Below are 72,089 nucleotides of genomic sequence, written 5' to 3'. Positions count from 1 at the left end.
TAATATGGGTATCCCACATTCTCCAACAGGTCAGGCAATCATTGAGTGTTTTCATGCAACCTTGAAGTCCCTTTTGCAAAAACAAAAAAGGGGAGGAGATATATTACCCCCTAGTGAAAGAATTGCAAAAGCGACTTATATGTTAAATTTTTTGCGCCTCACTGGAACTAGGAACAGCCCTCTAATCATAATTCATCATCGATCACTAGAATCAGGATTGAATAACCAGGACCAGCAAGGTATCAAGGTACAATACAAGGACTGGGACTCAGGTGAATGGAAAGGACCTGTTGAACTAAAAATGACAGGAAGAGGTTATGCTTGTGTCCTAACAGATACTGGACCTCGCTGGGTGCCACAAAAGTGGATCAAGCCCTGGAAAGAAAGGAAGACAACGGAGCAAGAGGACCTCACATCGGAAGAAGAAACTGGGATGATCTTTTGACAGAAAAGGGAATTTGGAATAATGGTTCCGAAAAGGCTCTTCCACCCGGATATTTTCTAATCTGTGGTGACAGAGCATGGGGCGGAATACCCAGCAAACCAGTTGGTGGACCTTGTTATTTGGGAAAGTTAACGTTGTTTACACCAAGTATACAATACGTTTTTGGAGTTTTGAGGAAAAATTTTTCCCCCGTTTATTAGCCCCAGGAGTTGCAGCTCTTGAAGCTGTGTCACAAGTCAAGAAAATGGCTTGTTAGAGTGTTAAAGCAAGGATTGTTTATCTTGATTGCCATTATTGTAGTTTTAAGTGTTTTGATGCTTTTAATGGTGCTTGGGTCACTCAAAAAGAAAACAGGGGAATTGTTGGGTGGCAGCATACAGTGAGCAGCCCAAGCACTGTGGCTGGGTGGAGTTGGGAAGCCATAGCCAGAGTCCTTAAGGTTATAAAAAGTTATAACGACTCTGTTGTGTTATGCAAATTAGGAAGCTAACTGTTGAAGGTGGGCTAAAGTTAAACAAGTTTATAAAAACAGAATGAACCCTGAATAAACAGCTTCACTTGGATCACATTGATCGATACGTGTTGTCCCATTTCTTCCGTCACAGTATTGCATCCGCTTGGGTCAGAGTCTCTGTTAGCTGAACTAAGAAATTATCTTCAATGCATTCCAGGAGTCTCTTGGATTGCCTGCAGCTTGCTGTGATATTTTTTCAGCATATGTCAGGGTGGTTGAAACCCCCAAGTAGGATGAGAAGTTGTGAGCACGAAGCCTCCTGTAGCTGGAGGGAGAAGCCTTCATTGGTTGGCTCTCCTTGTTCAGGTAGCCTGTATTATATCCGACCACAAGGTTCCTGTGTCTTTAATTCTGACCCACAAACTTTCAACTTTTTGTGGCTAATCTTCAATGACAGCTCTTCCCATTCTATCTCTTTCCTGACATAGAGGGAAATGCCTCCACCCTTCCTTCCAGGTCTGTCCCTTCTGAACAGCCTGTAGCCATCAATAGCCATACTCCAGTCATGGGATTTGTCCCACCAAGTTTCCATGATGACAACTAGAACATAGCTTTCTAGTAGCATGGTAGCTTCCAGCTTCTCCTGTTTGTTACCCAGGCTTCATTTATGTAGAGGCACTTCAGCTGGGCTGCCAATTGCACTGCCTTCTTAGTGGATCCTTTATTACCTATAAGGTGTTTTAGAGAGGTTTCGTTCCTTACACCTACTACCTCACAAGTTTCCCATTCGTTTCCACAGGACTTCAGCTGTGCTACGGCATCCCCAGCATGCCCCTGGACAGCAGGTGGAGGGCCCATACGAGCACCCCATCCCTTCAACCATTGTCCTCCCACTGCTTGTCATAGGCTAGCCTGATATTATCTTGCTCCCCCTGCACATCTAGTTTAAAGTGCTATCTACAAGTCCTGCAAGCTCCTGGGCAAAGACCCTTCTCCCCCTGTGAGAAATGTGGCTCCCACCCAATATTTGCAGTCTTGGTGCCGTGTAGGCCCTCCCATTGTCAAAAAACCCAAAGTTGTTGCAGTGACACCAGCCACAGAACCATGTATTAATAGACTTGACCTGTCTGAGCCTTACAAAGTCACCAGCCGTAACTGGAAGGAGGGAAGAAGAAATCACTTGGGCCTCAGATTCCCTCACTAGCCATCCCAAGGCCCTAAAATCTCTTTTAATACTCCTCAGGCTATGTACTGCAGCTTCATTCCCTCCCTCATGGAGCAGAAGTAACGGGTAGTGGTCTGAAGGCCTGACCAGGTTGAAAAGTTTCCTGGCAGATCAGCTAAGTGAGTTTACCGACATGAGCAAGTTACGATGGGATAACAAATAATGACTTATTTGTTATTCCACAGTAATAACCATTTTGAACATTGTCTGCCTAAAGTAAACAAAAGGCTGTATGATGTCTTATATTCCCTAAGTGAAATGAGGGTAAACTTGTTCAAGAATAAACAGAAGACAAATATGCTACTCATATATAATTGTTTCAGCTGTCCTAAATGAGAGCTCCTTGAATCTTGAAGTCTTGTTTTCAGGCTTTCGGATTCTCTAACTTTACAGTTCAGTAATGTCATATACCTAGATCAAATTTACCATTATTGAGATTGAGGATGAATAAAGCACCTGGAGAAATTATTCAATTGAAATTCAAGTTTTGTAAACCTCTGTGGCATTTTAAAATCAATCTGGACTTGTCTAACAAAGCAGATGATAGAAATGGAACAAAGTTAGCAAGCTCATTCATTTAACTGTAAATGAATGCAGTATTACAAATTAAGACAAGCAGAGTTCAACACTCCCGTTTGTTCAGACATGAAAACTGCATATTATTTGCATAGTTTTATAGAGTTAATTTCCAGTTTCATTGCATCTGTCTTGCTTCTATTCTAGAAATCTACTGAATAGGTGCCTATTGGCCATTACTGATATTTTAAATATAGATAAGAATAAAGAAAAGATGACTAAGAAATAAAAAGGAAAAAATCTCAAAGTTAAATTTACTGTCCAGTATTTGTTGAAATTTCTTATTTCTGTTGCATATTATTGGAATAAGAAGATGGCTGGTAAATTATTTTCTTGTATAGGTTTCAGTACCAATTGATAATCTCATTTTCAGACTCAAGACAAGGTGCTTTTTTATCAGAAAAAAACTTACATGGGAAATATATACATATACATACATGTACATGCACACTGTATGTGCAGAAGAGGTGTGATGCTGCTTATATTTTATATTATTTCCCTACACAGCATTTATTATGAGCAGTACATGTTTATCACATGACATTTATATCACCAGATTTGTTTGTATCCATTTTCGATTAATTATGTGGTAATACTAGTGAAAACTCCTCACAAGTAATTTGAAAAAAGCATGCTTCAAACATTCCTGCTTTCTTGTATTGATAGTTTATGTGGCAATGTTTTCAAAATCATTGTTAACATTTAAGTTCCTTCAGTGATAATTTGTCCTCTGTGAGTCAGTGGAATAAATGACAAAAATGTGACCTATTACATTACTTTCTTTGATTTTGCTGAAGAAAACAGAATTATTAATTTATTTAGTGTGCCAACAGGTTACGTGATCAGATTACGCGTTTGGTACCATTTTGTTGAATAGGGCTTTCCAGTTAAGTGTAGCTGCATGTAAGAAAATAAAAAAAATTTGAAACTTTTGATTCATTATGTTTCAAAATGTCCTGTTATCAAACCTAGGGAAACTTCAAATGATCTTAAGATTAAAGAAATGAGTATTAGTCACCAAAATAATCTCATTCCTTTCAGTGGAGTTGTAATATTCCACTAAGAACCAATATCTCCATAATAATAATAAAACACAGAGAGAAAAGAAAAAGAGAAAAGAAAAGGAAACACCTCCCCCAACCCTTCCCAAATGCTTTTACTGTTCATGGCCAATTGCTAGGCAAAAGTAGTTAAGTCTTCCTTTGCAGGGATATCCTTGTATTCAGGAAATAGGTCAAACTAGCAGGAATTCTAGAGAATAAAGTAACAGTTGTTGGTATGTTGAGTTATATGAACACTCTGGATGCATTTTTACACAAAATAATATCTTTTAGGCTAAGCTATTGTTCGTAAGATATAAGAAACTGTTTTTCTGAGACCTGAGCTCTAATCTACAGAGTCAAGAACTAGAAATGTCAATAGTGTAAAAAACTTGGATGTGTTTATTGCTAATAAGTAAATAGCCAATATGATATCTCTGTGGGAAGGACAAATATCACTATATATCAAGTCAAATATTTCCAGGAAAATGTAAGAATTTATGCTCCCAGCAGTGACAAAAGGATGAGAAAAACTGCTTTTGCCAAGTACATAAGTACATGGTGTACAGGAACCTAAAGGTTCCAGCCATAATATTACATGCTAGAAAGGCTATTTGATCAATGAAAAATAAAGCATTTAAGGAAGAATATCCTAAAAAGGAGTATTTCAAAGATGTTGTCTCACGTGGCGGAGGTAAAGCTAGAGTGCTAGCTTATGCATGCTCTAGGGACAGATAGATACTGTAAGCTTCCAAATGCCAGTCAACATATGGAAATATGAAACAGATGGAGGATCTTGGACAAAATTTAAGTGCTACATCAAGTTGCTGTGAACCTGACATTTGACTGCAGGCACATTAAATAGTAGATCTGTTGGTTTTTTTTCAAGCATATTCCCTGGATATAGTGATGGGAATGTAAGAGAAGTAATGTGTAATGTCATGTAAGCATCAAAAGAAAAACTGATCAAAATACCTTCCTTAAGAAAAAATCTTGTATGTACATTTCCTCTGTGAATTTGTATTGTTACACTCAGAATCTTCTTTCTAGGCAGAGGGGAATACCTTTCATGCGCATGTATATGTGTGTATATATATATGTGTACATTAGGTGTATGTGTCTGTATGTATATGGCATGTTCAAGCTTATATATATGCAAATATGTATATATACACAAAGCCAAAAATCTTAGCAATCTAGTTCAAGAATCCTTACTAGTAGAGACTTAATATTTACAGAAAATGAAAGAAAGAATAATAGCACAATTAGAATATTTCTATAAAGAAAATCCTCAATAATATTGATAAGATAATTAAAATTGTACCACATGCAATTCTTAGTTTCTACCCCTTTCCCTGCTTTTACGTTCATTCTTTCCATGCTGCCCTGGCTTCTATTCTGGTGGTAGAGTGGTCACATGAAATATATATGATGTCCAGAAACCTGCCAGTATCTGGAGTCCTTCACTGGGAAGAACATGATATTCATGGCAATGGTTTCTTCTTCCTCACTATAGGAGACAATTTCGGAGTCTTTTTATATGTGTTTTTTTAACACACATTTACATGCAGGGTAAAGGACTACTCTCTACAGCCCACTCTCCAAGGTCAGCTCTCAAGGGACAGCTCTACACAGGAAGCGCTAAGTGCTCGAGTCTTCCCACAGCACTGCACAGAGCCTCTCTTGAAGTTCAGGGTCTCTGCAGACCTTGGTATGCACAGATAGGGGGAGACAAGTGGTGTCTGCTGGACTGCTTGCTGCCAGGTGCTTGGGGCTCCCTGAGTCAAGATGTTGCCATGGAGAGTCACCTGTAAAGAGGTGTCCTGCAGAGAATTGTCCCATGGAAATTTGGCCACCAAGGAGTGTTGGCCGCTGAAGAGTGTTTGCCATGGAGATTTGGTCTCTTTTCCCTGTGTCTCCACTTTTTTGAAGACCTCTGCTATTGTGCCAGGCATGTTTTTGTCTACACACTAATAACTGCTTATTACTGCTATCTATATAACGCTATGGTTGTACCACATAAAAATAAGTGAAAGTAAAATAAATGGGCCACAGACACTTGGTCAAATAGAAAGATTGCTGTTACATTTATATCAAGGCTGCAGGCAGGTCAAGGAAAGTTCAGAGGAAGCCTGACAAAATTCAGTCCTAAGGCTTTGCAATTTCAGTAAAAAACCATGATACTAGCAATGTCAATGCTATATTACAGGACCCATGGCGTCTCTCTTACTTGCATTTTTATCTCTAAAGAGAAATGTTAATCACGTTGATAGGTAAATATTGAACTGTAGTAGGGACAATGAGAAAACTCTGTTCTCAATTTAAAGAGTAGTCTGGTACCAGATAACTCGTATATACTGGCAATTGCCATGTGTCATGCTGCTCTAATGTCAAGATTTTATTAGAAGCATTATCTGTATTAAGTAGTTATCCATGAGTTATCCATGCATTATCCATGGATGGAGCAGAGAAGAGCTAAAGGAGAATTCCTAAGCAGCACTAATGCCTCTGTGTGATTCGCATGGATTGTTTCATTAGTCTGGAAAAGAAAAAGAAGTGTCTTCTTGGCTCATATGGAGATATTGCCCAGAGCTAAAGAGTTTATACATAAAATTTGAGAGTGTCAAACCCTAAACTAATGTTTCCCCAGACTCAGTTACATACAGGTAGATGCACAGCCAGCAATGCTAACAAACTCCATATTCATTGCCAATCTGAAGTGACAATAAATAAAATATAATTTAAACCTGTTTAAACAATACAAAATACTTGTCATTAAATAGTTTTTGTATTTATAGGGTTTTCTTTTTTCCTTCAAAGTATTTGTAATATTTTACAACTTCTGCATTCATGATATTTCTCTGAAGACTTGAACTAGTGAGGAGCTCTTATGTGAGCAGGCAATAAAGGGTTTTTAACACGGCACTGAAAGCCAGATGGATATCTAAAGAAGAGATGAGAGGGTGGATAACTGTCAGAAAACAGAGGCTAGTATGGACTAAGGAAGAAATAACAATGGAAAAGAAGAAAATTAATCTCAGTAACATCTGTAGGATAATGAGAAGGCAAGTTGGGTCTTGAGGAAGGAAGTGGAAAAATCTTCACCCACAGGTTTTTGAACTATCACAATTTTGTCTTTGGTGCAATAAAAAAAAGGCAAAAACATTCCAGTTCTGAGAATTAAAGGATTGTAGTACTATGTGTTCTTACCCCTAACATCTGTTTGCTGTTTTAGCAAGTAAAGCAGAGATGTTTATAAATATGCATTGCACAAAATTGTACACTAATTCTTTTAAAATAAGAGTGTGTGGGGTAATACCTCTTGAACATACAAAGTAATACATGCATTTCATAAATAGGTGGTTAAATAAAGCCTTGGTAGGTAGAAAAAAAGCAAGACTTTATAATGATAATTTTACAAAATAACAGACATTCCTGCATGGCAAAACAATACACAGAAGTTTTTCTTTATTAACTAGAGATAACTATGTCTAGACACAAATACCATACACATTTAAGAAGTCAGACGGAAATCTGAAATCACTGTTTCAGAGAACTCTGGAAATAACTGACACATCTTGGTATGTTGTTGCTACAAGGGCTTTTCCCTGCTAATCTCTAAGGTCTGTGAAATAGCCTCACCTCTGTGTTAAAAACCTATCACTCTTGCTATGACATATAAATAACAAAAATGCATTACTCTTATTTCTTTTAACTGTTCGCAGTTAAAAAGGGTAATTCTCGGGGAGTGGCGGCCAGTAGTTTGGGGAGCTTTTAGCCAGCACCCTGGACATAGATTTATGCTGAGAGATCGGAACTTTGTTTCTGGCGAATATATTGAAGTTCCTGTGGTCATGCATGGTGCAGTAAGCTAGAAGGTTGTATGAATAAAGCTGTGAGCAAAATGTCACTTGCTATGTTTTATTAGAGCTTTCCCACTTTTTTCCACTAGCTCCTATTAAATTCAGAGAGAAAATATTGATTTTGATGAAAGTGATTGAGTGTGAGACTGAGTAAAAATATTTTGTGACCATATTATTTACACATTAAAATGAACCTTAAAAAGTCAAACCAGGTACTTAACATTCTATTAAGAGTATCTGCAGCACATTTTGTTCTTAGTAAGGTAGGCTGAATGCCTATAAATAAAGACCATATTTACACATCTACCTGCCAGAGGGAGAACATCTCCTTTGAGATAGAAGCAGTGTCCTGTTGGAAAACAGCTTTTCTTGTGAGACATGCCCAGTTAGTAAATCTGGAAAACTAGTTTACAAGGGAAATAGTAAGTCACATTTAAAACTTGACTAAAAAATATCCAAGGAATTACTTCTCTCAAGCTTATTTCAGGTATAGACACATAAAGAAACATGTGACGTAAGTACTGTGCAGTAAATCTGTGCTTTGTCCAAAAGGTAAATACTCAGAAAAACAAAAAGAAGGAAAAAAAAGGTAAGTAAATAACAGACAAAAAAAAATATTTGATTGAAAGATCCTATTTGAATATCTCTGTGATACAAGAAGGACTGACAAGTTGCTAATAAAGTATCTGAATTTATGGGGTTTATGCCTGTCTAGAACCACAAATTCAGAGTTAAATACCTACTAGATAAATCAAGTATCTTTTTTTTCCTTGCAGATTGTACCAAAACAAAATTAGACCTGAGCTTATAAATGGTTAAAAATGTAAGTGTTGGTGTCCTAAATTAGACATATTCATGAAAACCATATTTCTGAGAGTATTTGTGATGTCTGCATATTATTTAGGGAGTTTTTTTGTTAGGGACAATGTAAAGTTCACAGTCAACATGACAACGATCGAAAATATAATTGTGTTTCCTGAGAATTTATTCATTGATTATATATGTCTGAAAAAAAATCTAAGAAAGTTAAGACATTCTTATTGTAAGTGATTTTATCTCATTTGGTTTAATTCAATAAAAAGTGATAGTGGTGCTGTTTTTCTTTTGATTTCAAGATAAAAACAATTTTTCATTGTTGTGGGACTTATTTTAAAGAAAAATGTCAAATATTAAAGTGATAGGGAGCAATGTTGAACTGCAGTACATTGATAAATTTTAAAATATTCTGGTTTTGTTCTTCACATTTTAGACACTATTACAGAAGGACCAGGAGAAAAACTTTTAAAAAAAGACAAAGTTACAGGTGCACTGAACTTGAACAACCTCTGAAAGGACTTAGGTGTTTTAAACAGAAATGTTTCAGAGAAAGCTTACAGTAGTTTTCATTTGTGCATTTTCAGTGACTTAGACAGAACAAGGCTGAGGGGAATTTGAGAACAAAACAAAGAAATAGACATGTAGAAATAAGGCCCATAGGAATTATGAACTTCAATTTTGTGTGGGTTTTGAGGGAGATGGAGGGCTTTGGGGTGATCACATGCTTGGGTTGCATAGGGGTTTTGTTGGTGGTTGGTTTTTAGCTTTGGCCTTATTTTTATTAGGTTTCAAATGCTCTCCAGAATTTAACAAATGTTTTTTCCAATTATATACAAGAATATTACTGATAGAACTGGAAATTTTAATGATTAGTGAAAACTGTAGTAAGCAGAATTCTCTTTTTTTTTATAATATAACCTTATTTTAGTGCATGATTTAAACTATCAGTATACCTGCTCATGAGGTAAGCAGCTACTACAGCGTTCTTGCACCTGCTAATATACCAACCTAATAATGTTTTAGTGTACATGGTGGCAGGTAAAGTAGAAACAGATGTAGAAAACCTTTCTACCTTCTGACTGAGTATTCCATGCTTCCTGCAGTAATAAACCCTGAACTTACGTTTAAGCAGTTTATTTCTGAACTATGCTCCTAATTGTTGATTATGTACTTATATTACTTTACTTGTTACCAAAAATTGATATTCAGTAAACTATCTTGTCAGAAGAGGTCTTGTAGAAATTGAAAGTTGCTTAAGATTAGTTATCGAACATGGCCAGTTCTAAGAGCTCACTTTTCATGTTAAAATAGAGATATGATGAAAAAGCTGTTAAAAAACACAGCACCAAAGAGCGATTCAATATGTAGCCATTTCTATTTCCTTAGCTTTGCATCTCATGAGTTAACTTTGAACTTTGAATTAAAAAGAACAGAAACACTCCCAGCAAGATTTATTTCAAACTGAGATACATCAACTACATAGGAGATGTAACCTTATGAATACATATCAATGTGTTGAATAGCCGAGAAATTAGAAATTTAAATCATCTGGATTTAAATTTTCAGAAATTTAAATTCTGTAGTATTTATCATCCTTATTGCTCTACTACTGTCATAGCAGCTCATATAGATTGTGACAGTAATGCTCTGTGGTACTAGCAATGATATTAACAGTAGCTCCTTGGCATCCAAGACCTGCAAGAATCACAACTTATCTATGCAGTTCTAGGATATATTGGCTTTGGTTTGGTTTACTGTTCTTGGTAAACACTCTGTGTCAAACAGAGAGCATACTACAGAGTGCTTTCACAGCCAATCAGCACTGTGGTTCTGACTTTGCAAATTATGAAGCATTATAGATACAATATTTAAGGATAATATAAAAAAATGTATAAAAAAGTGAAATAAAATTGAGGTGATTCAACACTATGCTCTACAATGGCTAAGTAATATTACATTCCTTTCACTACATCTCCAAAATGAGAAAAACTTGAGGCTATGCCATTCCTGAGAAAGGAACAAACCAAAACCCCCACTTGAGAACACATAAGAATTACCAGTGATTCTGTATAGTGAAAATGCTACATTTCATTAGTCTGATTTCAGCACTGAAAACTACCCTGTGGTTAAGGTGCTTTTTTGAGAGAAGAACTTGGGGGCTGGAATTTGGGAACAGGGTGTTTAGGTCTGTATTTTTTTCCCATCACCTCAACACTGCATTCTCTCTTCCCCAAATGTGTGTTCCTAGAGAACGGTAGACATATCTAAGTGTTATAATCCAAAACAAGTTGCCTGATATACTGCTTGGATAGTTGGGAATCAGCTGATGAATGAGCCAGTTCTGCAGGCTCACATTGATATGGCTCTCCCCCGCAGTAGGAAAGTAGTTAGCAAGTCTTAATTCAACCCTATTCCGGACTGTATAATGTAGGCAGAATAAAATACTACATGGTTTATAAGCTTTGCTGTGAATGTGGAAAGAGTTTGATGTTTGTAAAAATTATGAGTGGAAGTTTTCTTTGGGACTCAAAATAGAATTTAAATCTTAACTAGAAAAATATTCTTTGTTTATGTCAGAATACTCTCAAACTATATTTAAAATTATGCAAGTGTAAGATTTATAGAAAAAAAAACCTCAAATAGACTTGCTGTTATACAGACCTTCCTTTGTGAAAATTTCATAGCATCATAGAGTAGTTTGGGTTGGAAAGGATCTTAAAGTTCATCTAATTCCAACCACCCTACTATGGGCAGGGACATCTCCCACTAGACCAGGCTGCTCAAGGCCCCATCCAACCTGGCCTTGAACACTTCCAGGTAGTGTTTAAGGGTATGGATTTGGATAAATAAAGCAACACAATTCTCCAGGGGAGCAGCCAAAACCCCCATCATAGCATAAATACAATTATTGTATATATGACTAGAAAGCTCCTAGTTAAGAGTCATCTGCTCTGATTCAATATCTGCTTATTCTTTTGGCACTGAGGAGAAGGAAATGCTCCTTTTACATAGTAAGTAAAACACTCGAGGTATAAAGACATCTGTAAGAACACATATGCATTCCCCATTCTCAGTAGGAAAAACTAAAAACAAAACAAAACAAGCCACACAAAACAAAACCCCGCCCTTGAAATGAGTACATTACAATCTTTGTAGTGGATGTATTTCACATTCTCAACATATCCCATTAATGTATTAATACTTGTGTAACTAATTAAAATATAAATACTCAAAAAGATAAATACCAGAAGAATTAGCCCATAGACTAGTTGTGAGAGCACTCCTGTTGAAGGAAGGAGTCTGGGATCCCATTTCCTAGACTCTTCTTTTTTTTTTTTTTTTTTGTATCTGCTAACATATATGAAATCTATAAATGCTCTATGCAACATGGTATGACAAGCTCAGCTCATCTGATATGAAGAAGTGAGAGAATTCCTAATCTAGAGAAACATGATGAGGCTTATATTTGCTTTCTTTCTTTACTTCTTCTTTCATCACACGAGTATTTTTTACCACGAGAAACTTTTTGCAACAAGAGGGGCAGAGTGTCCCTGTACTGGGTATGGCTTACATTTATAGAATGAGGGAGATAAAGTATTCCTTCAGGGAAGGGAGAGGGATCATTTCAAATGTCATTGGGCAGAAAATAGACTGCAGCAAAATCCTTGACAAATGTTCTTAGTGCTGCTGCATTGTATTACACTAAAATTTTACTATATGCATACCTTGATAACATATTCTCTACTTTCTTCCCCCTTTCTCTGTTATTTAGAAGAAACTGGGACTTGTACCAGCATTTTTGTGAAAAACACAAGCCTGCATATATACTGTGAAAATATCAGCTGAGGAAACACAGATAAAAACATGACTGATTTCTAGAGCCTTTTTGTGTTTAGGAATATCTGATAAGTTCTCTGCCTTGTGGAGTCTGTGACAAATCTCTATATTTCTAAAGGGAACAGTTTTATATTCCTTTACAATGTTGTAGAGATGAACATAGTAGAGATAGAAAGGGTCACAGACACTCTGACAAAAGGAACAACTTGTGGAAGATCAGCTTTGTTTTGGTTCTGGAACAGCCCAAAGTAACAGGAGAGGCTTCTGATTTGCATTGATCCATCTACATTTAAGTCCAAGAGTAAACTACACAGAACTAAGACCCTTGTATTTATCCTGGACAAAGCTTTATCACACACTACCTACCCTTGATGTCCACTGCAAGTCTGACAACGGACTGAGGAAGCGGATGGCTGGTGTTTGTAGAGTATGTTCTGGATAGCTCAGAGTCACTGAATAGGAACTACACTTATGGACAGGCTGTTCGTGTGGGTTTTCTGGGCAACAGGCAGACAGCTGAAACTCCTGTTCCAACAGAGGTAGGTGGAATCCCAAGTACCTAAACAAATGATCCTCTAGACCCTTTTCTGTTTAGGAATATCTGATAAGTTCTCCACCCTGCGAGGTCTGTGACACAACTGTATGTTCCCAGGGACAGAAAGGAAGCAACTTTAAATCTATTTTTTTTTTTTATCTGGAACACTCTTCTCTCCCTCTGTAAAGACAACAATTTTAAGTCCCTTTACAATACTGTAAAGATGAACATGGTAGCAGGTGATCATATATGTACATCATCTGCAAAGGCATAAAATCAGACTGGATCAGAAATACGGAATGTAGTGTGAAGAGGAAGGCTAAAGTCTCTTCAGTTCTTTTGTAAACTCATGTATTTAAAACAAAGTCAATGATTTGTCTATCTGCCAAATAAATATTAAAACACACACACAGAGTCAGGCAAACATTTCCTTGAAAAAATTTGCTATTTACATGGCTGTATTTAAACACCTTTTCTAATCCCATTCCTGTGGCTATTATATTGAATGTGTTGACTGCAAATGAGTTTTCACAAATACAAATGTTAATGGAACTGAATTTTAACTCATAGCAGCATTTACATAGGAAATCTGTGTCCAAGAAAAATCAAGCTTTGAATTCGAGCAAAATCAAATAACACGGTTTTAGTTCAGATGATCCAGCTCTCACAGTGTCTATGATATAATCCAAAGACAATTATTATTGCTGGAGTTTGCTTAAAGAATATTGTCAACATTGAATGTATGTAGTAAACATTGTAAGCTATCCATGCAAAGACTATTGACACAAAATCCTAAGTCTTTGATTAAACTCTTGCATAGTGTTTGCTTAGATCCAAATGCAGAATAGATCCGACAATCATTTGCTTCCTCCCAGGAAGAAATGTAGCAGTGATTGCAGGTTAAATGCAGCAGCAAAGGCTTTAGATTCTCAAAACATAACAACCCTGAAACAGATTAATGGAGTCCTTTTGTCAAGAAATAAAAGGAATAAAAAATGAATATATGAAAGAAAATAAAGCAGTTTAAGAAACGTATCAGCTTCAAAAAGAATGTGCCAATATACTGTGGAGACTCCAAAAAGGTTTTCAACTTGAAATAAATATGTTTAGTATCTACCGAAAACAGCAGGATAGAACAGAATTATGTTTGCCTTCAGAATTTTCTGAGGTAATTTTTGGTTGTTTTTTTAGTAGAGCCACACAGACACGACCTACAGTTTTGAAGCTAAACAAATGAAAAACTGTATACTTCTTTAAGGAACATGTAAGAGGACAGAGACTTGAATATAAAAAGTAAGATTTTACTGTGATCACATTGATCACCTGTGATGTGTTTTGTAGATCTATCTCCACAAATTTCTCTTCTGTTATAGGAAATAAGGTCATATCATAAAGTTTTAAAAATCTACCTCACATCTAGGAAAGCTATATCTCAAGGGAAGTAACTTCTAAGGTGAACTAAAGAAAGAATGGAAAGTAAGAACATAGTAAAAAATATATTAAGACTGTATAGAAACATATTTAGAAAAACATCAGTACATGTCTTTCAACATTTCTTAAAAGACTGATTATTTCAGTAGTCCAGAGGTAAGCAAAGTATGAAGAAAAAATACAATCCAGAAATGAACAGGTTATCAGAGAAAATATATGATAACAGAATGGATGTGCTATTGTTTTAACTGTAGTGGAAACAGATGCTTTTATTTAAGACTATGTATGAAATAGATAGTAAATTATTACATTCTTCTTTAATGATTTAAGTTGTTCTATTGGATAAGTTGTTCCATTATCTTTCACTAAATCTTAAAAGTGTGTAACTTAAAGATATTAATCTAATTATTCCTGGAAGTTATAATATTGACATAAAAGTATATGCCTGTGTGAAAATGCCTGCATTTTTCTTGATTTTTTTACCAGAGTAGTTTATTTTTCCCAGATATAGAATAGTGAGGTCGTAGCAATTCTCAACAGTTTTGTTAATTTCAATCAGGTTCATTCTCATCAACTTCTGTACACATTGTGTCAGACTTGTGTAAACTTTTATGTTGGTAGTTTTATTTACACTGAGAAGAGTTTTGTTCTGTCTGTTACTGTGTTCAAATGAATAGGACTATAAAGGAAGGAGTAATTACGCGAGGTAATTAAGAATCCAGTCCATCACTGTGGTTATTTTGTTTGGATATACTGCCAATGCATAGCACATATTCTTGAAATCCCTTCCGATATTATCTGAATTATTTATGACATTTAACATCAACAAATGTTTTATCATTGTATATTCCACACTGAATGTGGTTTATGAGTTCAGTCTTATTAAAAGTCATGGCAGGCTAAGAAAATTTGCAACAGTTATACCCTCAATGCTGTAGTGATTTGTTCCTGTCTGCAAAAGCTTCCTCTTGTCCTTGAAAGATACTCAGAATGATATGAAAGAATGCCCATACCTCTAAATAGATTTGTTGACAGTCAGAAGTAGTAAGTGTTGAAAATAAAATTAAAAAGATTTTTTACAATAAAAAAGATATTAAAGGCATGCATACGTCTCTGTCAGATTTTCTTTGCATTTATCTCTCCCCACTTCACCCTCAGTCTCTAAATTTCGAGCTATAGATATACATTTAAACTTATTTTAAAGAAAATAGTTTTACAATCTGTAAAGCCTTCCTCCACCCACTGGAGGACCCTCCCTAAGGACATGTGGCAGGACCAACACAACACATGCTGGTGAAGGCCGAACTTATAAAAGAACTCACAATGAGCCATGCTGTTCTTGCTCTCTCACTCTCTCCCTCTCACACTCTTTCCCTCACACTCTCTCTCGATCATCACTTCAATCGGTCCAGTCTGGACCATGCAGCCTGAAGAAGCTGCTGCTGTGACCATGTTTTCCCAAGGAACTGATACTGCCCATTGATGTGGTGATTTCTTTCCTTTTCTCTTCTCTCTCTTTCTCTCTGTCTCTCTCCCGTTACCTTACAGTGTATGTGTCGGATTGGATATGAATGACCTACATTGCGTTCAGGGATCAGATTGTGATCTAAACAGGTTGGGATTTGTTCTTGTAACTTTGGGAAGTTACACCCCCATGTCCTGGCTGTGCATCCAAGTATTTTGGTCTATTTATGTTTGCTGGAGCCAGAATAAATATTGCTTTTGATTTTCACCCTGAGAGTGACTTTGTCAACCTCCAGAACACCACACGGATAAAGGAACCCCCCAGCCAAGGTCAGGCCTGGATGTGAGCAAGTGGTTAGTGGGTCTGGGGCATGACAGTGCCTTAAGTCTATTATCTGTCATTTCTGTTTTTTCCTGAATGATATAAACATGCAAGAAGTAACCTCTGCTTTGAAGAACATCTTGACAATGATTAGACAATGCTTAGTAGTTCATAAAATTTATATTCTGGCTGGAGTGTCTCCCTCCTGATGATTTTTTCACTCACACAATTTTAAAGCAATCTGCTCATTTAGACAGAAGTTTTCCTTCCCAATTCTTCTCTGTTTTCAGCATTATTTCCTCTTCATAGCTGTCCAGGAGTACCAGAGGATGGGCTCCAACGTACTTAATGCCTTGCCAGAAAACTGTGGTAGGTGCTGCATAAGAGGTCAGTTTCATTCCTTACAACATGAAAGCATAACTTCCAAATACTGTCTGAAAGAGGCAAAGCAGCACACATATGACTCCAGTGCTCTGAAATATAGCAAATATTTATCCCATAAGAGTCTCCATTACTTCCTTGCTTCTTCTTCCACCTCCTCCAGGGTTTCCTTCCTTTTACATTTACCAAGAAATTGTTAACAACATAGAAAAAAACCAAAATCCCTAACTAGAAGTGAGCACTATAATGAATGTATAAGCCTTGCCTACAGATGCCTACAGGTATTTTGTCTTTCCTAGAAGAATGGAAGCTACTACTTGAAATTAGAAGCTTTAGGGTGGAAGGGCTGCTTGAGTATATTCATGAGCCAGAAAAACACAGCTTTTCTCCAAAACTCCCTTTTTCAGACTGATGTGGAGCCCAAAACAACGTTCTTCAGAAAACTTTCTTTGCTTTCTCTGTCATTTAGGGCATTTCTCACTGATTTAAGTTCAAAGAAGCTAGCTCAGTAACAGTTAGGAGCAGTCTCTGTTCCTTTTCTCTGAACTACTCTCAGAATGTTGTCTTGTCCCAAGAATTGTGGTTTGTGTGCCATGTACCTAAATGATCTTAGTTGCACCAAAATTTTGATATGGGGCAAAGAGTCAGAAAAACTAGACATTTCTAAAAACACGAAAACAAATCAACATCGGACTACATGATCTATTGTAGAAACAAAGTTATTGACATTAAAATAATTTAAAAAATACAGATCTATAGTACAGTTAAATTTATGTTTTGGCAATGATAAAGTTAACCTTAATATACGACACCAATGGTGCTTTGAAACTCACCACTAAAAAACACAATCTAACTATTTCAAATATCATGGTATAGTTTTAATGCTAAAAGAGGTTAATTACTCAACTAGCATGAAGAATCCTGTGCAATTAAATGATTTTTCAGTTTTTTGATCTTGGTATGTGTGCTAGATTGTACTGCTTCTTGTCACCTTTGCTGTTTATCAGATACAGTGGGAAATTACTTCTAACTTTCTGATAGTGTTTATAGAAAATATTTTGCAATTTTCAGAAGAATTTAAAGATATTCTAGAAATTTAAGAAAATTAAGATGAATTCACAACTTTTTGTCAAGACAGATTCTCTTTCCAGTTTGGGGGGTTATAAATTACATTATTAAAATACCTGCTAATTCATTTCATTCACATGTCTCTTACTACCTAAATAGTAATATTGATTTTTTTAAAAGGCCATTGAGAATTCGACTACATAGTTTTAAGCAAAAATTAGGAAAAATATAAAGAGGTGTGTATTGCCTGGGAACCACTAGCTACACATGCATGTCTGGGCCTTCTTTTGACATGCACTGCTGAAAGAAAGCAGTTTATTTATCTGTGTGGCAAACCTTCATCTTCACTACAGCCGTGTTTTACTTCCTTCATAAGTAATAGTAATCCTTTTCAAAAACAGTGCACACAAAACATTTTCATGTCAAGATTAATCACAACATCTCTTCCAAGGAACATCCAAAACCACTGTGGACTCTGGGTACATCAAAGACAGAATGACATATGAGAATGTTGGACTACTACTGTGAGTGCACACATCTTGGCACATACAGAGCCTGGTATATCCGTATAGCTTCTGACATAACAGAACATTTGTTTGCCGGGGTATAGCCTCAAGGTAGTAAAGTTTATACATAATAAATTATTTAGTCAGATTAATACATGAAAGAAACTTTAATGGTTATATGCTGACCTATAAACAAATTTACATGCAGCTCTCAGCGATATATCCAAATATCTAAGTGCCTATGTATAAAGTCAAATAAAATAGACATGAATATTTTTTTAAAGTATATCTTTACAGTCATTAGTAATTTACTGAACACAGTTTCAGGCCTTCAGGGTGCTGAACCCTTTTTCTGTCTTAAATAATCAATACTAGCACAGTCTATTGTGAGAGCAGATCAACTTGTACTTTAGAAAAGATGATGAGAAGTAGTTAATAATTATAATGACATTTCCTTTTGAAAACTATTAATTATAGAAAAAGTAATTCTTATTTTCCCTCTTTCCCCTTCCTCTTTTCCCTTCCATTTTTCTTCAGCTGCTTTGCTGTTGTAGGCTTCTATTGATTACTTGTTTTCTGTCCTTAGGACATACTCCTACAGAGAAGGCATCTCCATCAGTTCTACCCAGTATCTTCTGAAGTGGGAATGTTATTAAATGTTTGGCCAGCAGTCTTGCTTCGTTCTTCTCTGAGCATTTCCTGTAAGTATATTCAATTTTATTCTCCTCTTCCATTTCATGAGTCTCACTCTTCCTTTTATCTCTTTAATACCCCATTCTTAAGTATTTTCAGTCTAAACTAAAGGAGATTGTGAGCTTTCTTTTCTCTGTTGATTAACTGACTCCTCCACACAGACTCAATACTCTGAAATACATTACTTTATTTTCATTCTAGACCTATGTGTACTTTAAAAATAAATTGTGGCCTGTGCTTGGAAGCTTTGTAAGAGACTCCAAAAAGACATGTTTTCCACAATATGAATCTCTGATGAGCAGCACTCACTGACTGATCTTTAAATATTTGCCCTTTCTCAAGTGAAGGGATTCTTCAGCATTTCATCTGGTTTCGTGATTCAAGCACTGCTGATTTTGCAACCATTGCTTTCTTTTAACGATATCACAGGCTTGCCCTGATGTTGTTTCTATGGCAACCTGTCTCCTTCCAATTTGTTTGACCAGGGAGCACACAATGTAGCGCATTTGTGCAACTGTAACTTAAAAACAGCAGGTGACATTTTAAAACAAAAGCAGCGAACTCTGGCTAAGTCTCTACCCCCTGCCCCTTTAACGAATGTAATCACCCAGCCTCTACAGTTTTGACTGCTAATAATTTGTTTTATTTATGGAAAGTATGACATAAAAAAATAAAGGAAAGCATGCATGCTACAATAACTGCTACAATATCATTATTGAAATAAAACTTGGACAACCACCGAGAATTACACGTTTATTCTTTTCTGATTTCCTAATCCCCAGGGTTTAACCTTGCAGAACATTCACATATAAATTACTGACTCATAGTATTTGAGGACTGAGAATGAAAAAGAGTTATATTTTACATTGTTCTGACAAAATGTTAAAATTACAGTATTAAAAAGGATTTTGCATTTCCTTTGATTGTTTGCCTGTGGCGTTTTGAAAAGGAATGATGTGTTATGAAGGCTTAGGGCCACATTCATGCAAAATGACAATACAAAATCAACCCATAGTGCTTCATAGTAAATTTCACGCAACCATCTTCTGCCTCTCTACAATTTTTCAGAGGCAGCAGTCCTGTGGTTAGTGGAGTTAAAGTGAAGCCAGTTGCTTCTTCACCTGTGTTGAAGTCTCATTCTTTCCTATAAGTCCTGTCATATTGTTCCTAACTTAGAGCCTTCATTAGCTATCTAACAAACAAACCCACATGGTTCAGTGATTCAGTAATCCTCTTAGGCTTACTAGATACTTGAGCAAAATTTTATTGAGATTTGCTATATATTTGTAAAGACCAACTTCTTTATTTGTATTTATACTGTATTTTCTCTGTCTTATCTGGGTACAATGCAGTGTGTACTTGGAGGCTTTGCACAGTTTGATACCAGCAGAGGAGAGAGGAGGAGGAGCAGGAGCAGGCACTGTGCACACACACAAACACACGCACACCACCCCTGCATTGTAGCTCTTAATATCGAAGAAGGAGGAGCGCCCCTGACTACACATGCAGGCTCAAACAGTTCACTCAGAGGTTCTTTCTGGCAAGGGTCTCTTGAATTGCCAGTGACCCCTGGAGCCTCCAGCCCCAATTCAAGAATTTTCCTGAAGGCATTTCCCTGCCTGTCCCAGTTCAAGAACTTTCCACAGAGAGAAAAGGTGCAGGCACAGTAAGACCACTCCTTGCATTCTAATAGGAGATGGAGTTCCTTTCTATATAATCCCTGTCAAGAAGCACATGTACACATGCCCTCTGCCCTGTAGACCACATTTCCTGAGGAAACCTGCATTAGACTTCATGGGAGTGGTGATTATTTTTATGCTGTACTTCTCTTTCCCTGTATTTCTCTTCTTTCTCTTTCTCTGCCATATTGTCTCCCTATTCTCTCTTCTTATTCTGCTGCATCTTTCTTTTTACCCTTGGAACTTCCAAGTGGATTTGGTCACATCCAAGTACATATAAACTGTATGTAACTTTGACTATGTTCAAAGTACAGATTGGAATTGGTTTGTTACTTTGACTGTGTTCAAACCAAATGCTAGAATGCTTAGCATCTGAATTTGTCTTAAGAATGGAATAGACAATTTGTTTTCTATCCTTGTGTAACTCTAGTCATACAGTAAAGGGTGTGAAATGCACAGCAGGTGGCTATAGAGTTCTGCTGACAGTCATCAGTGCTTCAGCCATAAAACAAGTTAATAACTGACTTTCAGCTTTCCTTAGAACTGCTAGTTCTGGGGACTTGTCAGCTAAAGTGAATCCTTCCCTTCTATTTCCTCTTCCATGCATGAGATTATTTTTCAGAGAATACTAATGACACGTAAGTAGTTGTATGCACATTATGCCTTCCACTGGCACTACAGAAAGGTTTTGAAAGCCTTATCCTTGCTGAATTTATATACTACTATAAAGGTATAATTTGTAAATTATGTACCATAAGATTTCATGAACCTTTCTGTAGAGATAAAGCTCCTGAAGTTGATAGCCTTTGTGATTTTATCTGCTATGAATAGGCTGACAAAGTGAAAATAGTTGTGAGTATATTAAGTCAGAAGCAGAGAGGCAAAAAACTTTAAAAGGCTTTTGGTAAGACTTGGAAGCAATGTTATGAGTGTGGGTCATTTATATACTTAAGCAAGATGTAAGGATGTGAAACAGAGAGGCTTAAAATGGAGGCTGAAGATATAATAACAGCAATATAACAGCCAAAAATTTACTTATGTTAAGTCATGACTCACGATGTTCTTACTTATGTAAATGTATCCTTGCAGCTCGTAATCAATGTAATGTCCCTGCTCATATATGTATGAAGCCCCACTTCCTGTTATATTTTAAAAATATTTTTACTTCTGAGATATCTGGGGATTTTTGCAGCTGGGTTATTTACAAAGTACTCACAGATGCTTCTGGAAGAAATATTAAAAAAAATCAGATGCCATACATCACATGTTCTTATAATTCCTTTAAATCGTTGTATCTATTAAAAGGTATTTATATAAAAGCAGCATAAGAATATTCAGAATGTAAAGAGAACAGAAACTGTCTGTTGTCTCACCTAACAGGCAAGTCATATTTGGAGATGTTTGAGGACAGAGACAGACCATGCAGCAGAATGGTCTGTACTATAGTCTATAATCAACATAAAATTATATTAGAACTTTTATATATCTTCCTAAATAAACTCTGACCTTCAATAATAGAAACAGTAATAGGAAAAGGTTAGAACAGACCCCTGATCTAATACAGTAATTTGATGATTTATCATCATAAAGTCCTTCCTTTAGAAAGATGAATGCATCTCCATTGAAGCTACACTCAGGGAATTTCTAATTTTAAAAAAGGTACTGATGTACCATTTGTGGGCAAATTATACAATGAAATCCAATAATTATGAACTATAGAACAAAAAAGAGATGTTGTCTAAGCAACTGAATGAGGAAAGAAAATCGTTATAAAATTTATAAGAAATTAAGATTGATCATTGCTTTCCCCTTTTTCTGCATATCAAAAATATTCTAATAATATTTACTGTAAGGAAATAGCTCTCTAAACTGGCATCACACATTTCTTCCTAGAATTAGTCTGTACAATACAACTGGGAACATCCCACTGTCTGTACAATTTTTTGCTGGGGCTCTAGACCCTGTGAGAGGGGACTAGTTCTCCTGGTTAAATGGAATGTTGGAAAGAAAGAGTCTGTGACTCCCCAGACAGCCTTAGATGGCATACTAAACAAACGATAACGTCAGAACTATAACATGAAGATTATGCAGAGAAGACTATGCTGTGCCAGTTGCAAAGAAACAAAATAACATGACTTAAAAACATGCACACATGTTCTAATCTGCCTGGCTCTACAAGCTAAGTTGATTGGGGTGCTTTTATAGTAATAGCTGCTGCAAAACAATCTTGTCTAGATACTTATTTTTCTAAATGATCTTCTACACAGGGGATGAGATTTTTCTTGTGGGACCACCACACAGGCTGAAAGGTGATCTCAAAGGCTTTGTGTTATTTGTGTATTTGATGCTTAATTAAGCTATTCCTTTTTGCCACTTTGTCTACTAAAGTACCGAATGTTATTACACAGGATCTTTGAATACAGTCAGGCAGTCATCTCCTATCTGTATAGTAGATATATCTTAATGTATTGGCCTAGTACTTAGTCTCCTTAAAGACGTCTTTTACTGAGAGATAAACCTCATGCAAACAGAGGTCCAAAGAAGAATTTAACACAAAATCACAGAAAAATAGTGGCACTTTGCTCAAATATTTAGTGGAGAATAAGACGTATGTCTCATTAGTTTCTCATAGCTAGACTTGGTGGAAGTAAGTGATAGTATAGTGAATGAGTCTGATGTTAATTGAACTTAAAGAACACTGCATGTGTTGAAGAGAACACAGGAAAGGAAAAGCTAAGCCCATGTAGGTAGATATTGTATAACAGATGTTTTAAAACAAAAATCATGACATCACTCAATTAGATTGTTTCAAAGGAGAGATACAGCTGGATTGGAATGCATCTATATCACAAAAAAAAAAAAAGTATATATATCTAGTTTAGCACTTCCTGATCTGTCATGATAAACAGAGAAAAAGCAAACACAGCTTTAAGGCAACATTGTGTTTGCTCACTCTTAAAGCATAAAAAAGCATATTCTGAAATTGCTAAGTAGTGAATACGAAATTCACAGAGATTCAGATCATTTCTCTTCAAGCCTTGACATTTAGCTCTTACCTGGAGATACTCTTAAAGTTGCTAGAGGGTATACAGACAACATATAATAGACATGTATGGTGGCCAGCCAGCAATCTTAGCTGCCTTGTCACAGGACCTAGTTTTGATCTGGGTTTTTTTATCATCTTTCTTTAGTGAGGTACAAAGAAAATCTGCAAGTAGAACATATACTGCTTAGAATATTAAGCATTTAATTATTGGTTAATAACAAACAAAAAAATTTAATGAGCTCTAGGCCAGCGCTAATGCACTTGACACTAACAAGAAACCTTAGGAGTCGTTTTTGGCCTAGTAGCTGCAGTCAGCAGGAGGAAGGTTAGTCCCTGAAAAGGATCCTTAGTGCTGCTGAGACTATTGACACCACTGACAATAGATTTGTCTGTTTCCCTAGAATTCCAAAATGTAATACAGTATATTCAGATTAAACTTAGGAACATATATTAAAAAGACTGTAAATTAATCAAAAGAAGAAATTTTCTGAACTTTTGTTTTCTCCCAGAAGGAAAGATTAATTTCCCTCTCTGAAGTGAATTGAATTTTAAAAATGTACCATGGCAAACTGAAGTATATCACCATTTCTAAAATGGCAGAAATGTTTGCTTTCTCCTCAAACGAAAAAGAAGGGAAATAAGGTAGCCAGGGTCTGCTCCCAAGACACCACTCGGGCCATCTTCAACCTTCACTGTAGAAGAGGGAGGGTTGTTTGATATCTGCGCAGCAATGCAGAGGCCAGCAAGTCTCTCAGGGTAAAATCAAATACGGGATTTCTTTTGGACACAGTCAAAATAACAAACCAGATACTTGGTTGCTCTTCCAAGAGCCAGCTTCCCAAAGTTTTAAAAACAGATCTTGATTTGCTCAGGTTAGAATCTGATAACCTTAACACAGCCAAGGTCACAAGACACAATTTGGATTTAATCCAACACACACCACAATGATAGGTAAAGAAAAGAAAACACAGTAAGATAAGTAAGAGAGAGAATGAGGGGAAAAGGAAGAAAAAAAGGGGCCACCATTCCAATGGGCCACAGTTTCTTGGCAACACGTTGTCCATCTGTCATCAGCTCCAGCAGCAATTCGTCAGGGCCACGTGGTCTGGTGGTTTTTCCAGGCTGATCCCATTAGGGCAATGGGTATGTGCTGCGTGTGTTCTTGCAAGTACTGTTTATAAGGCAAATCTATGCCCCATTCACATGTGAGAGGTGGTCTTGCTGCACGTGCACAGAAGCTCTTTCAGGAAAGCCTGGAGGGTCCCACGCAATTAGGGGGGAGTTTGGGTTAGGAGAGGTAACATCTGCTCCTATATCTTCTCCGCACTCTGTAGCAGCCTGCCCAGGACACAGAGCCATCTGGCCAAGTGAACGGGAAAGAGGGGAGGAGAAGTGCTTACTGCTACACCTCCTCCTGTCATTGACCCAGGCACGGCAGAGCAGGCCTTCAGCACACTCAGGCCATCTAAACTCAGACAATATTTAAAACACATCTAATGCTAGTAAAGTCAGTCTATACAGCAGGGAGTGTATGTTTCTTTCCTTTCATTGCAAGGCATGAGGCAACCAACTGCAGTGACAATTTCTGGTTCAGTAGTGAGACATAAATATGGATTAATTTTTTTTTTATATTTTATTGTTGAGTTTTCATAATAACTCTCTTAATCCATTAGAATGCTAGTTAGAATCATAGAATCATAAAATCATAGAATAACCAGGTTGGAAGAGACCCACCGGATCATTGAGTCCAACCATTCCTATCAAACACTAAACCATGCCCCTTAGCACCTCGTCCACCCGTGCCTTAAACACCTCCAGGGAAGGTGAATCAACCACCTCCCTGGGCAGCCTGTTCCAGTGCCCAATGACCCTGTCTGTGAAAAACTTTTTCCTAATGTCCAGCCTAAACCTCCCCTGGTGGAGCTTGAGGCCATTCCCTCTTGTCCTGTCCCCTGTCACTTGGGAGAAGAGGTCAGCACCCTCCTCTCTACAACCTCCTTTCAGGTAGTTGTAGAGAGCAATGAGGTCTCCCCTCAGCCTCCTCTTCTCTAGGCTAAACAACCCCAGCTCTCTCAGCCATTCCTTATAAGGCCTGTTCTCCAGCCCCTTCACCAGCTTCGTTGCTCTTCTCTGGACTCGCTTCAGAGCCTCAACATCCTTCTTGTGGTGAGGGTCCCAGAACTGAACACAGTATTCGAGGAGCGGTCTCACCAGTGCCTAGTACAGAGGGAGAATAACCTCCCTGGACCCACTGGTCACACCATTTCTGATACAAGCCAAGATGCCATTGGCCTTCTTGGCCACCTGGGCACACTGCTGGTTCACGTTCAGTCAGCTGTCAACCAACACTCCCAGGTCCCTCTCCTCCAGGCAGCTTTCTAGGCAGACTTCTCCTAGCCTGTAGCACTGCATAGGGTTGTTGTGCTCCAAGTGCAGGACATGGCATTTGGCCTTGTTAAACCTCATGCCATTGGACTCAGCCCAGCGGTCCAACCTGTTCAGATCCCTTTGCAGAGCCTCCCTACCCTCCAGCAGATCAACACTTCCACCCAGCTTAGTGTCATCTGCAAACTTGCTAAGGGTGCACTCGATGCCTTCATCCAGGTCAATGATAAAGACATTGAACAGGGCTGGACCCAGCACTGAGCCCTGGGGATCCCCACTGAAGTCCAGGAAGACCACAACCACAGCCTTTCCCTCATCCAGCAGCCGAGTCACTTTGTCATAGAAGGCGATCAGGTTAGTTTGGCAAGATTTTTCACACAAATGTTTTGATGATTTGAATTCCTATGGGATTGGTTTTACAGAAAGTTAAAATTGAGGAAAAATGCATTCTAACATTACACAGAACATTTAACATTGAACTCCAGTTCAGAAAATAAAGATTTTTAGAAAAATTTATCTGGCACACTCATTTTATTTGACACACTCAAAAATAAGTGAACAAATATAAATAACTGAACAATCAAATCAAAATACCCTAAAGAAAGCACAGATTAAATTTATAACTTGTTCTGTGCCTCTGTAAGTTCCTTAGAAATTTTAGTATGCATAGACTATTTCTGAATACTTTGCATTTCTGAATACTTTGCATTTCTGTATTTCTGACCAAAGTACACAAGTGACACCAATACTTACTTTTATTTATTATATTCCTTTTTATATTTTATGCAGATTATCTTTTACTTTTAAGAAGTAGAATAAATTTTAAAAGAAGTCAGACTTACAGTCAGAATATATTTACCACAGGGTTTAGCTGTGATATCATGAGGCCTACTAAAAGTACACGAGAGAGTCTTACTATGTGCTTTTTAATGAAGCAGGATTCCTATTTTGCATCAAGGAAAGGTAAAAATATCAGCTCAAATTGCTATATGGTTTCTTCTCTCTTTTTCTTTTTACTTTGGTTTAATTCATAATACAATTTCAACCCAGAATAGATTGAAAGCTGCTCCATGTGTATTCTCATTATTTTCTGCCTTCTTAACTGAAAATTTACTTTCCTAGACTTCAGTAGTCTCCCAGCTCATCACGAAATGATGTTCTATTTTGATATTCACAGGACAATGACTGAGAAAAGAGAGGTGATAACTGCTTGGTACTGCCTAATCATAACCAGACTACAGCTGAGCTCATCATGAATTTTGTGCGGTATCAGAGGACTAATATTTAACAGAATTCTATGGTTAAATGCAGCTACAAAGAAATCATATTTCCAGTATATTGTCCTCAACATGGATATGTTTCACAATGTGTCACACTGAGCACAGACGCATGTTCTCACTCCAGTTTTTAGCATACTTTTGTGATGAAGGGAATGCTTTGTTAAGCATATATTCTTTTGGCAGAGAAAGTAACCCTTGGCTTATGAAAAAATTTCATTCACTTAAATTTTAATGCTCAAAAAAATGTTTCAGGATCAAATTAACTGTCTAGATATGTGTCAACAGTCCCCAAAGTATTTGGTGATATATTTCCTGTTCTTATTGAGATCTTTAGGTTTTAACAAATAGATCCATAGTATGCTTTAGAAAGACAAACAGGGCCAGATTTTGTTGCTTGCCCCCAAAATGCAATTAGTATTGTATGAGTGTTGTATTACTAAAACCTGAGACATGATTATTTCTGTTCCCCTGACACTTCCTGACTGACTTGCTCTGTAAGTCAGGGAAGTGTTCCCCGAGTCTTTGCTTCTGAGTGCTCAGTTTTACAAAACTGCACTTAACAGTCTTCCTGAAGCCTGCAAATAGTAAATATGTTATTTATATTACTATTAGTTAGTTAGTCTTTTCCCACTTCAAAATTTGTTTTTAATACGGCTATGCTGGTGCAAATTCAGTTCAAGAAACAAACAAAACTTAAACGCACGAACAAATAAAGAAAAAATACTCTTACTTGTTTCATGTAAGAGTCATTAATGACAATGATTGGTAGAACACATTAGATTCCATGATCCTTCCACAGTTATGGTATTATCTGTGTTTTCTAACTCCTCTACCCGTCCCCTCCAGCCTCCAGCCCTGGACATTGGGATTGGGGCCTGTAGTCAGATCATGGTACTTTTTCTCTGACGTTTATTCTTCCTCACGCTTTTATCCAGCTCAAGTGTAGGTCTTCTCCATGGGCTGCAGTCCTTCAGGATAAACCTGCTTTGGTGTAGGCTCTCTGTGTACCACAATTCCTGCAGGTTGTATCAGTCTGCTGCACCCTCCATGGCCTGCACTGTAGATATCTGCTCTGGCATGTTCTTCCACTGCCTGCATGTAAAGAAAAGAAAAGGAAACCATATTGGGTCTAGTATTACTTTACTGCTAAAAAAGTAAAAGGAACAGATATCCTTAAAAGATATGAAGGAAAATTAAATATCTTTCTTTTAAAAGTAGTAAAAAAAAGATATATTAATATTTACCTTGTAAACTTGAAGAGTTACTAGTAATGACTTCTCCTAACCATTCTGTACTGCCTTAAGTTACTTTAGAACTTATTAGATCTTATAAGTCAGTTTGACTAAAAAAAAATGAAGATAGTGTATTTGGGATTACACAGGTGTTCTCACCAGCTGCTGCAGCTGCTGGAAGTAGAAAACAGTCAGCAGAAGTGAAGATTCTTAAAACTCTGATGTATAACAATTCCTGTATTACATTCCAACCCTGGTGTTTATTTTGATGTTAGACTACTGTCCAATTTTTTTATCAGAACAGACTAGAACTCAGTGTATAGGAACAGAGATCAGGCTCAAACGTTACCAATGTTTGTAATAAAATTATTCCATTTTAAGTGAACCAGTCTATGCAGGTAACTTGTAAATACTCAAATGTCTCCAGATATTCTGTCATGTCTTCATAACAGAATAGATTAAATCTATCTGAGAATTTTGATAACAACCATTGGTAATACCCCTTAGTCCTAAAAAATTTCCCGTAGTCAGAAATCGCCCAATTTTCCTGTGTTTTAGTCAGATTTTTAAAGAGTATTTTATTTGGACCTACTCTTTTCCATACTAACATTGCTTTGAAAGTCATTCATATATTTATATCTTTATTAAAGCAAATTTTCTTTGCTTGTGCTAGGCTAGTGTGCTGGTTTTCACTGATTGATTTAGCTCTTACCTGGAGATTTTCTTCATAGTAGCTAGTATTGGGTTATGTTTGAGCAACAAAGCTGGTGAGGGGGCTGGAGAGTAGGTCTTACGAGGAGCGGCTGAGAGAGCTGGGGTTGTTTAGCCTGGAGAAGAGGAGGCTGAGGGGAGACCTCATTGCTCTCTACAACTACCTGAAAGGAGGTTGTAGAGAGGAGGGTGCTGGCCTCTTCTCGCAAGTGACAGGGGACAGGACAAGAGGGAATGGCCTCAAGCTCTGCCAGGGGAGATTTAGGCTGCACATTAGGAAAACAATTTTCACGGAAAGGGTCATTGGGCACTGGAACAGGCTACCCAGGGAGGTGGTTGATTCACCTTCCCTGGAGGTGTTTAAGGCATGGGTGGACGAAGTGCTGGGGGGCATGGTTTAGTGTTTGATAGGAATGGTTGGACTCGATGATCCGGTGGGTCTCTTCCAACCTGGTGGTTCTATGGTTCTATGATTCTATGTTTTGGGTTTGTGCTGATAACGGTGTTGATAACAGAGGGATGTTTTAGTTTTTGGTGAGCAGTGCTTACACAGTCAAGGCCTTTTCTGCTTCACACAATCCCAGCAGTGGGAGTGCATAAGAAGTTGGGAGGGGACACAGGTGGGACAGCTGACCTCAGCTGACCAGAGTAATACTCCACTTATGCTGTCATGCTCAGCATGTAAAGCTGTTGAAGAAGAAGGAAAGAGGGAGGACATTCAGAGTTATGACATCTGTTCTTCTCAAGTAGCCATGGCTACTGATGAAGCCTTGCTTTCCTGTGGCTGAACACCTGTCTGTTGATGGAAAGTAGTGAATGAATTCTTTGTTTTGTTCTGCTTATGTGTGTGGATTTTGCTTTACCTATTAGATTGCTTTTATCACAACTCATAAGGTTTCTCGCTTTTACTCTTCTGATTCTCTCCTCAGTCCCAAAAGAGGGGAGTAAGTGAGTGACTGTGTGGTGCTTTGTTGCTGCCTGGAGTTAAACCAAGACAGCCAGGTCTTGCACAAAGACCACAATATTTTACAGTCTATTGCAGAAACAAAACTTTCTATCTGAAAGCATCCTAGCTCTACACTGAAATATCATTGTTAAGAGCAAATTAGAATGAAGTTAGTAATCAGAATAAGAAGAAGAAAACAGTTGAAATACATCTCTGGAATTCAGCATTTAATATGACTTGTCTTAATGATTGACCTTATTTACAGAAATGTACCCTGATTTGACACTCATGGTATTCCAGGCAGCAAAAATTACATGAGGATGGATTAGAAAGATGGCAATGATGGCATTTAAATATTCTCACTTTCTAGAAATTAAGGGTGATTTTCAGTTCCAAGTCCAAAAGAAACAAAATATGGGAAAGTGGTTAGCTACATATAAACAAGTTGTTTAAAATCATTATAGGTAAAGATCTAATTCAGTTGCCAATACATAAGGGTAGTAATGACTTTTGAATGAACTGAGAATATCCTGACACCCAATTTATTCCAAAAAAACATAGATTTTCCATAGGTCTTGCATACATCAGTCCTGAATACCCCAGAGCATTTTGGATGCCATTTGATGTTAATATTTGGGTATCTGAATTGTACTCTTGATCAACGAAAAACAGATTTTAGAGAAACAGACAGAAATAGACACTAGGGATCAAGTTATTAATGGATTTCTAGTGCTATGCGAAATTCACCAAGTCACCAGATTTACAGACCTAGTGGACTCTCACAGGAATTGTACATCTCACACACACCCCTCTAACACAGCACAAGGAGATCCAGCGGTATGTTCTAGGGCGTTCCACATTGCTCCCAGACACCGAGGTTGGATAGAGCCCTTCTCTTTAGTCAGCTGATGTGTGTCTGTTTAAGTCATTCTCAACACCTATAGAGGCTGACTCAGGTGCTTTATGTTGTAAGCCTATTTTAGGATGAAATGTATGTAATTGTTTCTGTTGACTAAGACAGTCTTGATCACCTTACTTCTCCATGACTGATCTGGGAAAAGTATGAATCCCAAATTCAATTTTCCTGAATTATTCCCACGTATATTTCATTTTGACATTTTGATTTAGCCTAAGAAAAAAAAAACACAAAACAAAACAAAACTACCATCCTTTCTTGCATTAGGCATAGGCCAATATATTTAAATATTATCTTTAAAAACAATTACTTTCAGATGTTACACAATGCTAAAAGACGCCAAAAGACACCAAAAGTATTTTCATCTACTTCTTTGTTTGTCTGGAAAGGTTGTTTATTATCATAAAAAAATATCAAGACCTCAGCTGGTCATATGGAGCAATAAGAAATGCACTGTACCTAGGCAGGAAATAGTAAGCTTTCATACAATAGTTTCCAGAATTATATGTGGATAATTTTTAACTTCCTTTTTCAAAGGTGCAATTGAAGAAAAGATCAAAAGACATGTTCTTGAAAGAATATGTAGGCTTTCTTTTATTCTAACTCCTCACAGGCATTTCTTACTGAAAAACTAAGACACTGCAAAGTTCTTGACCAATTCCTACATTGCAATGCCCTCCACTGTGAACAAATAAATGGTTTGTGTGAAAGGTAATTAGATAGTGGCTTGGAAAGAAAATTATATCATCATAGCAGAAAGTCACAGGTCATGCCCATACTGTGCAACAAAGGGAAGTGCAGACTTCCTTAACTGGCCCTAACAGATTCAGTTCTGCAGCAAGCAGCAGGATAGTTAAATCCAAGCTGTATTCTGTTTGGGTTGATTAATCATTCTAATAGGGATGTAGCGTTACTGGGACTGAATCACAAAACCATGCAGGGTGTTACGCTACACCATGGAGAAATGATTGCTTGCTCCAATGGTAACGAATATCTCTATCACAATTTAGTATTCTGCAGCACAGTCTTTGTCAGTTTCAAATGGGACTTTTGCAAGTATATCTCTTATTGCAACTTAATAGGCCATGTTTTGTTTTGCTTTGTTTTCAGGAGGAAGTATATGGGTGTTTTAATTAAATAAATTATGGGATGTCTTAACTGAAAATGAATTTTTGAATAATCTGATCATTCTTTCCTCAATTTTCAGTGTAATTCGTGATAATGTGATTACAGTTTTCTTTGAAGAAATGTACTTCTCATATTTCCTTCTAGATTTCAAGGCTTTAATATGTATTAATTTTCAAAAATAAGTCAGTTATGTTTCATGTAAGTATGAAGTGAAGCAGATTAAAAAATAATCTTAGAGAAACATGTTTCTAATAAAATGACCTGAAGAAAAATGTTCTTTCTCCTCTACCAGAAGAATCATCTTTCATATTTATTTTGTTTTTACAAAACGTAAGTCAGTGAATAACCATGTTATGTTTCAAAGTCTATGCTAACTTCTTACTGGTGCATGATCAGCAAGGAACCTCCAAGGAAAATGAAAGTATTATGCCGCTTATAACAGCCAAGCATTCACTTGTTAGTCACTTTAGAGCTGGCCATAAAGAATTTGTGAAATTTGTACTTTAAAGAGAAGTAAAGGAGTATTCTCAATATACAGTTTTTGACTGCAAAAGCAGAAATACCCTGAATGAGTCACTGACAGATCCATTCAGAAGACTGATTGCAGCAGAATCTTAGCACAGATTATTAATTTAAGTACCTATATTTGTGACATAAACACACTTCAGATTCTAAATGTAGGTTTTGAAATTAATAAATAAATTGTCAATCATAGTTGTATTTAAATGTGATGTTTTTTGTTTGTTTCTTATGGATTATTTGGGAAATGACTGAGTCTGAATTCAAAGTCCATTGACTTAAGGTTGCTGTTTATGTTTGATAAAATTTTAATATAATATTAACAGGAATCCCAAGAGTCTAGTTTTTTAAGGCATCACTTTTTACTGCAGATCCACAACCTACAACCACAAACTGTAATTTTACCTCTTAAACAATTGAGAAGGCTTTTATTTCCTCTTCCCTCATTCCTTTCTCCTCCCTCCCTTCCTTCTTTGCTCTTCCTCATAATGGCCGTACACTATGTTATTCCATTTCCCACCTGTGTAAATTGTCAGGATCATTCACTCTACTCTAACTGTGTTCCAACACTATTTATCTCAGCAACTTGTTTACACTTGGAGATTAAACTAATCCCTTACTAAAAATCACCTTGTTACATTGTTTTTCCTTAGAGCACCCTTTTAAACTCTAGATGAATAAGATGTTCTGCATGTCAAGTTTTGTTGCATTCAGACAAGCTGTAGATTGCACATCAGTACACACATACATCCAGAATTTTCATGTAAAATATATCTGATTGTGTTCTCCTGAGTAGACTAAAAGAAAAAAAGATCTGACTCATCCTTTGATAACGTGCCTTTGTTTATTATCTGTTATGGGTTTTACAAATCGGTTTATGATATTTTCTCACTGGTGGTGATAAAAAGTGTGTGGATCTGCAGAAAGATAAAGAAAGGGAGAGCTTATTGCAAAGTCCTTGAAACAATTGGAAACGTTCATACTGTCTTCAATGAGAAGCAGCCCTGGTACTACAATACAAGAGATGCCTGGTTGAAACGTCCTGGCTTTTCAACCTCTACAGTCAGTTCAGAAGGATAGCTTCGCCACTGCATGAGGAGTATGATCAATCACTCTCTATCCTGACTAAATAAGTAGGATTATGAAATTTTATCAAAAGATTCAGTGTGTACTTGTGTTAGTCATGAAACTAAGAATCTACTTGACAGTGGAATCAAAGCCTTTAAGGCTCATAGGATTTTTCTATTAAATGTAATGTGGTTCATCTCAGGCCTTGGAAAAGGAACTCAAAATTTTTATTTTTTTGCGGGCAAGGGGGTATCATGTCAATATCCTTCATTATACTAGAAGGCTATAAGCTTTTGAAAATAAAAAAGAGTGTTAGGGAAGGGATAAATTACTAGAACACTGAAGTACAAAACTTATTGATTAGCAAAGGCTGAACATCTAGAATCCAGAAAATATTTGTGGCTATGTGGCAATTACCCTATAAGCCACTGTACAATGCCTACATAATACAGACGTAGTGTGTCTTGTCTATCTGCAGATTAGTCAGTAAGGCATAATTCTGCAGACTTAGATACTTCTTTGAAAATTGCTCTATTATCTTGCTTTTCATTGTTCTGTAGCACTTCTTTTCCAAGTTGTAGTGTAACATAATGTTCAGTTCATTATCTACCTTCAGAGTAAATTATTATGAAATGAAGTTGTGTGCAATAGTATTTAGCAAAATCTTTCTTCCTCCGTCTAGAACTGTAGCATCTGCATAAAATTTTATTCATGGAGATCTAGTACTATTTATTTACCCAATAATGCTTATTGATAAATATTTATTGCTAATGAAAAATTAATAGCCTGAACCTTCTCTATTTTTTCTAAAGTTGTTGATAGTTTAAATTGCTTTTCACTAAAATGAAATTGACACTACTCCTATCTAGGATCCTTAGGTTGATAAATGAGGCAATTTAAGTCACTCTTCTGACCTAGCAGGTAAATTCCTTCTAATCCGAGTGCGATTCTACTAGAGTTAGAAGATTTTTCTCTTTAACAGGTATTCAGTGTCTTCTCCAGCTGAGATAATCTCCAGAATGACCCTGATCTGACATGAGGATATTTCTCACATATAATCTACTGCTAAAGACTAGCTTCTTTTTTACAAGTTCTGGGGGTTTTTACTGGTTACTTTTTCCTCTGCTTCTATGATCATTGTACTTTATCATAGCTTTACCTTCAGAAGTGTCCATCTTCTATAGCCTTTCAGCAAGATATTTTTTTATCTAGCTTTCTGTTTCCTTTCTAGAGTGTACATTCCCCCCCTTACACACTGAACAATCTTGATTTCATTGTTTCCATCTTCTGTTCGTACTCTGCAATTCCATTACTGTCTGGAATCAATACTTAACTTTCTTTCCCTCTCTTCTTTCTTCCAATTTTGTACTGTGTGGGAGTTGATATTTAACATTTGATACACAAGGAAAAACAGAAGTATGTGGACTTTTCATCTTTTATATATAATTCTGAATTTAAGGCTGAGAATTCCAAAATGTCCAATCACAACATAATGCTCTTAAAATGCACAAAACTGAGAAGTTGCCAAACAGCTCACAGATTTGGCAGGTGGATATTCACACACTTCCTAGTTCTAATGCTACAATCAGCTTCAAAAATACTAGTTTTGAATCTGTATTCCTTGATCTTTCATGTATAAAACAAAAGAATAATCTTAAGTTGTATTTTTCTATCTTTTACAAAAAATATTCGCAGCAGTAATAAGATAGCACCTACTATATTAAACTGTATGCTTCTCAAAGCATGCTTTCATTCCAGGTGACTCTACATTTCAATAAACTTATCCTACATAATATACCTGATTACATTTTTATAGCAAATATCTGGTCTAGGGTTTATAGCCTATATTCTTTAACTCAAATTCAGTTTGTTCCATAAACAGAATTTGTTTATGCAACTGATTAAACAGAGTCAAATTAGGTCAAAACCTGTTGACACAGTTTGGAGGTGGAATTGTTTTCTCCAACTGGTAACTATCAACCAGAATGTAATCAACTCAGTATAAGTACAGTCTGTGCCATTAAGCAGTAAAGTTTGAGATCTCTTGGGAAAGCTTTGCAGACTGTGTGCTACAAACAGGATTAAAAGCCAATCAGTTTCTGCTCTATTGAGAAACTTTGTAGAACCAGCCATACAGAACTGTAATAACGTATTTTTGTCAAACAGCAAGAAATAATGTTAAAAGCTTTGCCTTGCTCTTGAAGCCACCACTCCAGAGAATGGATTTGAAACTTATATCTTTTTCCTAACTGTAACTAAAAAATCAGCTATTGGATATAGTATTCTTGACTGAAAAGTGATCATGTTATGTGCAGCCTTTAACAGATCTGTCTGTAGCTGACAAATGAGCTAGGAAAAATCGGGGAATTTTAAGTCTGAAAAGGTATATGCAAAATCACTACAAAAAAAAAAAAATAAGTGCCAGGTTGTGTGGAATGATCAAGGATATCTTTTATGCTTAAGACATAACTCACAGAAAAAATTGTGAATGCCTCCAGTGACAGATGTCAGACTGATGCTAATTTGTGAAGCCTCATAACCTGGAAATAACATTTTCTATATGATTACTACCCTAAATTCCTACTATAGTTGCTAGAAGGAAAAAGGAAAATATTCATAATAATTCAATCAGTATTTTTCATGTGAAGATTATATTATTTACGAGTATGAATATTAAGTAATTTAAGCATTAGATACTTGAGTTGAAATATGTTGAAAAATTGCAGAGCATTTCACATTGCAAACAAGTTATGGCATTCTGTTTGTTATTTCACTTCTAGATCATAAATACATTATTTCTTGTGAGATTTAAGGGTGGATTTCTTCTTTCTTTCATCAAAAGAGCATTTGTAACAAAGCAAAAATCTTGACCTTAACTGTGACACACTGCCTCTTTTTAAATACAAACAACATTGAAACATCATGCCCAATCTATAAAATCAAGTATGATCTCATCATGAATTCTCAGTAGATTTCTTTTATTTGTTCATTTCAGTTTGCCTACAGATTACAGATTCCTTAAATCTGAAAATGTAAACCGTACCATATCTTGGGAGAGCATAAACCAAGCATTCAAATTCTCTTTGTCTTCTCATAATATAATAATATAATACTAATTTGTTTATTAACCCTGAATCAAAAAAAGGTAGTGAAACATTAATAATGCCTGCATTGTTCACCTCGTAAAACTAATGAACATGACAGGCATTTGAAGTGCTGAATGCAACAGATGTATTTCCTTTGTGCCATATCCTCTTATATCAGATTCTTGTTCATTTCAAGTATATGCATTTATCCCTAGGTAGGAGTTTTCTGCTAACTGATTGTCTGAGGGAATGTTAGGAGTCACAGTGAAGGAAAATGGATTGGTCATACCATCACAGAATAGTATCTATAGGGTTGTATTACCTTTTTCTTAAGGTATCATTGTCAATGCTTTTGTAATGCTATTTATAGTTTGACTTGATGGATTGTATGAAAGGGGACCTCCAGATGACACCGTTCCTGCTAGTAATATTTATGCCCTCATGGGCATAATCAGGTCTTCAATATCCATTATGCATAAAGCTCCTTTTACTAGAGTTAAGAATCTTTTAAGGTCTTGCTGATATTTTTGGGTTTTTTTAAACAGAGATACAGAAATATAGACTCAATTTCAATGCAGTAAAATACCTTACTACAAATGCAACTCCTTTTAATTCTAGCTATAATATTGGGCTAGGCCAAAGAGTGATCATAAATGGAGTTAAATCCAGTTGGAGGATCACCACAAGTGGTGTTCCCCAAGGCACAGTGCTGGGTCCAGTCCTGTTCAACATCTTTATTAAAGTCTTGGATAAGAGGATTTAATGTACTCTCAGTAAGTTTGTGGATGACTCTAAGCTGGGTGGAGGTGTTGATCTGCTTGAGGGTAGGGAGGCTCTACAGAGGGATTTGGACAGGCTGGATCACCAGCCTGATACCAATGGTATAAGCATCAACAAGGGCAAGTGCAAGGTCCTGCACCTGGAAAACAACAACCCTATGCAGTGCTCCAGGACTGGGGAACAGTGGATGGAATACTGCTTGGTGGAAAAGGACCTGGGGGTGTTGATGCACAGCCACCTGAATATGAGCCAGCAGTGTGCCCAGGTGGCCAAGGCGGCCAATAGCATCCTGGCCTGTGTCAGAAACAATGTGGCCAGCAGGAGCAAGATAGTGATTGTGCCCCTGTACTCAGCACTGGTGAAGCTGCTCCTTGAATACTGTGTTCAGTTGTGGGCCCCTCACTACAAGAAGGACAGTGACATGGTGGAACATGTCCAGAGAAGGACAACAAAGCTGGTGAAGCGGCTGGAGAACAAGTTTATGAGGAGCAACTGAGGGAACTGGCATTGTTTAGTCTGGAGAAAAGAAGGCTGAAGGGAGACTTTTTCACTCTCTACAGCTATCTGCAAGGAGGTTGTAGTGAAGTGAGTGCTGGTCTCTTCTTCCGAGTGACAGGTGATCTACCAATCCTTTTTACTTACTGATTATAGTCTTGTTCAAACTGAAGATATATTAGAATCTTTCTTCTTGTAAATGCTCAGATTTTACAACTAGTAAGAAACCTGGATTTTATTTATTTATTTATTTGTGTATTTATTTTCCTCAGTAATTATTTGGACCTTAAAGTTTTCTGCAGAGAAGATAACAGCACTGGGCTGTAATAGCTGTATCTGATGAAAGGCATTTTTCCTCTGTTTGCAGACTGTAATTCTATTACTTGTTTATTTGCTGGCAGCTAACACATAAGAGTTGGCTCGATAGCTTGATGTAACTCTGGAGTGCTAAGCCAATGTATGCAGTATCTTCTAATAATTTTGTTATATTCCTTCACAATGATTTCTTTGTCTCCAGCTTCTTTAGGATAGATCTGCCTGCTCCATAATAATCAATGAAAGGAACAAGCATTTTTTTCTGGGACATACTTTTTAGGATCGAAAGATATATTTTCTAAGACTAGCTTTTGTACAGATTATCAATTTATACTCAGTCATCCTTCATTCTTTAGAACTGGAGATATTCCAAAACCTTCTCTATTACTCTCTTTAATTGATTTATTTTCTAACTATCAACATAATCCATATTGTTGTAGGCAATCCAGAAGACTCCTTGAGTGCATTGAATATAATTTCTTAATCCAAGTAATGACACCCCTATGCAAAGGAATGCAATAGTGGACCTGATGGTCACCAGTGCAAGTGAGCTCACCAGTGAAGTCAAGATCAGTGGCAGACTGGGCTGCAGTGATCACACATGGAGGGAGTTCAACGTCCTGAGGGATATGAGACAGGCAAGGAGTACAGTCAGGACCCTAAGTTTTAGGAAAGCAAAATTCCAGCTCTTCAAGGGGTTAGTCAGTAGGACCCTCTGGAATACAGTCCTCAGGGACAAGGGAGCAGAACAGAGATGGCAAATACTTAAAGATACTTTCAAAAAAGTACAAGACTGCTTAGTCCCCAGAAGAAGGGAAGGGAAGGGAAGGGAAGGGAAGGGAAGGGAAGGGAAGGGAAGGGAAGGGAAGGGAAGGGAAGGGAAGGGAAGGGAAGGGAAGGGAAGGGAAGGGAAGGGAAGGGAAGGGAAGGGAAGGGAAGGGAAGGGAAGGGAAGGGAAGGGAAGGGAAGGGAAGGGAAGGGAAGGGAAGGGAAGGGAAGGGAAGGGAAGGGAAGGGAAGGGAAGGGAAGGGAAGGGAAGGGAAGGGAAGGGAAGGGAAGGGAAGGGAAGGGAAGGGAAGGGAAGGGAAGGGAAGGGAAGGGAAGGGAAGGGAAGGGAAGGGAAGGGAAGGGAAGGGAAGGGAAGGGAAGGGAAGGGAAGGGAAGGGAAGGGAAGGGAAGGGAAGGGAAGGGAAGGGAAGGGAAGGGAAGGGAAGGGAAGGGAAGGGAAGGGAAGGGAAGGGAAGGGAAGGGAAGGGAAGGGAAGGGAAGGGAAGGGAAGGGAAGGGAAGTCTTTTATTAACAAAAAGTCTATAACTAACTTGCAAACTAAATTTTGTATGTATCTGGATGAAATCAGTGAAAGCAATGAAAAAGATGGAAAGGGAAGCTACTGTTGAAAGTGAAAGGGAAAGGAAATTTGCTGTGGCAACACAAATCCCAGGGGCTTTGGCTTTATGTCTAGATCTGTCACATGCACTGCCAGTGCCGTATTTGTAAAGTTTACATTCTCTGTATCATGTATCTCTGCAATTGGTGTATTGTAGAATGGCTATCCTACTACATATACATAAATACATAATTTCTGAGACTAAATTATTTTAGTACAATGCAGTTAAAGATATTAAACTTTCCCCAGATTATACAAACTAAAAAATAGCAGCACAAAAACTGATTATATGAGATTGCAGCAAGATCTCACAATTTGTGTGAGCTTACATTGCCCTGAAACCGTTTTACCTAGCAATGGTCTACAAGTCAAGTGATTATCACCCAACCTATTTTAGCTTAAGGTCAGAGGAGACTATATGTAGCAGAAAGCCTAATAAACCTATGTAATTACTGCTAATTGATGTTGGGTGTGTTAATGTGTAACTTTCTAACTGGGAACAAGTAAAAATAAAAAAGTTTTAAGAAAATTTTAAGACCCTAGAATGTGTAGGAAAAGATTGTCACTATGAGCATCAAAACTACTCCCTGCAATCTCTGCTTAAAGAAGGTCAGTTCTGTGGACATTAGGACTCAGGGGAACTGTAACTCTCTTTCTCTCCATAATCCCACTACAATCAACCGTCTTTAAAGCACTTGGTCACCTGCATACAGCGAAGCCAAAGCCCATCTCTAGTATGGCAAATCTGCACAGTTTTGCCCAAGGTTGCTGAGAAAAAGCTGTAAGAGAATTTGTTATAAAAAAAGGAAATCAAATTATAGGCAAGAAATAATTGTTTACATGTGATAATTAATAATTCAGGGTTCAATAAGAGAAACTCCAACATGAAAATATGTAAAGTCCCAGAAGTAAAAAATAATATGAACAAAAGAATAAAAGTATAGCGAGGACCTATCAAATTACTGGATCAGTTCATCAGTGTTGGCTTCTTATTAATTATGCTTAGCAGCCATGTTACTAAAGTAAAATCAAATTTTCTAGTAAAAAATCAGTAGAGTAAAACAAACAAACAAACAAACAAACACACCCCCTGAAATCTCCTTGTAAAACATATTTTCAAAATTCTTGATTTATGGTAAAGAAAGGAGTCAGTATCAAGGTAAAGAATATATTTCTTATTCAGTCTGAACACGGCTATAGTAAGGATCTTATATCCTAAGAGGATACTCTTCACTCATAGCAGCTTCCTGAACTGAGTATTTGAGAGATAACTTCTTCCCACTCAAGAGTAGATTAAAAAGATACTGATAAAAGAAAAGAGAAAATCTCCACCAAATTAACATGAAAATTTTGAAGCCTGGTTTTATGACTTTGTGAGTTTATTACCTTTGTAATGTAAGATTCATTTTATATTGTTCTAACCAAATCATATGCTAAATCATTAAATATATGTAAACTATATCAAATTTATTCTGTGAGCAAACTATTCTGTCATAAATATCTGTGTGATGTCCTCTGTACTAGTAGGTGACTTACTCAGGACACTCAGTCACTAGTAACAAAATTTTAAAATGAAGTTTCATTATCTCAGTAAAACTGAGAAATAACTTTCTTTTAAATAAAGTCACGATACTCCTTGTAACTAGAGATTATTAGCCCCATTCTATCAATTATTTCATGTATGTCTAAAGTAAAAAGATAATTTTAAAGAACTACAGATTCTTGGACTGAGTTTTGACAAGTCTAAATTACAAATTGCATTTTTCTTGGATGAACCATAGATGCCAAATTAGTGACAGTTTGTTGGTTTGGTTTTTGTTTTGTTTTGGTTTTTTTGTTTCATCTGAAGTGGTTTGGGTATTTTTTTGGTTTTGGGGTTTTTTTTACACTTATATAATCTTTCCTACAAGTGCAAAGGCAAAGATTGCTGCTTTTTGGAGAGTAAAAAAGGCTGCCTATACAATAACATGATTTCCGTGAAAGGAAAACTCAAGAACAAGCCACACCTGGGAACTGTGGTCATCTTCAGTAGGTGCACAGACGTACAAGTATACCCTTGAGTGGATGTCATTCTAGGGACATGTTCAGGTGCTTCTATCAAAAATAGAAGATTACGAAACAGAATTACCTCTAGGTCCATATTTATTGAGTGTCAGTATTGGCAACAATCATTTACATTAAAAACTGAATAGATCTAGAGCCTCATTCAAATGCTGATGTAATCATGATGGTGAAAGGAAGAACCATTCAAGTGTCCTGCTGCACTGTGTAACCCGTAACAGGTATGATGTAAGCGAAAGTACTACTGTGGGGAATTATGATCTCTCTTTCCCTCATCCTGAGCATGTATATGAAACAATCCTTTTGCTGTGAGAGTTCTTCCAGCTACTTGCTAAGGTGGGATTAAGTTGGATGATTTTGGAATGTTGTCACCCATAGCTGTTTTGTGATAATGACACTTTCAGCAGATAGAGAGCTTTCACACTATTGAAGTATGTTAAAACAAAAAAGCAAGCAAACAAGCAAGCAAATTGAAATAAATAAATAAATAAATAAACAAACAAATAAATAAATAAATAACTGTTTGAAAAGGGAAAGAAGAGTACAGAACTACAATATAAATTCTTGAAACGTGCGTATTTGAAATTTTACTGTTTCAGAAGGTCATCTATGGGCATGATTCAAGTGTTGCACAACTCAAATTGATTTTAAAGACTGTATGAGTAAAAGTAATGGAAATGTACAGGCAATAAGTTTTATTTGCATCTTAATTGATATGACTGAAGTTATCTGATGGCTCAGTTGTGACACCAAGATACTCTGCAGTCTTAGAGCACTTTATTTTTTTGTATAGAAATGCTATTCTCTTAAAAAGATAATGAGATAACTACAGATTTAGAAAGAGTACAATGACATTGTGGCTGTTAGTTATCTTTAAAAGCCTCATTCAGAAAGTTAGTCCAAATAAATTAAAAAAGTGGTGTGAGAAATAAATGAGGGTGATTATCTGAGGCTTGGATTCTTTATCATTAAGTTAAGGTAAAAGATTTAGTTTCACTAGGACATTAAAGTCAATGAATATATTTTGTATCTTACTAGATGTGCTTTAAAAGGAAGAAAGAACCAATATATATGTAGAAAAGAAATAAGTGTTTTATTGGTTCGAAATGCTATGGTATAAAAAGCTGTACAGGCTTATATGTATGGAAAAAATCTTCTATTTTTTTCCCCCCAAAAATTGTGATAAATTTTTAATGTTTAGATATCTGAAATAATACCCAGAATGTTTAACTCCTATAAATTCCCTGATAAAAAACTAGACTTTACAGTTTTAAAATCAATTACTATGTTTGGCTCATTTTTTAAAATAAAAACAGTGACCTCTAACTTAATTGCTGGCTCTCTATCTCGTTTATCTAGTATGACTAATTCTGGAAAGAACACAACTAAGGAGCTGATGGGAAAAGGGAGGAAGTTTTGCTGTTTTGCTTTAAACTGTGTTGAATTCAAAGGCCAATGAAGTCAATAGGAAAGTTTCCATTAGCTACAGGAAGCTTTTGATCATGTCTCAACTTCTAACTTCAAAGGATAGCTCCCTGTTATACTTTAAGGTTTTTCCTTCTTTCAGACATCATAATTTCACTTCTTTCTATACCTCCTTTTTTATACTTCTTTCAGAATATCTTGACCCTCTTTTCTCCCATATTACAGAGGAATATGTAGAAAGCCTAGCTGATGCATGAAGCATCAGAGGACTCAAAGAAGTAAACAAAATAATTCTTTTCACAGCAAAAGGCAGACTTCACACCTTTTGGGTTGAGACCAAAGACTCTCTATATTATGTTGTTCACAAGAGATACAAAACATACAAAACATTTGCTTCTTCTGATTATCATCTTTTATGCTTATCTAAACTAGATGTTTTTATATGAATGAGACATTTAGGAATTCTACCAGACTGAGCTACTTTGCTTTCTCTACAAAGAAGTGTTACTATCTAGGATAACATAAAAATTATAAGATTTTGATTATACTTCTCCCCTGCCCCTTTTTTTTTAGTTTCTTTTGGTTTTATTCTTATGTCAATGTGTGACTTACTGTAATATCAAATGCATCATCATCAGAGACTGAAAATATATTGTCCCAGATTGGTGCCTGGCAAATTTTCTTGAAGGATGGTCTTAGAGAACAGAAAGAAATAAGCACAAGTTTTTGTCATGAGGGAATATGCTTTAACTCCTCAGACATCAGAGAGAGAGATAAAAACACTCTGCCCCTCTTGTTTATAAATGTAGTGACAGCAACCTTTAATTCACTTCCCTTCTGCTAAAATTAATAAGTGACTAGAGGGTATATATGCTCTTATATGTGGTTTCAGCTCAAGTGGAACAGAAAGATAGCCTTAGACAGAGCTATTTTAAGCACACTTCTTTGTACTGCACTTAGACAGAAGAATAATTTCTTAGTGTTAGTTGCTGGCAGGAAAAAATTAAAATTTCTAAATGAGGTTGTATCCAAAATGTCTCTTTTTTGTACACAACTATAAGTCAACGTATTAGCAATACAAATCTGTCAGGTATTTTCACAGCCATCCTGTCTTTGTATTACAGGGGGCACTCTTAACAAAGGAGAATATTTATGAAAATAGATACAGAGAGCTTTTCAAAAGTCTGTGAGCAAGTCATCTTCAGTTCTTTGATGTTTTGAAAGTGTGGTATTTAACCAGAATATTTTGCAAAAGTAATGACTCATGAAGCATTTCCTTCTTGAAAAGCACTCAGCTTTCTTGGGCTTCTTTGTCCTTTAAGACTGCCTCCAAAGGACCTTTTATCAACCATCCTTCTAAATACTCTGAAGTCTGCCATCCTGAAGTCCAAGGTGGCATTTCTTCTGACCTTTCTCCTTAATTCTCCAAGAATTGATAATTCTTTCATTCTGTGATCACTGTGCCTCAGGTGTCCTCCAGCTGTCACATCTCCCAGAAGGTGTTCTCTGTTCACAAAAAAATGGGTCCAGCAGGGTCACTCTTCTAGTTGTTTCACTCACCTGTGGTGTCAGGAAGTCATCTTCTGTATACTCCAGGAACTTCCTAAACTGTTTTCTGCTGTATTATACATGCACCAGACATCTTGTTAGTTGAAGTTCCCCACAAGAACAAGAGCTAGCATTTGTGAGGTTTCCCTTAGTTGCTTCTAGAATATATCATCAATCTCTTCTTCCTGACTGGGCAGTGTATAGCAGACTCCCACCATGATATCTGTCTTATTGGGCATTCTGCTGATTTTTGCACATAGACACCAACCCTAACATCGCTATCACTGAGCTTAAGGCAGTCAAAACACACTCTAACACAGAGGGGTACCCACCACTACTCCTTCCTTGCCTATCCCACTTGAAGAGTTTATAGCCAACCATGGCAAAACTCCAGTTATGCATGTCACTCCACCATATTTCCATGATGGCAACTGTATCAGTTTTTTTGCTGTACAATGACTTTTGATTCCTCCTGTTTGTTGCCTCTGCTGCATGTCTTGGTGTAAATGCACTTCAGTTGGGCTATTGATCCCAGCAGTCTCCTGAGGGGAATAGTCTTGATTCCAAAGTGGCAACTTGCTGTCATTTCTAACCCAGCCTTTGCATCTTTGCTGCCACTTGGAGTGTTATCCACCACTTCTTCTGACATGGCAGACCAAAGGGCCTTGCTAGCACACCATCCCTCAGACACTGGAGTAACAGTCCCAGTCTTATTTCTAGCAAGACTTATTTTGTCCCCCTTTCCCTTCATATTCAGTTTATAGCTATTTTGATGAGCCCTACTATCTTCTTGGTAAGCACCTTTTTGCACCTTGGAGACACAGATAACTCAACATTTGCTAGCATGTCTGATGTTGTGTAGACCAACTGACGGTCCACTTATCCATGGCTAACAGGGATAACTTAGTGGCTGTAGCAGCTAGGATAATTCTTCATTACCAAAAAGATACATTAAAAGCTTTCAGATGAAAAGCTTAATCAGGGTAAAAGTTCTGAAAACACTTGAGAAATCATAAATCTGTTCAGGAAAAAAATGAAGGGTCCAGTCAATAGGAGGTAATCTTGGGTTCTTAGTGTGGAAAGACATTCATACTGCCAGTATGAAGTTTATCATGCAAAGGAACCTTAAAGTAAATGCTGTCTTCTCCAACCTGATTCAGATATTGAAGTCCAGACAGTACAAAGAATGAACAGGAAAAGTAATTTTTTTCAGCAATCTGAAACTAATTTCAACTCAGCCTATCTCACTCTAGCATGGCAAGACTATTATTAGTTATGAAATCACTTAATAAGAGTGCTTTATTCTTAATGACTGAGGGTTAACCAAGGCTTCTAGAGTATGCTGCAATAGGTATATTGATTTAGAAGACTAATCGGAATCCAATCTAAGATTATGTGAGAGAAATAAAGGCCCCTTGAGGAAAGAAATCTTGCAGTCAGGACCATATAATACTGATATGAGTTTCAATTTTGTGAATAAACCCATGTTCACACTCCTTCAAAATAGTTGTATGTGATATAGAATTGATAAGTTTTTGAATTCAAAAGCCATTTCAAAGAAATGACAGTGATTCCTTGATGAGGGAGAAAGGACTGAAAAGAGTGCAATTTATAAGTACTATAACAAAACAAACAACAAAAATGCCAGAAATGTCAAAAACCGATTCAAAGATTTCATATCAAAGAAATAAACAGGAGATACTACCAGCCTGCAGCAATATACAATACATCCTCTATTTACTGTAAAAGTATTGTATATTTTTAATGTTCATGCAGAAGGGAAACTTTGGAAAATGAGGGAAGGAAAAATAGAGGGAAAGTGAAAGGGAGGCTTAAAATGTTTTTACTGTAGTCTATTCAATATTCAAAAGCTCACACCTTGGTAAAGTCAAAATCAATTTTCTCTGAAAGCAAAGGTACTTCCTTTAAATGAGAGCTATTTCCATGCCAAATTTAAGTCTGCATTTCTCATCCATCTCAGCTCTAGGGCTGTTCATAAAAAGGTTACAGACTTCTTCCCTCCCCCTCCTACTCTGTAATGGTAATAGCATATTTTCTACGCCCTCCCTGCATTCCAATTTACAGATCTTCTTTCACCCAGTCTTTCTAAATAGCTGAACAACCAAGCAGGAGAATCTGAAAACAATGAATTTCTGGTTAGTTATATGTACTTACAAAATCAGAAGACCTTATATTTTCTTTTCCCATAGCAAGTGCAAATCACTCCCCTAGACATTTTCATCTACATTTGAAATTAATCCTGTATTTCTTTCAGTTTCAATAATTTTATTTATTTATTAAAATAAAGCAAATCATTAAAAAAATCTAAAGAGCAATAGGTTCTTTAGAAAAGTCTTTTTTGGATTTACAACCGTGGAGAACATAAAGAATAAAGACATAGATGTTTAAAAGCAAAACTTCCAGAAAAAATACTGCAAAAAACCTATTTTCTTCTATAATATTATTCCTGTTTTATCTGCACCTAATGTTGTGTTTATTTCTTTCATTGTCTTAGCGTATTTGCTATCCTCTATTATCCTCTGCCTTACGTTTATCATCCTTAGAAGTTAATTCAGCGAACAATTTATGGATCACAAAGTCTAAAACTAGTTGTCTTTAAAATCATTTTAATGGCATTCTACTTTATTAAGAAAATAAAATTAAAAACCTCTAGTTTTTTCAACTGTTTTAGTTCAGAACTTGAAAAAAATTAGGGAAACCCATCATTTCTTTAAAACTAAACAGAGGAAAAAACTGAGCATATTAAAATATGCTTAAAGAATTGAGTTTTAGAACTTTTATAGCAAATTATCTTATACTGTCTATCCCATATAAAGCATCTTTCCTTTGAAGAATTGGTTCCTTTCAAAATAATCGCTTCTTTTCAGTCTAAATTATTATCATCAATATGTATTTACAGATTCAAATTTAGGATTTAATTGATGATTCTTTAACTTATTTGTAATTGTGGTAGCAAGCACTAATCAAATACAGAAATTATTAATCTGAAAAAATGTTATTATCTATATAGATCATTGAAGTGATACTTTTTAAATTCTTGAAGAACTTTCTAAAGGCTCGGAAAATGTTATTTAATGTCTGTTTTCAGGTATTTTCAGAATACTTTTATGGTCTAGATTTCAGATGGCAATTAATGTTGTCCTAGTCAGGTTGACCAAGAGACCTTGCAGTATTTTCCCTTGCCTGTTTTGTTGTTGGTTAATCTTCCTGTGTGATAGAGACATTCTTAAGACACAATTTAGACTTAGATTACTATTTTTCAGGCAGTTAGAGTGAGATAAAATGAATCCCACACAATGTGCCCATAAGTCAATTGGAATATTTATTCAAAATAAGTCTACAAAATGGTCTCATTAATCATCTTTTCTTATGAATTATTCATACAATACTTCATGCTAATTCTGAAATATCCACATCTTTTTCTAAATCAAGCTAGGTATAATTATACTTTACTGGATTATAGGCAATTAGTTTTATTATTGCTGCAATCAACAGTACAAATGCAGAAAAAATATTTTTTCAGTTCTGCTATATTAACTGCATTTAAAATGAGGAGAAAACTCTTAGAGGCCTGTTTTCAAATTATATCTCTATAAATTCATAATAAGCGATTAGAGACTGGCATGCAATAATTATATTTCAGATCATTAGTAAGAAGTAAAACTAAAAAATATCTATGACAGTAATATCTATGACAGTAAACCTGTTATCCATCAAATAGAGGGCAGCAATTTGTTACCATAGAGATGTGTACTTTTAATCACAAATTCAATTGCTTAATTTTACATACTAAATATAAATATTTCTTCATGTTATTTATGAAAAAACAGAGTTTTTTTAAACATTTTTCTTAATAGCTCTTTCTCAGTTTCTCTGCTTGCCTGCTATGTATTGAAAATCAGTAGTCTAACCTTCTACCAGCATTAGGGATGGGTTAGGCTTCTGTAGCTCCTCAAGGACATGCTAAGGATATCTGCAGAATAAGATGTGCTAGTACATACCTGAAATCTTTTTGCTGCCTTTCCTGCCTGCCCCAGGCATTCACTTGCCTGCATAGCAAGGGCCCAAGGCTGAGATCTGATGAACAAAACTGTGTACCATTGGCTCAGACAGCTGAGAAAATTGCAGTTAGGAGAAACAAGCACTGGAAAATCTAGAGAAAGGTTTAGAAAAGGTAAAACTGCAGAGAGAATCCATTGAGATGAGATCATTAATATAACAAGAATTCAAGAGGAAAAGGGCCAACATGGAAAGATATCAAATCTTTAACAGCAAAAGAATAAGATATTTCATTCGGGCACTGTTGAATCTGTTCACCACTGCCCATGTCAACAGAGCTGGTGGCAGATGACGGATTAACAGCATGGGGCAGAAGTCTGTAAGGTGTCTTGATGATTAGCTTCATAACTAAAGCCTACATGTCTTTAATGTCAGCCAGTTATACCGTATGCTGTGTTTTCTGCTAATATTGTCTTTGTGCATGGCTAAAGTTGCCTAAGCAACCACGTATGGGAGGTAAGAATTATGAACATTTTAACAAAGATAATGAAGGTCCAGACACATGAGGTGTTTCTAGTAAAAAATAGCTGAAAGCTTTCAACTGAGCACCTAAGGTGGAAAGTGATATTTATTTTGTTTTAATCAAGGCTGCAGGAAAGACAGAGGAACAGAAAGTCAACATGAATTTTTCTAAAGTCAAAATGTGCTTGACTTGGAACTTCAGTAGATATTACAATAGAAAAAAAAACCCAAACAAACCCAAAACCACTGCTGCCATCAAAAAACAACAAAGGAATTTATCAATTTCAGGCCAAGGATTTTTTTAATTATTATCTAACTTTTTGATGTAAAAAGTATTGCTATGAAGCAGCAATATGAAACCTCCGTTGGACGTGGGGCTGTACCGGGTTTATATAGTGAAGTTTTAGTAGTGATACAGCTTCTTTGAAGGGGTGGCTTTTTTGAGAAGAGATCAGAACTGTCACTGTGTTAGACAGAGATAGTTTAAGCTTGCTTCAAAATGGACTAAATGATGTCCCAAGCTGATCCCACCAATGATGCTGGTGACTCCTCTGTGACACCCTGTTTAAGGAAGGGTAAAAAATGCTGTGCAGCAGCTGGGAGAAACAAGTGAAAAAATACGAGAGAGACACCCTTGAAGAAACACAGGACAGTGAAAAGAGAGAGGAGAGGTGCTACAGGTGCCAGGGCAGAAATCCCCTTGCAATCAAAAGAGAAAATCATGTTGTCCCTTTGCAGTCTGTCAGACCCCATCAGATTAGATGCTTACACTGCAGACCATACAAGAACACACACTGAAGCAGGTGGATATGATCTGAAGGAAGCTGCAGTCCATAGAGACCCCACAACAGAGAAGGCTCCAGGCAGGAGCTGCAGCCCATGCAGAAAAGCCCATGTAGAAGCAGATTCTCTGGAAGGAACTGTGACCTATGTGACACTATGCTGGAGCAGTCTCTTCCTTAATGTTTGTTCGTGGAGTAAAGGACAAATGTTGGAGCAGTCCATGAAAGACTATCCTTTTGGAGGAATCACATGCTGGAACAGGGGAAGAGTACAAGATGGGAGGAGCAGCAGAGATGAAGTGTTATGAACTGACTGTAACCCCCATTCTCTGTGCCCCTGTAGCTGTTGATGGGGAGCAGATAAAAGAGTTAACACTCATGTTGAGCTTGGAAAGAAGATGAGGGTTTAGAGAAGATGGTTTTAATTTAGTTTGTTTTGTTTCTTACTAATCTACTCTTTTATTAATTGGAAATAACCTAAATTATCTCCCCTAGGTGAATTCTAGTTTGCCTGTGAAGGTAATTGGTGACTTAACTACTTGTCCTTATCTCGGCCCATGAGCTTTTTCATTGTATTTTTCCCCATTTCCTTTTGAGGAGAGGGGTGATACATTGGCTTGGTGGGAAACCTACCACAGAGGTAAAAAAATCTCAGAAAGTAATAATGTCTGGATGGTATTATATTTTGAGTTAATATTGGGGCCATGGACAAATTCAGAGAACCAAAAGGATCATGTAATTCATTAAACTGTATGCATACATGGGCTTTTTTGTTAATGAGTTATGCCAAAGTGTTCAATATATAACTTCCTTAGACAGAAGGTGGCACTGGAGTGAAGATCAATTTTTCTCATGTATTCAGGGCTACAAGATGATCAAACAATTAAAACAATGTCACTGTGTGATGCAGTTAGATTCATTCGTCCTTATCTTTTCACTACTCTCATTTCTCCTCTTAGAAGATGTTTAAAGTGTAGAAAAGTGACTAGAAGCAGAGGGGAATCCCTGTTAGTTACACAGCTGGGATAAGAATGAGGCATATAAAAAATGCTGGGCATACAAAGTCTAAATAAAATTGCTAGAAATGTAGGAAACTAAGAGTGATGATTCTACTTCTACCTGGCTGTTTATTACAGTCCTAGAAGAACTTTTGAGAACTTATATACACAATAATATTGGCGATTGATTGTTAAATTCTTTTAAGGATGAAGGACACAGAGTTACTAACGGAAACCATGAGAAGACCTAATCTATAATGACTGCCAGAAAGAATTAATTTTCTTAGCTTTGACAATAGGCAATAGCTGATAAGCAAAGATAATGAATAAAGTCGGATTTCTGTAGAGCATATTGATTAAGGTAACTCACTGACATACTGACAAAAGACAAACCTGAACAACTGCTAATGAAATAATAGTCAAACACCTGAAAGCTTTAAAGAAAAGGTAGGATGGCGTGGGAAAGGAGAGTGAGAGAAAAGCAGAGAGAGGAAAAAAAGATATCTGTGTAGGTATATCTAGCTATAGCCAAACAGAATGCCTTTTTTATTTATTTTTTTTAAAAAGTATTTAAGCCCTATAGTTAAAATACTTGGGGTTTTTTTTCCTACTTGCGGAGCACTTGGGAAAAGGAAATTATTCAGAAAAAAGATAATTTTTATTTTAATAATTTACTCAACATAAGCATGATCTTTGGAAGAATTCATTTATTGTATTAATTTTATTCAACCTGAATTGTTGCAATAATAATTTGTTTTGTTTGTTTATGTATATCATCTATACATAGATAAAATCACAGGGATCCATAGCACTCCCTTGGGACTGCTAGAAAAATATTATTAAAGGAGAGTATTACACAAAACTAATTAAACTTACAGATATTATGCATTTTTAGTAGAAATCATTAATACCCATGCATCTTCCTGGTAACATGTATACTGTGCTGAATGATGTTCCCTGTTAGCAACTTCCCATAGGAATAATACAATTTAGGATGTAGGAATGGTGTTGAGATCAACTCAGCTCTTTAGGTTTCCCTCAGTCCCTTAGGATTTCCCAGTGACATTGAAGTATGCCTGATATTTCTGCAAGAGTCTGTAGAGAACTCAGACTTTAAAGTCCAGACTTCCAGTCCCACGGTACTTCCGAAAGTACTGAAATACTTTCATTTCATCCTCCCCTTCATCTCTTCTCCTGTTCTTATGTACAGTTTTTTCCCTCGAGCTGGGTGATTCTTATTTATTTAAAGAAGACTACCAAATTTTGCTTGAGAGGAACAGGGAGATCTGAGTGCTAATCTGATTATAGACAAAGTGTGTATATTTCACAGATGTAAAATATTTTCCTAATATCTGCTTAGATTGATTACTCACAGCTCAGATCAAACTTAGTTTTAATGAATTATTAAAGCCTACACTGCAGTGGCTAGAAGTGAAAACATTCTCACTACTTGAATATAAACTCGACAATCAGAATCACATACATTCTTCCTGCATTGAGGAGTTTTTACAAGAAAAATAGCAAGGTGATCTTGGAGCACTATCCTCCAGATAGAAAAATGTTCATGTGCATATGAACATACCCAAAGTTTGTCCTGTTACCAAAATTGTTTTTATATTCTGCATAAATATTTGCTAAGTAAAACGGAAGTTAAAGGGAAAAAGACAACATATAAAGCTTTTATTTCCCACAATTTGTATTAATACAAAACAAGTAAAAAAAAATGCAGTTTATAGAATGTAGAATTTCACTAGGAGACAAATTGGAAAGCTGAAATAGAAAAGCACAATTTGACATTTCTGCGTGCAAGTTAAGTGTGTGCGTATATGTGCATACATAAGGGCTTTGTAATAAGTGAATGCCGTGACAGAGCCTTTAATCATTAATCTTCCTGTCAGGATTCAAGAGAGATGGGACTTCTAAGTGCTGCCAGGGTGTCATGAGATTCATGTTCACAGGATTCTACCTGACTTTGTAGCCTCTCATCTCTAACTGACATTACAAACCACTCATTACTCTTAGTGTCGGGAATTCATGCAGCATATGTAACAAGGGAAGAAGCAATATCTTTTGGGGCTGTGGGGAGGTGAAAATTGTACTCTGAATCAATGTTAGAGGGAGAACTGTTTCAATATTTGAGTGGTTATGCTGTTTTCAATTATAACTATAATTTGCATTTCAGAAACTAATATGCAAGGAAATTTGCCCACAGCAGTTGTACTCCATTATCATTTAATTAGTCTTCAAGCCATACAAAAACCACTGCAATGTTATTTGCAAGCCAAGCCTTATTGCTCAGCTAATAATAGCTACTCCACTGTCCTTGGATTTTAGCTCAGATAAGGCATTGCTCACAAAAGGTGAAAGACACAGGTGAAGGTCATTACTTGGGATGATGGAGTCAGCAAGTGATGATAGAAGATGTTATATAGCTGACTTTAAATTGTGCATAGCGGTATGTTCCTTCATGCCCTAGAATCTTTATTTCTGATTGGTAGTGACGCTTAGGTAGGAGATACTTTGTAGATGAGCATGTAAGAAACGAAGATAAAACAGAGCAGCTCTATTATTCTACGCAATCTATTGTGTCACATACACTGTTCTGCAGGTCACATGAAATACATTGTTACTATCTCTCATAAATACTACCTCTGGTCTGCTTAATATATTGTAGGATTATTACTTTTTTCCAGAAGCCAGTGAATTTGTGAGTTGTACACGTGTTTATGTCCTTGGGTGTTACCTTTAAAATTTTTGGAATTTGGAGATATATAATTAATTAGAACTTCATGTTCTGGACCCAGAATCTGCCCTATAAAATTACCCATTGATTTCTTGAGGATGCCAGCGATGCAGTTTACATCATAGGCATATTATATTTTATCATTCCTTCATTAAAAAATAGTAGTAATGCATACCATCCATATGAGGTGGCAAACTAACTTTTTATCAAGAAAATTTGAGTATATATATATGTGTGTATATATATATACATACGTGCATTTAATTTTCAGTTATTTTACTTTCTGCTCAGAGAAACAGTTACTTTAAGAGATCTGAAAACTGGACATTTATGTCTATGAGAAAATGCCTGAAATAAGTATTTTGAACTGAAAAATCAATAACATGACATACAAAGCAAAGCAAAATGGAGAATCATAATTTTCTTAACAAACATGATTTATTGACAGTAAAAAAGCTATAAGACGATTTTAGAGATAAAGGTTGCACTTTACCATTTTCTGAACTTTCCTTGTGTTTTCTTGCAGTATTCAAGGACACTTATTTTCCATTGTGAGCTAAGATGTTTCCGTATTATTTTGAAATTTCCAGAGTTAATTTCTGCATTGCAGAAATCGGTGGTCAACTGTTTTCTCAGTCAAGTGCTTGCTAACTGGTCAACATTCAAGGTGTCAAGCTTATTTCTTATGTGGAACATGAGTGATTGGAAAAGGGAAAAGTGAAAATGTTCTACATGGTAATTTTAGCAGTTTCTTAAGGATGATTTTGGCTTGTTGTGATCTCTTTAGTTCTCAAATCACATATATTTTTTTTCATCAGAGTTATGCCAGACTGCAAGTATTCATTATACAAATGCTCTAGCCCATGTTTCATTCTGAGTTTAAAACCAATAACGATATCCTGTGTGTATTTTTCTCATTGTCTTTAGAAGACCAAGCTCATTCTTTCTACAGTTTTAATAATCTAAATGCTCTACCATTTGGGGAGAGAAGCAGAGTATCACCAGGACATAATATTACAGAAGACACAGCTTAAATAAGGAAGTTTAATGCACTTCCAGAGGTGTTAGTCAGGGAACATGAACTTACTCAGTGTTACTTCTACACATTCTTATACTGTCATCCTGTACTGTTTTGTTCTTGCTCAGACACTTAAAAGTAGTTACGTAACCATGTATGTCATCTGGCTGTTCTTGGCATCTCTTCAACTATGTCCCTTAGATAAATCTTTTATTCTGGATAATTGCCTGCAGGTAGCAAAGCACTATGGTGAACGATAAATTCCTCACAATCAGCCCCAGCTAAACAGCCCCAGCTCCCTCAGCTGCTCCTCTTAAGACTTTTTCTCCAGACCCTTCATCACCAGCTTCGTCACTCATCTCTGGACATGCTCCAGAGCTTCAACATCCTTCCTGTAGCGAGGGGACCAGAAGTGAGCACAGTATTCGAGGAGCGATCCCACCAGTGCCGAGTACAGAGGGAGAATAACCTCCCTGGACCCACTGGTCACACCATTTCTGATACAAGCCAAGATGCCATTGGCCTTCTTGGCCACCTGGGCACACTGCTGGCTCATGTTCATAGGCCTGTCAATCAACAGGTCCTTCTCCTCCAGGCAGCCTTCCAGCCAGACTTCTCCTAGTCCGTAGTGGTCCACAGGGTTGTTATGCTCCAACTGCAGGACCCAGCATCTGGCCTCATTAAACCTCATGCCACTGGTCTCAGCCCAGTGGCCCAGTCTGTTCAGATCCCTTTGCAGAGTCTCCCGAACCTCCAGCAGATTGATACTTCCACCCAGCTTAGTATCGTCTGCAAACTTGCAAAGGGTGCACTCGGTGCATTCATCCAGGTCATTGATAAAGACATTGAACAGGGCTGGACCCAGCACTGAGCCCTGGGGAACCCCACTTGTCACTGGCCTCCAGCTGGATTTAACACCATTTCCCACCACTCTCTGGGCCCGGCCATCCAACCAGTTTTCCACCCAGGAGAGTGTGCACCTGTCCAGGCCAGAGGCAGCCAGTTTCTCAAGCAGAATGCTATGAGAAACCTTGTCAAAGGCTTTACTGAAGCCCAAGAAGACAACATCCACAGCATTTCCATCATCCAGTAGTCGAATCACTTTGTCATAGAAGGCAATCAGATTAGCTTGGCAAGACCTGCCTTTCGTGAACCCATGTTGACTGAGCCTGATCACCAGGTTCTCTTGCATGTGCTTCATGATAGCACTCAAGATCACCTGCTCCATGACTTTCCCTGGCACTGAGGTCAGACTGACAGGCCTGTAGTTTCCTGGATCCTCCCTCTGATCCTTCTTGTAGATGGGCACATCAGCCAGCCTCCAGTCAAGTTGAACTTCCCCAGTCTTCCAGTATCACTGGAAGAAGATGGAAAGGGGTTTGGAAAGCACATCCACCAGCTCCCTCAATGTTCTCCCGTGGATCCCATGTGGCCCCATAGACTTCTGAGAGTCTAATTGGGCGAACAAGTTTCTAACCACCTCCTCTTGGATCACAGTAGCTTTGTTCTGCTCCTCTACCTCTTGGGTATGTACACAGAGGGAACAAGTTTCCTTACTATTAAAGACTGAGACAAAAAAGACATTTAGTACCTCAACCTTGTCCTCATCCTTTGTCACAGTTGTTCCCTTTGCATCCAATAATGACTGGATATTGTCCCTGGTCTTCCTTTTATTGTTGATGTATTTGTAGAAAGATTCGTTATTATCATTAACCAAATTGGCCAGTCTCATCTCTAGTTGGGCTTTAGCCCTCCTGGTTTTGACTCTGCAAAATCTCACTTCCTCCCTGTAGTCCACCCAGTCCAGATGAAACAAGCACTGTTACATGATGATTAGCAGGTTATATTGAAGGAGGCACAGTGGCCTTTTTGGACTTACCTTTCTCTGAGATGGTGACTACAAAGAGATATTTGCCTCATTATCAATCAAATTCACACGATGGGTGACACCCATGCATATGTAAATTACGGTTATTGAGTACTTTCTAGTTGCAATGTCTTATATAGAGGTGAATCCCTCTCCTAAGATCCCAGGTTGAGGCGTATCCCTCCTTTACGCCATTGACTGACTGAAGGGTAGAGGGGGCACAGGGGCATAAAAATCGCCATACCAAAGAGTCAAGCATGTGCCTGTCATGTTGGGATCCTTGGAGGCTCAAGGCAATGCTGGACAATGCTGGAACCTGGGGTGATGGTAACTTAGACTTTATCTCTATTTTTCCTTTGCTTCAGTTTTCCTTGCTACAAGTAAAGATGTAGCAAGCCAACAGCTACCTTATTCCCAAGATCTTGCCTGTGTAAATAAACTGCTTTTATTTAAAGTCGATTCTCTGGCGTTGTTTCACCTTAATTGAACCCAAGGGAATCCATGAATTTTAGGATGCCCAGGTTCCCTTTAGCAGACCCTGGACAGCCCCATTTGGGTTGCAACACATTACTAATTTTAGTTGCAGAAAAGGACTGTTTCCTCTGTGTACTTTGCTAGCAACTTGATCTAATTGATAGGATGGAGGAAAGACGCAATCTCCAGCTGGTATAGATATCATTATAATGCAACTGAAGTACATAATTCAGGACTTCAGAAGGCAACCCTTTATAAGCCACAGAAATAAATGCATTCTAAACAGTTGTCAATTTGTGCTTATAAAACATGTTTGTCTTTAAAGTAAAAACAATGACTGTAGCTGAAAGATGTGATTTATTGCTCATTTTGCCAAGTTAGATGCATAGAGCAATAAAGGCTTTCTACATCTGTTTGCTGAATTGTTATTATCTTGTTTGCTGCATGATTACAACTTGTTAAATCCATCACAGCTTCTTAAGCATGCACAGAAAAGTGTTCAAAACCTTGAAATTATCTCTCGTACCAATATTATATGTGAAGTTACAATAAGAAGTGCAGTTCTTACTAATTTTTCACAGTGTGCATGTTGTGTCCAAGCAGCAGACATGTAAGCCACAAAGACAAGAAGAAAAAAAGCAGCAGGTGACAGAAGGGGAGTATAGGGAAGATGACTTGTTCAGGCAGGAAACTTCAATGAGAAAGAAATGCACAAAAAGGTGATTTGGTGAGATAGATTGGGAGAACACAGAGAGTGATTCGGCAGTGAGTTCACTTTTACAGGCCATAAGATAAATCAGTTGGAAAAACCTGTTTTAATAGAAGCTTGTGCTAGGCATCAGAACTAAAACACAGATGAAAGCAGGATTTTGCCAAGTAACTTAAGAAATAGTCTCAAAATGTAGTGCATTCAGACTACTTAAGCGTACTGTAACTTCATTTAAATCACTTATACCTGTAAAACTTGTATAATGTGAAAATTCTTTTTTTGTTGATGCATTATGCTTCTGCTGTACAGATTAAACATTTTTTTTCTCTAGAGCACAGAATCACAGAATCACTAGGTTGAAAAAGGCCCAAAGGATCTTTGAGCCCAACCATACCTATCAACCACTAAACCATGACCCTCAGCACCTTATCCACCTGTCTTTTAAATATCTCCAGGGATGGTGACCCAACCACCTCCCTGGGAAGCCTGTTCAAGTGCCCGATGACCCTTTCCATGAAGAAGGCACACTGCTGGCTCACGTTCAGTTGGCTGTCAACCAACACCCCCAGGTCCTTCTACTCCAGGTAGCTTTCTAGACAGACTTCCCCTAGTTTGTAGCACTGCAAAGGGTTGTTATGACCGAAGTGCAGGACCTGGCATTTGGCCTTGTTAAACCTCATGCCATTGGACACAGCCCAGTGGTCCAGCCTGTTCAGATCCCTTTGCAGAGCTTCCCTACCCTCCAGCAGATTGACACTACCTCCCAGCTAAGTGTCATCAGCAAATTCCTGTTCTTTTTTCCAAAGTTCAGAGACATACCTCTTCTTTTTGATGACCCTCCATATCTCCCCGCTCAACCAAGCTGGTTTTTTTCCCATCAGCTCCTTTTCCAGAACATCGGGATGGCTTGCTCCTGAGCTGCTAGGATTTCCTTTTTGAAGAACACCCAGCCCTCATGGGCTTCCTTGCCCTTAAGGACTGTCTCCCATGGGACTTTGTCAACCAGCCTTCTGAACAGTCCAAAGTCTACCCTCTGAAAGTTTAATGTGACTGTTCTGCTAATCCCCCTCCTCACCTCACCTAGGACTGAAAATCCTACCATCTCATGATTGTTTTGCCCCAGGTGTCCTCCAGCCGCCACATCCCCCACAAGGCCTTCTCTGGTCACAAAGAGCAGGTCCAGGAGGGTGCCTTCCCTTGTCGGCTCACTCACCAGTTGTGCGAGGAAGTTTTCTTCCATGCACTCCATGAACCTCCTAGACTTCTTCCTTTTGTGTTGTATTGTACTTCCAGCAGACATCCGAAAGATTGAAGCCTTCCACAAGGACAAGAGGTAGCGATTTTAAGACTGCTCCCAGTTGTTTATAGAGGAGCTCATCAGCTTCTTCTTGGATGGCTGGTCTATAACAGACTCCCATGACAATACCCGCCTTCTTGTGGGGTCCTCTGATTTTAACCCACAGGTGCTCAATCCTGTCATCACCATTATTGAGCTCGAGGGTATCAAAGCACTCTCTAACACAGAGGGCTACCCCATCACCTCTCCTACCCTTCCTGTCCTGCCTGAAGTGTTAATAACCCACCATACCTACACTCCAGTTATATGAGTCATCCCACCACGTTTCCGTGACGGCAACTACATCATAGTCTCCTTGCCTTACAATAACTTCCAGTACCTCCTGCTTATTGCCCATGCTGCACGCATTGGTGTAAATGGACTTCAGCTAGGCTTGTGAACCCTCAGCCCTCATAAAGTAAAGAATGTTCATTCCCAATTGACTGGTCCTTAGAATATCTAACCCATCAGTGCCAATTTCATCCTTTCTGTCACCAGATGTACTCAGCCCCACTTGCTCTGTGGTGATATATTGATGGTCTTTGCCAGCATGCCATCTGTCAGGCACTGGAGTTCCACTTCCAGGCTCACTCCTGACTAGCCTGGCTTTGTCCCCCTCCCCCTTCATAATTAGTTTAAAGCTCTATTTATAAGCCCTGCTGGATTTTTAGTGAGGACTTTAGTACCCCTAGAAGACAAGAGTGCCCCATTTATAGCATTGCATGTAGACATTCACTCATTGTAAACATTCCTGTACAATAAGGAATTGTTAGGTCACTTACATGAATTTGAAAAAGGGAAAAAAAAATCTTCAAATGCTTATACAGAGAATAACAGTTACATCTACATAAAAAAAAAAGGGAAGTGACGGTTTTCTTTTGGGTCACAAAGAAGACAGCAATATTGTTCATGTTAAATATAGGCTCTGTGTATGGTACATTATTTTTTTATGCCTAAATTATTTAAAATACAAACACGAATATAAAATAATCTACTGGTTGTTAGTGACTAGGACTACAGTAGTTTCCTGTCTTCAATTGTCCAAGCCATGCACTTAATTGTTTTGCAGTAGACAAAATGACTTTTTGTGAAAAGAATAGTTGTGCAAAGTCCGGATTTTAATTTTAAATAATAGGTAATAGCAACACATGATGCACTTCGTAAAACATTCTAGAAACATTTAAATATAAATATTTCTATTTTTGTCTTTAATCTACAGAAGCCTGTTTGTTATCTTCCTGTTATGTTTCATTTTGTGGCACTAAATTATACGTTATAGCTATTCTATATCAAATAAAAAGGTTATTTGTTCCAGATGTTGAACAAGATTTTTCTTCAAGTTTGAGCTATTAGCTGGAGAAAAACATTAACTTATTTTAAGAGCAAAGAAAGATAAGTCTTATCAGTTTATAAGATATCGATCTTGCCTGTATGTCTTTTAGCATTACTCAAACTACGTCTTATTCTTCAGGGATTAGGTACCTCTAATAACATGGAATGATCTGTTCTTTCCCCCATTTGAACTAGTAACCACTGTAATTAAGTTTTCAAATATATTAATATATTTTAAAAATTTTACATGTTTATAAAAAGTGAAATGGTGATTTGTAAAGGAAGGGTTGGAACTGCAACGTGTTAAAAGAAGACTAACGACCCTTTTCTTCTTGTCCCTCAGAGTCATTAAGACTCATTAATTTTAAACCCCTGAATATGTAGTGAAGTTCCAGGAATAAGGATTCCTTGCCATTTTGTGAAATAACTATGAATATGAAGACATCTCTGTGTATATAAAACTCTCTGAAGTCACTGTTGGGTAGAAGAACTCTGAGGACAAATCCTAGTGCTTCTCCAGTGCTGAATAAAGAATAACTACTTAATAACCACATTGGTCATTGAGTGTAGATTTTTTTGTTTCAGAAACCAGTCAAATAGAAGCTGAAACCCTATAGTTGCAGCTGTCTACAGCCTGTGTCTGGCAAAATTATTAATATTTAGACATTTATTAGCTCCTACCTTAGAAAGAGCCTAGGTCTTTTGTAATTAAGATGTACATTTTAAACCAAGAGATAAGTTTATGAATTCTTTATAATATATTAGTATTGCCTTGAGATCTGCTGAAATTGACTGTAAATAGTGCATTTTTTTACTCTCCCTCAAGGCACAAGCCCATGAACATTATGACTTGTTGCAGATTGACTAGGGCTCCAGACATGTCCTACAAAATATTCTGTATATTCTCCTAAATTGTGCAAATGAGAAAAAGCTAACTTACTATGTAATCTCTATGCATTTTAAATATTGAAACATGAACATGATCTTGATATTAATGAGAAAAAACCCACAAATCTTCTACATAAGAATTCAACATTCTTCATTTCAAAACTAAAATAAGTAAAAGTCAGTCTGAAGCTCACTATGAATTTCCAGTTTTAATGCAATGATTTACTTAAGATTCTGCAAAAAATTTCACATATATTTTTGGAATTGACAATGCTTCTCAGTATATCACATACTTTTTCATTATCTCCATCCATTGTAGCAAATACCCTTAATAATTGTTATAAAATAAATCCTATTGAATAACATACAGAATGATAACATTTTGAATATATAATATGTAAATTAGGGTGGTATTCCTACTTGTTAAATACATTTTTATTTGATCAACATACTTATTAATATTGGAACAATAGTAAAGACAATATTTACATTGCACATTTGGCAATTGCTTAAAAATCTTCTGATGTTAATTGCAATGTATAATAAAATAGTTTACTTCCAGTGTATTTTCCAAACAATCTTTCTAGGATAAGCTTCTTGTGAACTTCTTGCCTGAAGAACACATGAATTGTGAAAGATCCTGACATAAATTCCATGATCAGATCCTCAAATGTAAACAGAGCAAACATCAGCTGCCCAACTACAAAAAGTGATTACGAATAATAACAGCTGCAACAACAGCAATGACCCTCACTGACTGCCTTATATTGAGATGCCTAACTTGTTTGATGCTTCAGTGTTTCACATTAACATTTTCTGACCACCAGTAATTACTGATGCACAATACCTTGTATTGAACATTTAAAATAGCCCAGCTCAGGTATATATTAAGTGGGAGTAATTACTCAGGCCAGGGATTAAGAAGTTAACACAGATAAGGGTAGACAACTCCTGCCTCAAAGTCTAGAGAGACAGTAGGGATTGAAAGAGAGGAGTAATAGAGAAATGGGAGAGAGGCGTCCAGACAGATAAGGTAAAATAATGAACAGGTTAAAGAATTTCTCTAGCAAACACTTTGTATTTGAGCTGCAGTTTCAAAAATAGTGTATCCAAATTAGGCCTTGATGCTTCCAGCATAGCATTCATGCAAGGTTAATTAGGATCAAAATATTGTACATATCAATATTAAGTCCTCTTACAGTCCCAGCAGAAATGTGCCAAACAACTGAGCAAACAACTGTGCCAAACAACTGTTGTTTTCCTTGTTTATTTTCTTGTTTTATTTCTAGAGGGGATAGTAACCATCCTTTATGGAATTACACAGTGGTTAAAAAATAGCTAGATGTTTTGTGACGAGGATGCTCTCAGCCTGAAGGGACTTAAAGTAATACCTTTTACTTTCCAAGAGAGACTTTCATCCCAAACCTATGGGCTATATTCTGGAGGAAGACAGAACTAGAGAAGATGCATTTCTGCAAAAAGAACTGCTAGTGGGTAAAATGTAGAAGTATTTTGATAAAGGGACAGATCACAGGAAGGAATTTAGGACATGATGGATTAGAAGGCAAATGGAAAACCCAGTCTTCTGATGTGTATGTGTATTTCACATTAAAAAAAAATATAGGTGTAATCATGACCTTACAGCTTGACATGAATCAATACTGTCTAATTGTTTTTTAATTCCCTGCTTCCCTCCTCTCCCTCCAAATGGTGGGAATTGAGTCAAGAAAATGAGACCATCAGCTTGGAATTGTTTCAAACATGCTCAAACATGATGAGCAGATAACATTCCAGATATGAAAAGAAAAAAGATACTATGTTTCTCCATCAGAAAAAGTGAGCTTAAGAGGGACAGCAGCCTTCACAGATCCATGTATATCGAGTGAATATTTTCAAAGTCAACAAGGTAAATAGAAGGTAAATCCTGATAATAGTGAAGGCCTAGTTTAGAGATTAAGTACTCCAGAAATCTTGAAGATTAACAACACAGAGTCATTCAAAAGTCTAAGTTGAAGTCTTCACTGAAATTGCTTCCTTATACACCAGCTTCCACTTCAACATTTCATTTAGTCAAGGCAATCTCTACAATTCCCCTCAAGTGTTCACCCTATTTCTGAGAACAGCTTTCAATACAATGGAGAATCCATTGAGAAATATTTGAGTATAGGGAATCTTTACAGTAGGCTGTCTCCTCAAAATACAGGAATTTCAAGGACAAACTTGAGAGTTTATTTACAAATTAGACTTGTCACTTTAAAATATGACTTATGACAAACCTTTGAAAAGCTCTTGACCAGTTCACAGTCTCCTATCTAAAATGATGATGAAATCTGAACAAAATATTACTCAACTCAATCTTTTCTCCACATATCCCTGAGGTTTAAAAACAACTGGGAATAGCCTTTTTGCCCTGTGTTTTGTCAGACTACATTTTAAACACAGAACACAATGCCTTCTTAATTTTTTGGGCAAAAGAGATGTTGACGATTAAATATTGTCACTGATTATAAAAAGTAGATAATATACTGGGAATTTACAAAGAGGCAATGGAATTATGAAATGCAGATTATGAGTAAAGCTAAATGAAATGGATATTATTGTTTTGTCAAATACCAGGTTCCCAAAAATAAATCAAAGGTCAACTTTTTCTGGTGAGTTTTTAAAATTAAATATTGAATAAATTAAAAACATTTATTCATATAGCTAACGAATTAAATAATTTGATTTCTCTATTTAAAATACTTTTTGGAGAACAAATTTAATTGCCTAGATTTGTTTATATCCAAGTAAAACGTGCAAGCACAAAATGTTTCAGTTCAGTCTGAATTAAATTTTTCACAACCTGAAATTAAATATTTGTATTTATATGTATATACAAATATATTAAAAAATTGTATTTTATATATTTTTATATATATATAGCTCTATATTATTTCCTGGAACAATTTGAAGAATACGTAAAAAAGTCTGTATGTATTTTTAATATACCTTGGTCATCTAGTAAAATTTAAAATAGCTGTATCTTCTACACAGTAATATTGAAAACAGATGGTCAGACTGTCACAAAAAGACAAAGTATTAATGGAGGAATAGGGTACAAGCAGGACACATCCTTCAGCTATGCACTCTGGAGACATTTTGTAACTAATGCGTCTACGTTCAAAAAAACTGTATATACAAGCTGAATTATTCTCATAGTAGTATACTCATTGATATGGGAATTTATTTAGTGATCAAGAAAAATTTTCAATGACTATTGTAAGTACTGGGCTGAACCATCTGAACAAGGGGAGAAAAAAACGCAGCAACACAAAAAGCATTGGAAATACAATGTATAGGAAACAAGATTGGATCCACTGTTGAGTTTGGATCTATTGACACATATCTTCATTCATGATTCTTTTCATAAGTTTGTCCTTTAATTGCCTGCATAACCACAGAACAGGATGTGACTGAAAAAATATCTATTTCTTGTGAATTGTATTTAATAAAAATGTCAGTGAAATCAAAATTGTAAATAATTTTGTAAAGGAAATTTGTTCTTTCTTTTCCACTTCTCAGAATTCTGGCCATACTGGTAAAACATGGAGTATAGGTATATGATTAATGCACATATGAAAGTATAGTTAGATAGATACGCATCTGTGTACATTTATAAAATTCTGACAGTTATTAAAAAAAACTGAATTAAAGACAGTGGTTAGTTGCAAAGTGTTATTATTAGCAGGTAATTTTGACTGTACACTTTGTAAGCTAGGTCTCATTTTCACCTGACACCTTTGGATAAAGATGTTATCAGAAATTATTACAATATCTAACAAGTGCACTCCACACATATCATAATAATAATATGTTGGTTTATGGATGTAAAAAACCCCGTATAATATAAACAGAAATAGTTTGCTCAGTCAGTCTTTTTCTTGACTCCAGCAATATACGTTTCCCCCTAGATATCAGCCTAATGTACTGACATGAATACAAGAATCTCAGATAATGACTTAAAATTAATTATTGAGTATTTTTCCATGATAACTTAAAATAGTAGAAAAAAGAATCTTTGAATGTTTGCTTTATACATTATTAAAATATCCTGATATTTCTAACCTACATGTGTAATATTCCATTTTTCATTACTTTCAGCCATATATTTAAAATATATGAATTCCTATAAAAACTTCAACTTTGTAATTCATTTTTCCAAGATGAGCTAATCCATCGCTTTTGTGGTAATTACCATTCCCCAACATAAAATTTTGTCTTGTCATAAATTAAAAACCGAAGAGTTGTTCACTTTGATGAATAATTACAGAAAGTTAAGAATCATCATTGAAATATCTTAAAGATCATTTCAAAGAAGTCACGTTGATTTTAAATTATTGCTTTGATGAAATATTTTGTCCATGAACTTTGGAAGGACAGGCAACTTGGGTTGACTACAGGGAGGAAGTGAGATTATGCAGAGGAAAAATCAGGAGGACTAAAGCCCAGCTAGAGATCAGATTGGCCAAGTTGGTGAAAGACGACAAAAAATCTTTCGATAAATACATTAACAATAAAAGGAGGACCACGGAGAACATTTAGTCCCGATTGGATGCAAATGGAAACACTGTGACAAAGGATGAGGACAGGGCGGATGTACTTAATGCCTTCTTTGCCTCAGTCTTAAATAGTAAGGAAACTTGTTCCCTGTGTGTACATACGCAAGAGGCAGAGGAGCAGAACAAAGCTACTGTGATCCAAGAGGAAGTAGTTATAGGCTTGTTTGCCCAGCAAGACACCCACAAGTCTATGGGGCGGAATGGGATCCGTCAAAGAGTATTGAGGGAACTGGTGGATGTGCTTGTCAAACCCCTTTCCGTCATCTTCCAGCAGTCCTAGCTGACTGGGGAAGTTCACTTGACTGGATGCTGTCTGATGTTGTGCCCATATAAAAGAAGGGTCAGAGGGAGGATCCAGGAAACTACAGGCCTGTCAGTCTGACCTCAGCACCAGGAAAAGTCATGGAACAGGTGATCTTGAGTGCTATCATGAAGCACATGCAAGAGAACCTGGTGATCAGGCTCAGTCAACACGGGTTCATGAAAGGCAGGTCTTGCCAAGCTAATCTGATCGCCTCCTATGACAAAGTGACTCGACTACTGGATGATGGAAATGCTGTTGATGTGGTCTTCCTGGACTTCAGCAAAGCCTTTGACAAGGTTTCTCATAGCATTCTGCTTGAGAAACTGGCTGCCTCTGGCCTGGACAGGCAAACGCTCTCCTGGGTGGAAAACTGGTTGGATGGCCGGGCCCAGAGAGTGACGGGAAATGGTGTGAAATCCAGCTGGAGGCCAGTGACAAGTGGGGTTCCCCAGGGCTCAGTGCTGGGTCCAGCCCTGTTCAATGTCTTTATCAATGACCTGGATGAAGGCATCGAGTGCACCCTTAGCAAGTTTGCAGATGATAATAATCTGGGTGGAAGCATGGATCTGCTGGAGGTTCGGGAGACTCTGCAAAGGGATCTGAACAGGCTGGACTGCTGGGCTGAGTCCAATGGCATGAGGTTTAACAAGGCCAAATGCCGGGTCCTGCACTTGGGGCACAACAACCCTATGCAGCGCTACAGACTAGGAGAAGTCTGTCTAGAAAGCTGCCTGGAGGAGAGAGACCTGGGAGTGTTGGTTGACAATCCATGAACCAGCAATGTGCCCAGGTGGCCAAGAAGGCCAATAGCATTTTGGCTTGTATCAGAAACGGTGTGACCAGCAGGTCCAGGGAGGTTATTCTCCCTCTGTACTCGGCACTGGAGAGACCGCTCCTTGAATACTGTGTTCACTTCTGGGCCCCTCGCTACAGGAAGGATGTTGAGCCTCTGGAGCGAGTCCAAAGAAGAACAATGAAGTTGGCGAAGGGGCTGGAGAAAGAGTCTTATGAGGAGTGGCTGAGGGAGCTGAGGTTGTTTGACCTAGAGAAGAGAAGGCTGAGGAGAGACCTTATTGCTCTCTACAACTACCTGAAAGGAGGTTGTAGAGAGGAGGAAGCTGGCTTCTTCTCCCAAGTGACAGGTGATAGGACAAGGGGTAATGGCCTCATGCTCAACCAGGGGAGGTTCAAGCTAGACATCAGAAAAAATTTTTTTCACGGAAAGGGTAATTGGGCACTGGAACAGGCTGCCCAAGGAGGTGGTTTAGTCACCTTCCCTGGAGGTGTTTAAAAGACAGGTGGATGAGGTTCTGGAAGGCATGGTTTAGTGATTTATAAGGATGGTTGGACTCAATGATCCTGGGGGTCTTTTCCAAACCAGTGATTCCTTGATACTGTGATTTTTAAGTTACATTTGATTAACAGAGATTCTAGTTGTTACATATCCTACATCACAGAACAATAAGTGGCACAGATTTTGTATTTGCTTGCAGATGTAGTGGCAATCTTTTACTACGTCCTTTTTTCCCATGATGGAATATGATCAGTCTTAAATGTTGCAGTATCATATCAAAAATGTAGGGAACAAATTTCCTTGGACATGACCTGAAAGGCAATAATCCAACAGTGTTTTTATATACAACATTGTTTACATGCAGGAAAAAAAAATTGCTCACAATAAGCAAAATTCAGAACTTGTTCATATAGCCTTTAATTTTATTTCCTTCAGTAGGCATATGAATGGTGCTAGGCTATTTTGGGAAGGGAACATGGCACCTTGTGTTTTAGACACTGTATTGTAACCCAAAAGTCCAAGTTTATCACATAAAGATCTTTCTTCCTCTTCTTTACTCTGAATTTTCAGCCTAAATAGGTGGAAATGACAATCATTATTAAATTATTTTTGAAATATATCTTGCCAACTTTTCTTATGCTTGTAGATAGCTAGCTTTTCTTTTCCCGTAAGATGAAGAATATTTCACCTTCTTCCAATTGAAGATTGTCTTCCACCACGTTGCCAAAATTTTAACTCTCAGACTCCTGTGGAAGCTATCCCTTTGTCTGTATCTCAAGTATATTGAGGAACATATTAAAAAGATCTTTCCCATTTATTAGGACTACTAAATACCATTGTCCTTTGTAAGATATGATCTCTCACCACTCTGCAGATGAAAACTGTGAAGTTCTTCCATGGTATATGTAACAGGTCTCTTGTAATAAATCTATGGCTGGAAAACAAGTTCAATTATTTCATCACTCCTTACAGCTGCCAGGTATTACAAAGAAGTACAGGGTATGCGTATGTCCACACTTTGGCAGTAACATAAGCCTCTTTTTTGGCTTGACTGTGTTGTCATCCTGCCAAAATTTCCCCAAAGAGCTAACAACAAACTTGTAAAATGATGATATGTTTTATCTTAGGGAAAAAGGGAATGGCATTTTGCAGGCCAAATAAAATAGTTGTTTTACAATATCATGCCCTCAGCTGAAACTCAAAGATTGATACAAACAATACTGCTGTGTGGTTTCTTGTAAAAATGCACAGAAGGGTATTTCAATTGCAAAGGGTCACGTAAACAAAATACAAACAAAATACAACAGTTTAATCATACTCTTATCAACACATTCCGAAGAACTTTTCTGAAGTCTTTTGCGATGGTTTATATGCTATAAATAAATGAAGTAGCTGCACGCACTTCATTTGTTTAACAAGATATAAAATTATGCCTATTTTCTCATTGCCTCAAACTACTTGTGTATTTCTTATTAATATTGAGGGCACGAATGTAAACTCCATTCTCTCCAGCCTACTTTAAATTCCTCTGGTTTTTGTTAGACATGTTTCACTTAATTTTTACACAACAATAGTTTTTAAGCAAGTGACCTGATTATGTACTGATTATATGCAGGAGCTTTTTTTTTTTGTTTTATTAGAGTGGAGATGTCAAGCAGGAGATGAGCAAGCTTTCTCTCACAATGTATCCTTCCTGTTCTGTTATTCTTTGATGCTATGCTTTGTGCTGGAATCTGTGCTGCCTGTGCTTGTTGCAAGGGATAAAAAGATCAAGAAAGATGACCCCAGAAGTTTAGATAACTCCTGACAAAGGAGGAAATAAGCAAACAATGTATAGAAAAGGAGGTTATAACAAGAAGTTAGAATGCTGAAAAGCAGGGAAAAAAATAAACCTCCAGATTTTTTTAAGCATCTAGAAATGCTAATTATTGTATGAAAATGTCAGGCTTGAAAATGTGTATCAAAAGTATGTAAGGGTTATAGATACATTGTGAAACTTGCAATAAAAATATTTTAGATACCTAGGTCTCAAACTGAATTGAAATACTACAGAATCATGGAACTAAGAAATATAAACAGCTCTTGAGATCCAAGGCCAGGAAAAATTTAGTAGCAGAATCTGAGCAGGCAGGGGAATAGAAGTTCATAATCAGTAATTAAGCAGATGTTAAGGATATCTAAATATACCTTTAGAAACTTTCATCTGGTTTTTAGACATGGTATTGTATTTTCATAAGAAATTAATATAAATTGCACAGGAGTTGGTAAAACATTGCTTTGACAGCAACACTGAACCAACTCTAAACTGGACTGGATGAGATATGGAAGAAAGCATGTATGAAAAGTGCAATAGCAGTCTTATTCTCTGGACACTTAAATTATTAAAGAAAATATCAGTCCTTTGATAAAGTATGTCAGCTGCAGATTACAGACGCAATACTGTTACACTTAATTGCAGTTATTAATGTGCAAGAGAGGTTGTCAAACAGTAATTTGAATATCAGGAAATAGGAAATACTTGGTCAGTTGTTGAGCTTGGTGAACCAGATTGCTAGCAAATTTCAGACAAATAGCTGTAAGTTAATAATGGCTTAAGATGAAAAGTAAGAGTATGGAGTTGATAGTACTGAGAAATGAATTTTCAGGTGTCAGTTTCTGCAGTGCCAATGCTGGGATGAGTAAATGTAATTTATAACAGGTCATGTCAAATGGTCAAAATCTAGCTTTGCTGGAGTGTGAATCTAGTTTAGACTGGCTTAACTAAACACAGATTAGACTTACTATTTTAAGACATTGTTCTTTATCCAGGAAAACTTACAGTCACTCAAAGAAATTCCATGCCGAATGGTCCAAAGGGGCAAGTATTGCAGAGGCAAGTATGAATGGAAAGAAAGCAGAAAACACACAACTGATTGGAATGAAGGTTAAATTTCATCTTTTTCCCAAGACATTTCCCAATGATATTACATCACCTTATTTTGCTGATAAAAGTCACTGGACTTGCAAATTTTCTACTGTTAATGGGTTTGGCAGTTTATATAGCTGAAAAGGTATTTGGTTTTCAAAACATTCCTCTACATGCTCCTCTAGACTGAAGTGCATTCTGGTTTATTTATTTTTTTTTTCTGAATGTTTTTGAAGAGAAAACAGGAAATAAATGTATTGTTAAAAAATACACATACATAGGAAACAGAGCAGAAGTAGAAAATAATAGTTAGAAATAGTTAGAAATGAGAAAAAAATGGGAAAAATTTCATAGATATAAAAAAGATATCTAGAATAAAATCAGTCAGTCACATACTGTATATCTCTGTGAGGCTCATCTCTTCTAATCAGCTTTTAAAATATTTCTTGTGGAATCCAAATCCAATCCAAATCTTTTTCTGGCAGTGACGTATTTTATGAACCATGACCTACAATAACTATCCTGAAAGCTGTGCCATCACTCCATTTGCAGAACTTTGGATATATCAGGACAAGAAACAGCTGTAGGATTAGCTGGCAGATCTTTCCAGGTAACATTGTTTAATCTCAAAAAAAAAATAGTGAATTTTTAAAAATATGTAATTTCTTTATTTTTTAAAAAGGTGAAATAAAAAAAAAAACCAAGCCAACCTCCAAAGACTGAATGGGAGAAAGAACTTTACAATAGACATGAATTTACATGTTCTGTTAAATTATATTGTCTGTGGTACTGTGCAAGATGTACTGTAGATAAATGTTTGCATGCACTTAATTTAAATTACACTTATGGAAAACTTTTCTGAAATTCACTACATATTCTCCTATTTATATAGCCCTTTTTTAAGCCAATAATTTATTTAAATCATCTATTTAAATAGTAAATTTATTTTACTATAGGAACATGCTGTTTGAGCAGCCTGATCTAGTGGGAGGTATCCTTGCCCATGGCAGGGGTGTTGGAACTAGATGATCTTTAAAGTCCCTTCCAATCCAAACCATTCTATGATTCTATCTATGAACAGTGCTGCATGTACTGTCATGGTTTACATTAATGCAAAAGAAAAACACTTTTAATAATAAAGGTGGGGTAATTTAGCAATTACAGGAAGCTGCCCATAATTCATGGGTAGAAATTAGGAGTATTAAATTTTATAAAAATATTTCCAACACCTTTGATACCATGCAAGTTCAGCTGCATAGTGAAACTTTATACACACAACAGTAATTCATGTTGAACAGCATATCCTTGCAGGACCTTAAATTCCTAGACATAGTCTTAAAAACACCTTCAAAACACAACAAATATAAATACAAATTCATTCTTTATTTTCCTACTGTCACACTACATTTTGTAACAGACACAGGTATAAAGGCAGCATTAAATGGGCATATTCTCTGATGATATCCTGTTCTTCTGCACATGGCAGTTGTTGCAGTACTATTTTATTCCTAGTGTCTTATGTAAGCCCATGGATAAACAATATTTTTTTCCCCAGTTATATCCTTTATGTAATTATACTTCATTTTGCAATCACTTGTACGCAGGTGTAGCATTCTGATGTCTACTCTCGTCTGAA

Source organism: Phaenicophaeus curvirostris, chromosome 1 (assembly GCF_032191515.1).
Source record: "Phaenicophaeus curvirostris isolate KB17595 chromosome 1, BPBGC_Pcur_1.0, whole genome shotgun sequence".
Lineage (NCBI taxonomy): Eukaryota > Metazoa > Chordata > Aves > Cuculiformes > Cuculidae > Phaenicophaeus > Phaenicophaeus curvirostris.
The sequence above is the reverse complement of the archived record's forward strand: the minus strand, read 5'-3'. Positions refer to the sequence as shown.